Raw genomic sequence first — 72089 nt, forward strand, 5'->3', positions numbered from 1 at the left:
CATGAGAAAAAGCACTCAAAAACATGAATATTTTCTGCAGTAATTTTCCTGCCAGCTATAGAAAAATCTTCTGCAATTACTCATGTGTTCATGTACCGATATGCTTTATAGATGTTATAACAATCTTTTTGTGAAATGCTGTTTTGTTTATTTATTTGTATTTTATTTTGATAACAAGCATGACAAAATAATGGATCCTGAAACCCAGAGAATTAGGGTATGTGCACACGTAGAATGGTCCACTGCAGATTTTTCCGCAGTGGATTTGATAAATCTGCAGGGCAAAAACACTGCATTTTTGCAGCAGATTTACCGCGGATTTACCGCGTTTTTTCTGCGGATTTCACTGCGGTTTTACAACTGCGGTTTTCTATTGGAGCAGGTGTAAAACCGCTGCGGAATCCGCAGAAAGAAGTGACATGCTGCGGAATGTAAACCACTGCGTTTCCGCGCGTTTTTTTCCGCAGCATGTGCACAACGTTTTTTGTTTTCCATAGGTTTACATTGTAATGTAAACTCATGGGAAACTGCTGCGACCCGCAGCTGCGGAAACGCTGCGGATCCACAGCAAAATCTGCAGCGTGTGCACATACCCTAAAACTGTCAAGTACCTGGTCTCAGCGCAACATATTTTTATGCAAGTGTGTGTATTTTAGATTTCTCATTCTCATGTCCTAACTATTTGATGGAATGGTACTATATACTGGTCCTTAGACCCGTTCACATGTTGTAAGCCGTTCACATGTTGTAAGCCAAAACCAGGAGTGGAACAATTAGAAGAAAAGTCTAATAGAAACACATCACCACTTCTGCATTTATCACCCACTCCTGGTTTTGACTTACAAATCCTGATGTATAATACTGACCAAATACTGCTAGTGTGACGGCAGCCTTAATCAAATAACAGCTATCCCGGCACGGCAGCCCAGTTGTGTCTTACCTGTTGTGTCAGTACATTTTTGCTTGATAACAGCAAAGCAATGAGAGAACGTTCAGATGAGACCTTGACTCAGGCGTTGGTCTAGTAACAAGCTCGGTTGTTTGGTAACCTAGGTATAGAACTATTGATGGCTAGTAGTGAAGAGCGAGTGTACTCATTGCTCGGGGTTTCCCTAGCACGCTCGGGTGGTCTCCGAGTATTTGTGACTGCTCAGAGATTTAGTTTTTGTTGACACAGCTGCATGATTTACAGCGACTAGCCAGCCAGAGTACATGTGGGGGTTGCCTGGTTGCTAGGGATTCCCCACATGTACAGTGGCGTAGGAAGGGGGGTGCGGTCCGCCCCGGGCGGCACAATGCGGGGGGCGGCCGGCGCTGCAGGAGAAAGGAAAAAAAAAAGACGCCCCTTTAAATCTTCGGGCGGCGCCGTCCGCCGCCACGACCAGGCTTCCCCCGCCCCTGGGCCCCCGCCCCCCGCTCTATACTCACCTCTCCTGGTTCCTGCGGCGCCGGCAGCTACAGCGTCCTCTGACTCTGCGACGTCTCAGAGCAGAGGGCGCGATGACGTCACTACTGTGCGCGCCGCTCTGCCTCTCTGTCCTGAGCGTCGCAGAGCCGGAGAGACGCTGACTGCACCGGACCTGCGCTAGGAACGGGAGAGGTGAGGATTTTACTTTTTTTTTTTTCTTTATGTCTGACTCTGGGGGCAATGCTGGAGACCATTGGGCAGATTGCTGGACACACCGGGGCAATACTGGAGACCATGGGGCAGATTTCTGGACACACTGGGGCAATACTGGAGACCATGGGGCAGAATGCTGGACACACCGGGCAATACTGGAGACCATGGGGCAGATTGCTGGACACACTGGGGCAATACTGGAGACCATGGGGCAGAATGCTGGACACACCGGGGCAATACTGGAGACCATGGGGTAGATTGCTGGACACACTGGTGCAATACTGGAGACCATGGGGCAGAATGCTGGACACACCGGGGCAATACTGGAGACCATGGGGCAGATTGCTGGACACACTGGGGCAATACTGGAGACCATGGGGCAGAATGCTGGACACACCGGGGCAATACTGGAGACCATGGGGCAGATTGCTGGACACACTGGGGCAATACTGGAGACCATGGGGCAGAATGCTGGACACACCGGGGCAATACTGGAGACCATGGGGCAGATTGCTGGACACACTGGGGCAATACTGAAGACCATGGGGCAGAATGCTGGACACACTGGGGCAATACTGGAGACCATGGGGCAGAATGCTGGACACACTGGGGCAATACAGGAGACCATGGGGCAGATTGCTGGACACACTGGGGCAGATTGCTGGACACACTGGGGGTAATATGCTGGACACACTGGGGGTAATATGCTGGACACAATGGGGGTAATATGCTGGACACACTGGGGCAGATTGCTGGACAACATGGGGGTAATATGCTGGACACACTGGGGCAGATTGCTGGACACACTGGGGGCAGGACTTGGGGCATGATTGGAGACATGGGGCATGATTGGAGACACGGGGCAGGATTGGATCATGGGGCAGGACGGATACGATGGAGGCTGGTGGGGCAGGATGGGGAGATCATATGGGGCAGGATGGGGAGATCATATGGTGTAGAATGGATAGTCATGAGGGCAGGATACGAGAACATATGGCTGGAGCCAGGAATGAGATAAACGGGGCCAGGGTGGGGAATAGTGTTACCATAGGGGCTAATTAAGGGATATTATTACTGCAGTGATGTATTTATTTTATTTTTTGAGTATAATGTTTTAAATGGGGGTGCGGTACTGTTATTGTGCAGAGTGACACTATATCGCCTTTTTGTCTTCATGTGGTGTAATGTAGAAGTTGTGAAAAATTAAGTAATGTGTTCTGCAAGCGGAGCTCGAGATAACTGTGTTATTTCCTGCAGAAACGAGTCCTGGCTGGAAGGAATGATGGCGGTCTGTGCTGGATGAAAGATGAAGGACTTCACCTAGAGACATCACTGGTGAGTCAGTGTTACCTATACACTGACACTATACACTGTATACTATATACAGCGGTCCTGTGTACAATGTCACCAGTGATCTCTGTATTACCTCTACACAGACACTGCATACTAAGTACAGATCTCCTGTGAATACTGGCACTTATGGTGATAGTATTGTGTTTTGTTTTTTTTATTACTGATCAGTATTGTAGTATTCAGTCACTATGTGGTGGTAATATGTGGTCTGGAAATGGTGTCGTGGTATTTGTCCCTTGTATGTAGTATTATTCGGTCACTATGTGGTCTGGTCACGGTGTGGTGGTATTAAGTCACAGGTTTGGCATGTGGGGGTGACACCATTAGGCCCAGTTTAAGTTCTACAAAACAGTAAAACCATTTTTGGTAACCTTTGTGTGTATTGAGCCGGGGGAGGGGGGGGGCGCCAAACTCGGGAACAGCCCCGGGCGGCAAAAGCTCTAGCTACGCCTCTGCACATGTAATCAAGCTGGCTAGTAGCCGCAAATCATGCAGCTGTTGCAAGGAAAACTAAATCTCCGAGCACTAACAAATACTCGGAGACCACCCGAGCAACGAGTCCACTCGCTCATCACTAATGGCTAGTCCATGCTATTAAATACAGGTATGAAAAGTGCATTTATCTGTACCTTCCATTTGATAACAAGGGATGGCTAGGTCACATCCATACAGTATATTTAGAAAGGAAATATGTCAACCATTTTTGCCTCCTTGGAAGTAGCATAATATAGAGACATAAGATGTGTCACTTTCTGGGCTTCTTGCTGTACATTTGATAAAATCACTGTTTTATCAGCAGGATATTATCACTAGAGGACTAGTAATCCTGCAGCCATGTAGTCCTCCATATTTATAAGCTCTGTATAACCTTCCCCCATCACTGATTGGCAGATTTCTGCCTATGCACAGTGTAGCCAGAAAGCTGCCAATCATTGGTGTGGCCAGAGTTATACACAGCTCAGCATTCAGAACACTGGTAGATCTGCAGTAGATAAAATAATAATAATAATTTTATTTATATAGCGCCAACATATTCCGCAGCGCTTTACAAATTATAGAGGGGACCTGTACAGACAATAGACATTACAGCATAGCAGAAATCACAGTTCAAAATAGATACCAAGAGGAATGAGGGCCCTGCTCGCAAGCTTACAAACTATGAGGAAAAGGGGAGACACGAGAGGTGGATGGTAACAATTGCTTTAGTTAGTCAGACCAGCCATAGTGTAAGGCTCGGGTGTTCATGTAAAGCTGCATGAACCAGTTAACTGCCTAAGTATGTAGCAGTCTAGACACAGAGGGCTATTAACTGCGTAAGGTGTATGAGAAAATGATGCGAGGAACCCAATTATGTTTTTTGTTTTTTTGAATGGGCCACACAGGGATAGTTATCTTAATGCGTTGAGGCGGTAGGCCAATCTGAACAAATTATTTTTTTGGGCACGCTTAAAACTGTGGGGATTGGGGATTAATCGTATTAACCTACGTAGTGCATTCCAAAAAATCGGCGCAGCACGTGTAAAGTCTTGGAGACAGGAGTGGGAGGTTCTGATTATTGAGGATGCTAACCTGAGGTCATTAGCGGAGTGGAGGGCACGGGTAGGGTGGTAGACTGAGACCAGAGAGGATATGTAGGGTGGTGCTGAGCCATGGAGTGCTTTGTGGATGAGGGTAGTAGTTTTGTACTGGATTCTTGAGTGAATGGGTAACCAGTGTAATGACTGGCACAAGGTAGAGGCATCGGTGTAACGGTTGGTGAGGAATATGATCCTGGCTGCAGCATTCAGGACAGATTGGAGCGGGGAGAGTTTGGTAAGAGGGAGGCCCATTAGTAGAGAGTGAAACAGTAAGAGTTTTTGCAGAGTCGAAAGTAAGAAAAGGGCGAATTCTAGAAATGAATGAAAGCTCGGAATCAAGTATGACCCCAAGGCAACGGGCATGTTGCTTTGGAGTAATGGTGGAACCACACACGGAGATGGCAATGTCAGGCATAGGTAGGTTAATAGAGGGAGAAAACACAAGGAGTTCAGTTTTTGACGGTTCAGTTTCAGATAGAGGGAGGACATGATGTTAGAGACAGCGGTAAGACAATCACTGGTGTTTACGAAAAAGGTCGGCGTGATAACAGGAGAAGAAGCGTATAATTGGGTGTCGTCAGCATAGGGATGGTACTGGAAACCAAATCTACTGATTGTTTGTCCAATAGGGGCAGAATACAAAGAGAAGAGAAGGGGGCCTAGGACTGATCCTTGAGGAACTCCAACAGTAAGGGGAAGGTGAGAGGAGGAGGAACCAGCAAAAGATACAGTGAAGGAGCGGTCAGAGATATAGGAGGAGAACCAGGAGAGAATAGTGTCCTTGAGGCCGATGGAGCGGAGCATAGTGAGGAGGAGCTGATGATCCACAGTGTCGAATGTTGCGGAGAGATCCAAGAGAATTAGCATGGAGTAGTGACCATTAGATTTAGCTGTTAATAGGTCATTAGAGACTTTAGTGAGGGCAGTTTCAGTAGAGTGTAAAGAGCGGAAACCAGATTGAAGAGGGTCTAGAAGAGAGTTATCTGAGAGATAGCGGGTAAGATGGGAGTGGAACAGGCGCTCGAGGAGTTGAGATGAAGGGGAGATTAGAGACAGGTCTATAATTAGCGGCACAGTTTTGATCGAGGGATGGTTTTTTAAGTAATGGATGTATGATGGCATGCTTAAATGAGGATGGAAAAATACCGGAAGTGAGAGAAAGGTTGAATATTTTTGTTAGGTGAGAGGTGACAGCCGGGGAAAGGGACTGGAGGAGATGTGACGGAATGGGGTCACTGGTGCAAGTGATTGGGCGAGAAGATGCAAGGAGCATGATTACTTCTTCTTCTGTAACTGGTTCAAAGTTCAAAATCAGAGAGTGAACTAGATGCAGTGGGGGAGGGAGGGCAGTGCATGGTATGAAGAGATTGGGAGTTGAATTCCTGTTGAATGTGGTCAATTTTTTCTTTGAAGTAATTGGCCAGATCATCAGCGCGGAGATCTGTGGTTGGGGCCTGCACTCTTGGGTTGAGTAGGGACCGGAAAGTGTCAAAGAGACGTTTAGGGTTATTGGACAGCGAGGTGATGAGGGTGTTGAAATAGGTTTGTTTGGAGAGGTGAAGGGCAGAGTTGTATGTTTTTAGCATGAACTTATAATGGATGAAATCTTCGGGTAGATTAGATTTTCTCCACAGACGTTCGGCGCACCTGGAGCACCGCTGCAGGAAACGTGTTTGCAGCGTGTGCCACGGTTGTCGCCATCTGTGCTGACTGAGTTGTTTTATGTATAGGAGGAGGAGCTTTATCCAGGGCACTTTGCAGGGTTTCATTGTAATGCTTCAGAGCAGAATCAGGATATGAGATGTTGGAGATTGGGGCCAATGAGGACTGCAAGTTCTTCATAAGTTTCTGGGTGTTAATGGCCTGTATGTTTCTATAAGTGTGGAAAGTGGGGGTGACCTGAGTGGGATGGCAGTTCTTGATAGAGAATGAAAGAAGGTTGTGGTCAGAGCGGGAGAGGGGAGTTTGTGAAATCATCCACTGAGCAAAGCCAGGAGAAGACCAAGTCAAGGGAGTTTCCATCTTCATGCGTTGGAGAGTTAGTATGCTGCGAGAGGCCGAAAGAGGAGGTTAGAGATAAAAGGTGAGAAGCAGATGGGGAGAGGGGAGAAGCAATGAGGATGTTGAAATCACCCATGATGAGGGTGGGGTGTCACAGGAGAGAAAGTGTGGAAGCCAGGTGGCAAAGTGATCCAGAAACTGATGAGAGGGGCCAGGAGGACGATACACCACCGCCACTCGCTTGGAGAAGGGGATGTAGAGTCTGACAGCATGGACCTCAAAGGAAGGGAAGACAAGTGAGGGTACTTGGGGGATAACTTGGAAGGTACGTTTGGGTGAAAGGAGCAGACCAACGCCTCCACCTTCTCTGTTGTCCGATCTTGGGGTATGAGAGAAATGTAGTCCACCATATGAAAGAGCAGCAGCAGCGGTGGTGTCTGACTGCTGGATCCAGGTTTCAGTAAGGGCCAGGACATTTAGAGAATTAGAAAGGAAGAAGTCATGGATGAAGGAAAGTTTATTACACACAGAGCAAGAATTCCAAAGGGCACAATTGAAAAAGATAGAAGGCATGCATGGAATATTAATAAGGTTAGAGGGGTTTCTGATTGTAGCAATTGGGAGGTTTGACAGGCTATAACATGGGGGGCCGGAATTGGGAGAGATGTCTCCAGCGACTAGGAGAAGGAGGATAGAAAGAGTGAGCAGATGGTTAAGTGATTTGTGAGAGTGTCTCTTGTGTTGGATGGTGGGACTGAATGGATCTGTGCTGTTGAGCAATGTGAACAGAGAATGAGTGCTATACATAGGAGAGGCAAGGACAGAGGGGCCGATATGGATGGAGTGTAGAGAGTTAATGCAAGGGCGGTGAGTGTGAGTGAATGCGGCAGCCAGGATATAGAATATACAAATACATATGGTGAATATTTGTTCTGTTCCAAATGAACAGGGAATAGATTTACTGTAGATTGTCTTACCTGTCTCCTGCCCTGTCTAACTGCCATGTTATAACTACCAGCACTTAGAAAAAGTACTTTGAATAAATGTACAATAATAGTGCACGAATGCACCCCTGCACGAATGCATCCCCAAAGTATGTCTACATTTATAGAAGGCTAGCTCTTAGATCTCACTTTTTTTTTTTTTTTTTTTTTTTAAAGCTCGTTAGCAATCAATCTACCTCAGTTGAGACAGCAGGACACAATAAATGAAGTGAACAGATAAACAAATGTCCAGGTCTACATGGATCATAAACCGCTTTTAAACAGTTATGTGATCTCTTTGCATGAGGACAAGCAGAAGTGAGTTAAGTATCTATAAACAAAAACAATTGCATACTAAGATGGCTAACAAATATAGATATATACAGGATTCAATGACTCAGATGACTCAGATAGAATGACTCAGATACCATTCAGGCTGCTTGCTGTCAGGGACTGGAGCAATAGACATGCAGGGTATTTCAGTTCAGAGAATGAATGATAGGTTTACCTGTATGAAGAGAAAACTGATTTTATCAAAATGGCAGTAAGCAGCAGAGTAAGTGAGATCAACAAGAAATCAGTGTCTCTGACCCTACATCCTGCTGCCATAACATGGGTTAGCGGTTAGCAAAAATCTGGTGACAAATTCCCTTTGAATACATATATATGTAAAGTAATTTGTTTATTTAACTTCATCTATTGGAGAATGGGGGAGAAAATTTTGGACAGATCTTAGCCATATTCTCCTGTCTCCTGGTGCCTCTGTGCAATTTTAAGGTATTTCCTGTATGTCTTTAATGATAAGTTAATAAAATGAATATTTTTGGTAGCCTCTTGCTTTATATGCTTCTTTTTGTCGTCTTGGGTACTTACTACTTTAAGCCCGTCAAGGCGTGGCCATTAGTCGTTTTCATTTTTTCCTTCTATTCTTCCAAAAGTCATAACGTTTTTATTTTTCTGCCAATATAGCCATGTGGGGGCTTATTTTTTGAGGGCCGAGTTGTACATTTTGAATTACACCATACATTTTATCATGTGATCTACTGGAAAGCGGGAAAAAAATTCCAAGTGCTTTGAAATTGCAAAGTGCAATTGCAAAAAGCTGTGTGTATATATTGTGTGTGTGTATATACAGTACAGACCAAAAGTTTGAACACACCTCATTTAAAGATTTTTCTGTATTTTCATGACTATGAAAATTGTACATTCACACTGAAGGCATCAAAACTATGAATTAACACATGTGGAATTATATACTTAACAAAAAAGTGTGAAACAACTGAAACTATGTCTTATATTCTAGGTTCTTCAAAGTAGCCACCTTTTGCTTTGATGACTGCTTTGCACACTCTTGGCATTCTCTTGATGAGCTTCAAGAGGTAGTCACCGGGAAAGGTTTTCACTTCACAGGTGTGCCTTGTCAGGTTTAATAAGTGGGATTTATTGCCTTATAAATGGGGTTGGGGCCATCGGCTGTGTTGTGCAAAAGTTTGGTGGATACACAGCTGATAGTCCTACTGAATAGACTGTTCGAATTTGTATTATGGCAAGAAAAAAAGCAGCTAAGTAAAGAAAAACGATTGACCATCATTACTTTAGGAAATGAAGGTCAGTCAGTCTGAAAAATTGGGAAAACTTTGAAAGTGTCCCCAAGTGCTGTGGCAAAAACCATCAACTGCTACAAAGAAATTGGCTCACATGAGGTCCGCCCCAGGAAAGGAAGACCAAAGGTCACCTCTGCTTCTGAGGATAAGTTTATCCGAGTCACCAGCCTCAGAAATCGCAGGTTAACAGCAGCTCAGATTAGAGACCAGGTCAATGCCACACACAGTTCTAGCAGCAGACACATCTTTACCACAACTGTTAAGAGGAGACTTTGCGCAGCAAGCCTTCATGTTAAAATAGCTGCTAGGAAACCACTGCTAGGGACAGGCAACAAGCAGAAGAGACTTGTTTGGGCTAAAGAACACAAGGAATGGACATTAGACCAGTGGAAATCTGTGCTTTGGTCTGATGAGTCCAAATTTGAGATCTTTGTTTCCTACCACCGTGTCTTTGTGCGACGCAGAAAAGGTGAACGGTTGGATTCTATATGCCTGGTTCCTACCGTGAAGCATGGAGGAGGAGGTGTGATCGTGTGGGGGTGCTTTGCTGGTGACACTGTTGGGGATTTATTTAAAATTGAAGGCATACTGAACCAGCATGGCTATCACAGCTTCTTGCAGTGGCATGCTATTCCATCCGGTTTGCATTTAGTTGGACCATCATTTATTTTTCAACAGGACAATGACTTCAAACACACCTCCAGGCTGTGAAATGGCTATTTGACCAAGAAGGAGAGTGATGAGGTGCTACGCCAGATGACCTGGCCTCCACAGTCACCAGACCTGAACCCAATCGAGATGGTTTGATGTAAGCTGGACCGCAGAGTGAAGGCAAAAGGACCAACAAGTGCTAAGCATCTCTGGAAACTCCTTCAAGATTGTTGGAAGACCATTCCCGGTGACTACCTCTTGAAGATCATCAAGAGAATGCCAAAAGTGTGCAAAGCAGTCATCAAAGCAAAAGGTGACTAATTTGAAGAACCTAGAATATAGGACATATTTTCAGTTGTTTCACACTTTTTTGTTAAGTATATAATTCCACATGTGTTAATTCATAGTTTTGATGCCTTCAGTGTGAATGTACAATTTTCATAGTCATGAAAATACAGAAAAATCTTTAAATATATATACATACAGTGGGGCAAAAAAGTATTTAGTCAGTCAGCAATAGTGTAAGTTCCACCACTTAAAAAGATGAGAGGCGTCTGTAATTTACATCATAGGTAGACCTCAACTATGGGAGACAAACTGAGAAAAAAAAATCCAGAAAATCACATTGTCTGTTTTTTTAACATTTTATTTGCATATTATGGTGGAAAATAAGTATTTGGTCAGAAACAAAATTTCATCTCAATACTCTGTAATATATCCTTTGTTGGCAATGACAGAGGTCAAACGTTTTCTGTAAGTCTTCACAAGGTTGCCACACATTGTTGTTGGTATGTTGGCCCATTCCTCCATGCAGATCTCCTCTAGAGCAGTGATGTTTTTGGCTTTTCGTTTGGCAACACGGACTTTCAACTCCCTCCAAAGGTTTTCTATAGGGTTGAGATCTGGAGACTGGCTAGGCCACTCCAGAACCTTGAAATGCTTCTTACTAAGCCACTCCTTCGTTGCCCTGGCGGTGTGCTTTGGATCATTGTCATGTTGAAAGACCCAGCCACGTTTCATCTTCAATGCCCTTGCTGATGGAAGGAGGTTTGCACTCAAAATCTCACGATACATGGCCCCATTCATTCTTTCATGTACCCGGATCAGTCGTCCTGGCCCCTTTGCAGAGAAACAGCCCCAAAGCATGATGTTTCCACCACCATGCTTTACAGTAGGTATGGTGTTTGATGGATGCAACTCAGTATTCTTTTTCCTCCAAACACAACAAGTTGTGTTTCTACCAAACAGTTCCGGTTTGGTTTCATCAGACCATAGGACATTCTCCCAAAACTCCTCTGGATCATCCAAATGCTCTCTAGCAAACTTCAGACGGGCCCGGACATGTACTGGCTTAAGCAGTGGGACACGTCTGGCACTGCAGGATCTGAGTCCATGGTGGCGTAGCGTGTTACTTATGGTAGACCTTGTTACATTGGTCCCAGCTCTCTGCAGTTCATTCACTAGGTGCCCCCGCGTGGTTCTGGGATTTTTGCTCACCGTTCTTGTGATCATTCTGACCCCACGGGGTGGGATTTTGCGTGGAGCCCCAGATCGAGGGAGATTATCAGTGGTCTTGTATGTCTTCCATTTTCTAATTATTGCTCCCACTGTTGATTTTTTCACTCCTAGCTGGTTGGCTATTGCAGATTCAGTCTTCCCAGCCTGGTGCAAGGCTACAATTTTGTTTCTGGTGTCCTTTGACAGCTCTTTGGTCTTCACCATAGTGGAGTTTGGAGTCAGACTGTTTGAGGGTGTGCACAGGTGTCTTTTTATACTGATAACAAGTTTAAACAGGTGCCATTACTACAGGTAATGAGTGGAGGAAAGAGGAGACTCTTAAAGAAGAAGTTACAGGTCTGTGAGAGCCAGAAATCTTGATTGTTTGTTTCTGACCAAATACTTATTTTCCACCATAATATGCAAAAAAAATGATAAAAAAACAGACAATGTGATTTTCTGGATTTTTTTTTCTCAGTTTGTCTCCCATAGTTGAGGTCTACCTATGATGTAAATTACAGACGCCTCTCATCTTTTTAAGTGGTGGAACTTGCACTATTGCTGACTGACTAAATACTTTTTTGCCCCACTGTACATACACTGCACAAAAAAATTAAGGGAACACTTAAACAAGAGAATATAACTCCAAGTAAATCAAACTTCTGTGAAATCAAACTGTCCACTTAGGAAGCAACACTGTTTGACATTCAATTTCACATGCTGTTATTCAAATGGAATAGACAACAGATGGAAATTATTGGCACTTTCAAGACACACTCAATAAAGGAGTGGTTCTGCAGGTGTGGACCACAGACCATATTTCAATACCAATGCTTTCTGGCTGATGTTTTGGTCACTTTTAAATGTTGGTTGTACTTTCACACTCGTGGTAGCATGAGACGGATTCTGCAACCCACACAAGTGGCTCAGGTAGTGCAGCTCATCCAGGATGGCACATCAATACGAGCTGTGGCAAGAAGGTTTGCTGTGTCTGTCAGCGTAGTGTCCAGAGGCTGGAGGCGCTACCAGGAGATGTGGAGGATGGCCATAGGAGGGCAACAACCCAGCAGCAGGACCGCTACCTCAGCCTTTGTGCAAGGAGGAACAGAAGGAGCACTGCCAGAGCCCTGTAAAATGACCTCCAGCAGGCCACAAATGTGCATGTGTCTGCACAAATGGTTAGAAACCGACTCCATGAGGATGGTCTGCCTGACGTCCACAGATGGGGGTTGTGCTTACAGCCCAACACCGTGCTGGAGGCTTGGCATTTGCCACAGAACACCAGGATTGGCAAATTCATCACTGGCGCCCTGTGCTCTTCACAGATGGAAGCAGGTTCACACTGAGCACATGTGACAGACGTTGCAGAGTCTGGAGATGCCGTGGAGAGCGATCTGCCTGCAACATCCTTCAGCATGACCGGTTTGACCGTTGGGTCAGTAATGGTGTGGGGTGGCATTTCTTTGGGGGGCTGCACAGCCCTCCATGTGCTCGCCAGAGGTAACCTGACTGCCATTAGGTACCGAGATGAGATCCTCAGACCCCTTGTGAGACCATATGCTGGTGCGGTTGGCCCTGGATTCGTCCTAATGCAAGACAATGCCAGACCTCATGTGGCTGGAATGTGTCAGCAGTTCCTGCAAGATGAAGGCATTGACGCTATAGACTGACCCGCCTGTTCCCCAGACCTGAATCCGATTGAACACATCTGGGACATCATGTCTCGAACCATCCACCAACATCACGTTGCACCACAGACTGTCCAGGAGTTGGTAGATGCTTTAGTCCAGGTGTGGGAGGAGATCCCCCACGAGACCATCCGCCGCCTCATCAGGAGCATGCCCAGGCATTGTAGGGAGATCATACAGGCACGTGGAGGCCACTCACAGTACTGAGCATCATTTCCTTGTCTTAGGCATTTCCACTGAAGTTGGATCAGCCTGTAACTTAATTTTCCATTTTGATTTTAAGCATCATTCCAACTCCAGACCTCCGTGGGATATTAGTTGTGATGTACGTTGATCATTTTTAGGTTTTATTGTTCTCAACACATTCCACTATGTAATGAATATAGATTTACAACTGGAATATTTCACTCCGTGATATTAGGATGTGGGATTTTAGTGTTCCCTTTATTTTTTATGTGGGTAGAGGAAGGGTGATTTGAACTTTTTTTTTTTCCTATTTTTTAAATTTTTACCTTTTGCTTTATGTGTTAATCCTCTAACAAAGCTGCAATCGACTGATCTCTTGTGCTATACATAACAGTGCATCAGCATTGCAATTTATAGCTAAAATCACGGTCTCCTAAGGCCCCCCTCCGTCCTACCAGTTATGAACAGAGATGTTTAGATGATCCCCTGGGTAGGGGAGCTATTTCCCTAATATACTCGTCTTTAAATAATGCACATGGAGACGAAAAGCTTAAATTTATGGAACAATGGGAGGAGAATTTGAATATGACTATGTCCTTAGAGGAATGGCGAAGAAGCTGTAATACACTTTCCAGGGGTAGTTGCCAGACCTCTCTGGTTGAGACATCCATCAAACTTTTACACAGGACATATCAATTTCCGAGTAAACTACATGCCGTATACCGGAAAATAACGGATCGTTGCTTTAGAGGATGTGGTGCCCTGGGAGACATGAAGCATATACTGTATGGTGGGAATGTCCGGTAGTCTCAGATTCAATCCAGAGTAGAAAAATTGTATGGCAAAACAGTCCAACTTGATCCAGCTGTCTTCCTTTTAGGAGCTAAATTTCCATGTTTTTCCAATAAATTCCACAACCTAGTCAACCAGCTTTGTATGGCTTCAAAACTACACATTGCGACTAGGTGGAAAGCACCCTCTCTTTCAATGTCACTGGTTGTAGACAAGATGAACACCATCCTTCTTTATGAACGAATACAAGCTACAAGGAGTGACACATGGGACATTTTCTACCAGACCTGGAAACCTTGGATAGAATTGGACTCTAATATAAACTTTAGCCAAGCTCTAACAATATCCCTATGAAGATTTTTTTTTTTCATTCTCACCCCTACAACTCAGTGTAAAATCTCTTAATCACCCCCTCCCCTCGTATTCTTACCCTTTTGTCTATGTCTTATCGTTTTTATGTTTATACTGTTAAAGTTTTATTAATTTTTGTTCACTTATGTATATTCTCTTTGACTAAAAAGTATAGCGCTCCCTTGCATGGGAGACTGCTCCTTGAAATTTTTTTCTGAAAATCAAAATTTATTGAAACTAAAATCACGGTCTCCTATGAATGCCCGCTAAATGCTGGTGTTCACAAGAGAATTGTAACGACAGGCACAGGGGTCTAAAGCAGACCCTCGGCTGTTATGACAACTCATTGGCACCCCACAATCATGTCATGGGCACACCAATGGGCAGGTGGAATGACGTGCCCCCTGCTAGCATGTTTTAAAGGCTGCTGTCAGAGGTTGCCCGTGGGTTTTAGAGATCAACAGCGGCTGTTAGAGGGAGTTGATGACTGATCAAATCGGCTGTCATGTGCAGAAAAAGATGAGGGGTCAGCGTGCGAACCCACGTAAAAGTGAGGATGCTGGCACATGACGTACTATTGCCTCATATGTCAATAAGGTGTCAATTTTTTGTGATTTAGCTGATACTGTTACTATGTCAGGTTGTACCTGTTACATCTCATATCTTGAAGACAAAGGGCGGTCACACCAAATTTTTTATTTCTTTTTTTTCACTCCCTTTTAATTTTTTTTTTTTTTTTGATAAATGTAACACTTCTATTTTTGAACGCCTTCTTGCTATGCAGCATTTATTCCACTCCTGCCCAAAACTTTTGTATAGTAATGGAAGTCCCACCCTTACATCACACTATGTAGTAACTGGAGAACATATGTCATTGCTCAGGCTCATCAATGTTCATGATGCATTACAAACTGCAGCCTTCAATCAGTAAAGAGTCTGAAGGAAACTAACTAGATTTATATTTTTGCTAAATCTTTTCTATCTTCTAGAGAAACGTTATTGTCAAGGTTTGCAGGCATATAGCATGGCGACACACACTCCATCTCAGGAATGTATCACAACAAGAGAAAACATTTATTCAAGTTTAAGTCATTACATTTAGAACATGCCTGGAAGAATTGTTTGTGCGACCCAAATCCTACAGCAGGATTCCTGACCGTGTGCAGATCAACCCACATGCAGAGTCAAGGCACCCAACATACTTAAAAATGACAGCCGAACAATTATATACACCCTGATCAGATGACCAACAAGAAAGGTCCTCTGATTCCTAGCAGTAGTCCTGAGTTATTTCGCCCGCAGGATCTCCATCCTCCTGACTCATGTGATGTTCTGCTTTCATCCTGAGGATTGCCCATGCTTTTTTCTTTCTCAATCTGATGATTTTTTTTTCACATGCTTTCAAGTTATTGCTGCCCTGAAAATAGACAGGAATAGTACAAATGTCAATTATTCTTGATAAATTCAGTCTGAAAACTTTAGGTTTACTATAAAGATGTGATCATAACTGTAAGGATATGGAATGCTGCCTATGTTTCCCTCTGAATAAATAAGTTTACTGTTATGTGGTGCAGAGCCAGCTACAGGTTTTCATGGGTCCCGAGCGAAAGAGTCTCAGTGGGCCCCTTTAACACAATTCATGATGCACAGAGAAATATAGTTATAGCACAATGCCAAATATTTCACTTCTCATATTACATGAGTGATATCAATAGCTCAGAAACCAGACAGTATATTTCTCCATACAGTATTATGGGCACCACATAGTGCTCCATGCAGAATAATGTGCCCAAGATAATGCTCCATACAGAATGATCACCATATATTGCTCCATACAGTATAATGAGCCCCATATATTGCTCCATACAGATTGATCCCCATATATTGCTCCATACAGTTTTATGAACACCACATAGTGCTCCACACAGAATGATGAGCCCCATGTTAGGTGTCGAGTTCCCACCTCTGCACAGGGGGAATCTCGAACCATCTCTGATGCGGTCTCCCATTCTTCTCCAGCCGCAGTGGAGTCTGCTCAGCAGAGACGTAGTTCCCAGCGTCTTGCTCAGTCTCACTCTGTGCATAGGATTACTGCTGCTTTGCCTGCTTCTGCCATTGAAGCCAGTGCTGGGCAGCGGGATCTAAGTCCTGCTTTTTCCCTTCTGAGCATGCCCAGGGTGAGATCTCCCATTGGTGATCAAGGGTCACATGCTCAAATGCTGCAGCGGTTCCCATTGGTCCTTTATTGGAAGGTCCTGAACGTGCTGCAGCTATATAAGCTGCGCATAACCGCACGGCCATGGTGTGTGTTGTGAGTGAAAGTCGTTCATTAAAATCCCCTCCCTATTGGATGACTGTTCGCGGAAGGTGGGTGATTGCTATCTAGCGCCCGACTTAGCTACCAGCACGTTACACACCATACAGCGTCTAATTGCTGTGACCGCCAGTGCGGCGCCGTGTGCTTTCACAGCGCTTTCCTGACCCAAGCCTGGGTGGTTAGTGGTGTCCGCCAGTGCGGCACCGCATGCACTCTCGTGCATATTATATTATTTCTTTGGTTACGCTGACACCCCATTAGCGGTGTCGAGCGCAAGTAGTCTAGTCGGACTCGGATCCCAAGTCTTGGGACTGAGCTTGGTGACTCCTTGCTTGCGCTCTTGTGTGCGGTACCGTGGCCCTGTGACTTAACAGGGTTCGCTTCCTTCACACAGGGTGAAGTTAGCCCGTGTGTGTATTCACATTGTACCGCCATATAGTCCGTCATTACTTGGCAGCAGGTTACATCTCTGCACGGTGGACCCCGGGCTGCAAACGCACCTTAATCTATCTTATTATTTGGTGCGCTCCGCTAGCCCTAACACCCCATATATTGCTCCAGTATGTGATGGGCCCCATATAATGCTCCAGTATATGATGGTCCCATATCATGCTTCAGTATATGATGGGCCCTATATGTTGCCCTAGTATATGATGGGCCCCATATAATGCTCCATATATATGATAAAGATGAGATACACATCACTCTGTTCACTAAAGAAACCCACCCTCGACCCATCCTGCACAAACAACTACAGACCAGTCTCCAATCTCCCCTTCATCTCTAAACTCTTGGAGCGCCTGATATACTCCCGCCTTACCCGTTACCTCTCCACTCACTCCCTCCTAGACCGTTCACAGACCGGTTTCCACCCCCTACATTCGACAGAAACTGCACTCATCAAAGTGACCAATGACCTTCTGATAGCAAAACGTAACGGTGACCACTCTCTGCTCATTCTTCTCGACCTTTCGACACTGTTGACCACCCTCTCCTACTCTCTAGGCTCCAGTCACTAGGTATTAGGGACACTGCTCTCTCCTGGTTCTCTTCCTATCTTTCTGACTGCTCCTTCAGTGTTCTGTTCTCTGGCTCCTCTTCATCTCCTCTTCCTCTCACTGTCGGGGTACCTCAGGGCTCAGTCCTTGGCCCCCTTCTCTTCTCTCTCTATATGGCCCCAATTGGACAGACCATCAGCAGATTTGGCTTTCAGTACCATCTTTATGCCGATGACACACAACTATACACATCATCCCTTGACCTTACCCCCGCTGTACTACATAACGCCACTGACTGTCTGTCTGCAGTCTCCAACATCATGTCTGCTCTCTATCTGAAACTCAACCTCTCCAAAACTGAGCTTCTTCTGCTCCCGCCATCTGCTAACCTCCCTAAATCTGACATTTCCCTCTCCGTGGGTGGCACCATAATAACACCCCGGCAGCAGGTGCGCTGTCTGGGTGTTATGTTTGACTCCGATCTCTCCTTCACCTCCCATATACAATCTCTTGCCCGCTCGTGTCGCTTACACCTAAAGAACATCTCTAGAATCCGCCCTTTTCTCACCATGGAAACAACAAAAACCATCACTGTCGCCCCGATCCACTCCCGCCTGGACTGCTGTAATGCTCTATTAATTGGCCTCCCCTCACTTGACTTTCCCCTCTCCAGTCCATCCTTAATGCAGCAGCCAGGGTCATCCATCTGGCTAATCATTACTCGGATGCGTCCGCTCTTCGCCAGTCGTTACACTGGCTGCTCATTCATTACAGGATGCAATTCAAAGTACTTGTTCTCATCCACAAAGCTCTCCACAGTGCGGCACCCCCTTACATCTCCTCCCTCATTTCTGTCTATCGGCCTAATCGACCGCTGCGCTCTGCAAATGACTTTCGACTAACCTCTGCACTAATCCGTACCTCCCACTCCCAACTCCAAGACTTCTCCCGCGCTGCGCCAATCCTCTGGAATGCTCTACCCCAAGATATTAGGACCATCCACAATTTGCATAGTTTTAGGCGCTCGCTCAAAACACATTTGTTCAGAGCAGCCTATCACATTCAGTAATCAAAGTCATTTTATGTTTGTGTGTGTGTAGCCCATTCACTATCTCCATCTATCCCCCACCCCCTGAAGATGGCTGGACCATCATTGTAAATACATCATTGTAAATACACACCTGTGCTTTGTATCTCCCCCACCTCATTGTAGATTGTAAGCTCTCACGAGCAGGGTCGTTTTATTTCGCTTTGATTATTGTATTGTTAACACTGTTACTGTTTGTGTTTGAAACTGTTAAACTGTAAAGCGCTGCGGAATATGTTAGCGCTATATAAATAAAGATTATTATTATTATTATTAATAAAAGGTGCCCAGAGAAGGATACCTCTCCTGGCAATCGTAAATTTTTCGAATCAGTTTATTCAAGTTTATACAATTCCTATATCTTGTGTGACATTTCGGTCTTACAATCAGACTCTCCTCAGATGAGATATATTGAGATGTGGATGGCCCACATGCGGTATAGAGTATTGGGAAAATCTCTAAGTGGAATGCGGATTGCAGTATGGGCAGCCCATGTGCAACGAAATGAAATAATCCCTGGGGAAAGCGCTCCCCCCCAGGGATAATTTCATTGCGATGCACATGGGCCGCCCATACTTGACTGATAGAGCTTGGTGAGTATAGTGACTGGACCAAAAGGTCCAGGTGAGAAGTGCCACATTCTAGGGTGACTCTAAGTGAGAGGAAACTGAAGAAAAGGGATAGCGAGATCCTGATAAGTGACTAAGAGATAGAGTGACCTTCTGGAAGCAGGTCCAAAGAGAAGATGCCTAGCCACAAGAACACAAGCTTATAACGCTGGAAGGTAATGGAGTTAGACAGGACTGAGTACATGGGACAAACATAATGTCCCAGGAGGGAGTTCCAGAGTGTAAGCTTTACTGGCAAGCCGAATGGAAAGACATGGAACCGCAGAACAAGTAGATAGCACTTGTTAATCAGGTCTTTTGTGCTAAAGCTGGGTTGTGGTGAAGTAGTGAGAAACAGTGGACATAGAGAACCCTGGAGTAAACTAAGGGAGGAAACTGTGTGGAAAATGCATCCACTTGTGCAGGACTTGTTCAGAAGACTGTGTACCTATAATCCTTATCAAGTTGCCATTCAGTAAAAAGTTTTTTTTTTTTAATCGTGGTCACCCTCATTGAACTGTGAAACATCTGGTCCTGGTAAACCTGAAGCAATGGTTACATGCGGCCTGCACAGGCATGTTGCCCTTACAGGACAAGTCCATGCACCCAGACAGGACTTCCACTTTCATGTAACACGTTGGGGCAAGGAGACGAGCATCTCACACACGGCTACGGCTCTATACATAACCAAATAGTGATCATAACCGTATGATTAAAGATATAATTATAACTAAGTAGAACCCATAGCGCAATTGTTGCATTTTATCCTGCAAATATAGCCAAGTGGTGCATTTTCTTACCTTCAAGTCTTTCTTCTTCTGGCTCTTCATATTCCTCTACATCCTCCTCTTCCTCCTCGTATTCGCAACCTGCATTAGATGTATTAATAAGTCAAATAGAACCAAATCATAATATTTCCAACACCTCCAAATTCTTCTTTTGTTAAACTTACATGTACTAAAATCAAGGTTTCTTAAACATTCAGTAATATGCTCGATGTCCAAAGTAAATTGGTCCATATTCTCAAAATCAGATTCTGTCTTCTCAAGCTGGGAACCTTTAGAGGCCTCCGTGATTCTGCAAAAAGAAAAATGAATGATCAGAATTATCCTTGTCCTTTATCACGATTCAATTTATTGTATGTGTTGTGTAATTTGGCTTAAATTATATTTATGATAAATGGCACTCAATATGCAATATCTAATGTAACCTAAAGAGGTTGTATGTAGAGTTATTGGCTATAGCTGTCACTTATCTCTGTGATGAGATGTCATCTCTGCTCCACATAGTAAAGGCCGATGTGGGATAGGGCAGCAACCGACCAGAAGTGATGAATGCTCATTTTTTCACTTTCCTGAGAACCCCTTTAAAGTGTAACCGTTGTTTTAATTTTTATTTCATAAATTAATAGCACGCATTAAATAAGAACCTATGTAATATATTTTATCAGCCAAATCTACTTCTTTCTCCTCCTGGACTGATCAGTCATTATCAAAAATCTCGATTCAGAGGTAAAATCTGTATTCAGTGAAGACAGACTTTGCCAGTACTGATAATGATGACAGTTGCTGCTGATAAGACTCTTATGTAGATAGGAGGGAGAAGAGGAGAAAGGAGCTTTGTCTCTAGCTCCTCCATCCTCTCATCAGATCTTTATGATCACCAATTGGCATCTTCTATTGCCATAATGTAATAGTATGTCTTCACAGAATATAGATATTTCCCGTGAATTTGAGAATTTTGAAAATGAAAGGTCAGTCCAGGGGGAGAAAGAAGCAGATTTCTCTGATAAGATATATTACATAGTTACTTATGGTATTTTCATGTGTACTATTGATTTATGTAATAAAAATGAAAATGACAGACTTTATGTGTTGCCCCTCTCTGTATTCCTACCACAACAATAGTATTTCTGCATTTCTGAATGTGATGCTTAATTTTATTCCATGTGTGCGCCCTTAAATTCTTCTATTTTGATCATGCGTATATAAGACCTCATTTTATTTTCAACATAGATACCGGTATCTAGTCTTTGTCAGAGTCTATACGAGGCCTGCACCATTATTTGGCATGATTCTGGACCTTTGTTTTCTATTAATTCTGGTCATTTCTAGTTTGGACTTGAGGACTGCCACCTGTATGCGGCACACAGCCAAGCCAAGCCAAAGGAAACTAGTGAAGGCTGGCCACCTGTGAAGACTCCATGCTGTCTCACCGACACAAAGCAAGTGGAGTTCAACCTCAGCTATTAGGTAGTAAGTGACTAATGGAACCATCCAGATTCACTACTACAGACTGTAAATTGTAAAAAAAAATAAGATAGCAGTGTCTCTCGGACTGCCCTACTGAAAAAATAACTAGAAGACACAAAAGAGCACAGTGAGGTCAAAAATACTCTGTTGTAAAAAAAATCACAGTAATAAGCAAGTGCTAGTCAAAAGATGGAAAAAAACACGGTATTTAGTTGATACGTTATTTTGCAAAAAAATGTATACTAAGCTGCTCCACCAATCGTCAAGGTATACCCATATAGAGCAGTCCTAACTAATGTATATAATCCCTATCTGATGTATTTAAAAACCTGATCATCTGTATAGTACCTGTATAAGCAGGGTTCAGAGAGGGAATATCCATGTATGTGGACCTGCTAGATGGAACAGCCTTAGTGCAAATGACCCACAAAGGAGTGGTGGACTCCCCAGTCTTGTAGAAACAAGATAACAATTATGGAACCAGAAACACATGGGCTACTTGCACATTGAACAAGTCTGTAGGAACATGTTCACACCACCAAGAAACTTGAAGACACAAAAGAGGTCAAAAATACTCTGTTGTAAAAAAAATCACTCAAGGATCACATGAGAGGGGCGCCGATTGGTGGGATGTCAGTGTTTGACAATGGGATTTAACTGGTTAACAGCAGCAGGTGGAAGACCGTTCTACACGCAGCTGATAGAGGCACTTGATGGCTGATTTGATCAAGTGTGGGGAAAGATGCAGGCAGCGTATGTGAGCCCTGATCAAAGGCAAGGACGCTATCTCTGACGTATATGTACATCAACAGTAGTGAAGGGGTTGATACAATTTTAAATTTTTCATTATTATGTCTTTATCAATTGATTCAAACATCTGTATGGTCATATGACTACTGAGTATGAAATTCACACTCACCTTTTCATAAGCTGCTTGGATTTCTGCAAAAAAGAAACATTGGCATTAAAAAAAATCAAAGTAAATGACAGCATTTTCACACTACCAGCTAAAACAATGGACCTGCAGTATACTGTATGACTGTAAACTTGTTTTACTGACTGTAGTGTTAGGGTACGTGCACACATTCAGAAATTGAAGCAGGAAATTCTACAAATTCTGATATATTGAAAGGAAAAACACTGAACTATGCAAGCATTTTAGCCATATTTTTCTCATGCGCTTTTTGTTGCATATTTTTCTCCACTCATTAGCATGGGTGAAATAGGCTGCAAAAATGCTGCAAGAATTGACATGCTGCAGATGTGAATCTGCTACAAATCCGCACAAATAAGCAGCATGTACATGAGTGGTCAGAAATCTCATTCACTTTGCTGGTACTGTAAACACTGTCTATTTTCTGCAACAAAAATGTAACGTGTGCACACAGCCTTAGATAAACTCTCTATTATGGTCATCATAAAGTCTGTTGACCATATTCTCTGTACTGACTCACCAGAAGGAAAGTGGCATGACCAGTCTGCTCCACTGCTTGAAGTGCACTTTGTAAGAGGTCAGATGAGGACTGAAGTTGTTCCTGATATTTAACAATGAGGGACCTTGCAAAATCTAGCTTTTCTTCCTCAGCATGAGATATCCTCTCCACAAGATCTGTCTTCTTCTGCTCGATCACTCTGTTTAGTTCCACAAATAATTCATTGACAGATTCCCTCTTCTTTTGACTGCTTTCCTACGTATCAGGTAAAGAAAAATGGTTAGGTCTCAAAAGTTTAAGCTTCTTCTGCCCATCCAGGAAAGCTCCTTTTACCCCGTTCTTGCAATGTGAAAAATGGACCAATGCTCCGAGCACCATGTGCTAATTTTTATTCTTTATTAGTGATGAGCTAATGTACTCGCTGCTCGGGTTTTCCCGAGCACGCTCGGGTGGTCTCCGAGTATTTGTTAGTGTTCGGAGATTTAGTTTTCCTTGCCGCAGCTAGATGATTTGGACTACTAGACAGCTTTATTACATGTGGGGATTCCCTAGCAACCAGGCAACCCCCACATGTACTCAGGCTGGCTAATAGCTGTAAATCAAGCAGCTGAATCAACAAAAACTAAATCTCCGAGCAGTCATAAATACTCGGAGATCACCTGAGCATGCTCGGGACAACCCCAGCAACGAGTATATTCGCTCATCACTATTCTTTATGCTTATCACTAGAACTTAATAATCAGTTTGCCTGTAAACCTGGGAAATCAACATATGGTAAATAAATTCAAACATGTTTCCGACTGCATAGATCTAAAATGCCCAAAGAATGGTATTAGCAAATGTGCCTTTTGGCATATGGGTGGCTGATATACCATTGTGTCAACTCTTAAAATACGGACTGTTCACTGTTTACAGGCGTTAGTTAACGGGAACTTGTTTTTTATAATTTAAAATGAATTACCGGGATAAACCTAGGGACAGGCATGCACTGTACACATTTTTCACGTTTATGAAGACTGTTGCACCACTACTGGATCTACATGCATAGTATTAATGTACATTGCATGGCCATGTTTTTTATTTATACCTTTATTGTTTTAGAGGACTCTTCCAGTTGGTTTATTATAGTCTGAATTCTGTCATTACCAGCGACCAACATTGATATACAGCCATTGAGTTCTGTCTGTGAAAAGAATAAAAGTAAGAAATGTATTAACTTACTTGTTAGGCTACGTTCACATTTCCGTTGTGCGGTGCTGAGTCGGCGACGCAACGCACAACGCACGCAAAAACGCATGCAAAACGCAGCTTTTGTGACGCATGCGTTCATTTTTTCATGATTTTTGGTGCAGAAAAAACTGCATCATGCAGCGTTTTCTGTTGCGCCAAAAAGACGCATGCATCACAAAACGCAAGACAACGCATGTCCATGTGCCCCCCATGTTAAATATAGGGGCGCATGCATCGCCGTGGCTGCGCCCGACGCAGCCCCGCAAAACGCTAATGTGAACGTAGCCTAAGAGAATCATAACAAATACAATGTGTGCTGAAAAGGTCAGGGCAAATTAATTAAATGAATGGGTGAAAAACCCACTTATTGAATGCAGTGTTTTTCCTGCTAGCACATTGGTTGTGGCAAAAATATGCTGCAAAATGCAACATGTAGACATGTCCTAATAGAGCTCTCCTGTTCTCTCTATGAGAGAGTAGCTGCCAGACTAATCAGGCAACAGCTTAGCACTAAAGGTACCTTCACACTGAACAACTTAACAACGATATCGCTAGCGATCCGTGACGTTGCAGCGTCCTGGATAGCGATATCGTTGTGTTTGACACGCAGCAGCGATCTGGATCCTGCTGTGACATCGTTGGTCAGAGCAGAAAGGTCAGAACTTTATTTCGTCGCTGGATCTCCCGCAGACATCACTGAATCGGCGTGTGTGATGCCGATTCAGCGATGTCTTAACTGGTAACCAGGGTAAACATTGGGTTACTAAGCGCAGGGCCGCACATAGTAACCCTATGTTTACCCTGGTTACCAGTGTAAATGTAAAAAAAAACAAACACTACATACTTACATTCCGGTGTCTGTCCCCTGGCGTTCTGCTTCCCTGCACTGACTGTGAGCGCCGGCCGGCCGTAAAGCACAGCGGTGACATCACCGCTCTGCTTTATGGCTGGCGCTTACACAGTGCAGGGAAGCAGAACGCCGGGGGACAGACACCGGAATGTAAGTATGTAGTGTTTGTTTTTTTTACATTTACACTGGTAACCAGGGTAAACATTGGGTTACTAAGCGCGGCCCTGCGCTTAGTAACCCGATGTTTACCCTGGTTACCAGGGGACTTCGGCATCGTTGGTCGCTGGAGAGCTGTCTGTGTGGCAGCTCTCCAGCGACCACACAACGACTAAACAGCGACGCTGCAGCATCGTTGCCTATATCACTGCAGCGTCGCTTAATGTGACGGTACCTTAAGAGAACAATAGAACTGGCAATCTGAATTGATTCTTCTCTTGGGAGATCCCAAACACATTTCACTGTAGGCTAATCCTGTCAAAATCAGTGAGGTCACCTGACGTTAGTCTATAATGTATGAGGGCCTGTAATCCCCTTAGACAAAGACAAAAAGTAACTTAATGAAGATACATGATAGATAACCGTTGCCTAAATATTTTATCTGCCAGTAGTGATGAGCGAACATGCTCAGATAAGGTCTTATCCAAGCATTCTCGTGTGCTAACATAAAGGCTTCGGTGTGCTCGAAAAATATGTTCGAGTCCCAGCGGTTGCATGTCTGACAGCCACAACACATTACCTGTTTGTTAGTTAATCCCTGTCAGTGTTGCGGCTGTCGAACAGTCATGAGACATTAATCCGCGGGGACTCAAGCGTATTATTTGAGCTCACCAAAGACACTTGGTTAGCACACGAGCGTGCTTGGATAACAACTTATCAGAGCACATTCGCTCATCACTATCTGCCACTATAAACCTATATGTTCTGATAAGGTTTAGATTTTATTTATATATTGTATTTTAGGAAAAGATACTGTGTTATTTGTATTTTATTTTATCCCTGTTGATTATGGGTCATGGTGTCAGGTTGACATGCTAACTCAATAACGGTAAGAGCGCTCAACGGGAACCTAAAGCCAGAATTAGAAGGAATCTAAAAGGTAACTAAACTTTTCTTTTTATTTAATTATTGATCTGCCTCTGTAAGTTAATGAATCTTTTTAATATACTGCATTACCTAATTTAGTTCCTTCTATCTTTACCACCATGCTGAAAGTGCTGGCTTATCTGCCTAGTTCATGTTCTCTAAGCAGCCAATTTGAAGGGCAGGTCTAGCAAAGATCTGTATTCCTGTATGAGCTTTTTTGTTCCCCTCCCCCATGCTCAGACATGAAAAGTGTTTGTAAATAGTGTCTGAGAATGGGGGAGGGGAGCAGAGAAGCTCATACAGGAATACAAATCTTTGGTAGACCTCGAGTTCAAATAGGCTTCTTAGAGTGCTATCACATTGCGTTCAGGTAGCCGTTCAGTCGCCCTTTCAGGATTTACGTCCAAACCTACAAAACAGGATTCGGACGTATGCGCCGATGGGTCCATTGACTGCAATGGAGTTGACAGAGTGAACACGCTCTCTGTCGTGCACCATTTTCTCAGTCTACTGTCTGAGTGTCCGCTTCTAGTAGACATACACTCCCGAAATTGAAGCATGTTCGCTCTGCTGGCACCATTACAGTCTACTGCCCTGTTGGCGCATGCATCTGAATCTAGTTTTGCAGGAGATCCAGACCCAACGGGGCCAAGGAACGGGTGCCTGAACACAATGCGAAAGTACCCTGCACAATGTTAAATGGGCAGATAAATCATCACTTTCAGCATGGTGATAGTACGATAATGGAGTAACATAGTAACATAGTTATTAAGGTTGAAGGAAGACTTTAAGTCCATCTTGTTCAACCCATAGCCTAACCTAACGTGCCCTAACATGATGATCCAGAGGAAGGCAAAAAAAAAACGTGACAAACAGTAAGCTCCATATTGGGGAAAAAAATTGCTTCCCAACTCTACATACGGCAATCAGACTAGTTCCCTGGATCAGCACCCTATCAAGGAAACTTACAAATACTGTTCAATATTTAATAAGAAAAAAAGGTTTCTTACTATTTAAACCCCTAATAGACTACACGATATTTAGAATATTTTTCTACAAAATTTTAAATGGCCTTGTTCAGCGGACCCTGCTCTAGAACATGGCTGCTTGAAAAATGTACTGTGTATGACAGGACAGGATACTCCCCAAAATATACATTTAAAATAAGCCAAAACGGATAGGAGCAGTTTGTATTTATTTAAATAGATATTAAACATATATTGTTTTTTTTCTGGATTATTTCTAGGATAATAAAAAAGATCTTCAAAAGACTAAATAAATATTAACTCTGAACAACCATTAATAGCTTTTATCTCAGATGTCCCCTTCCAACCTGTTCAGCTTCACACCCCCACACAGCTGTGTCCCCTGTGAGACCTGGCTGCAGTCTCAACGCTTTCTAAATATAACAGGTGACTTGGCTGGGCACTACTAGTGTGCAATATTGATACGCTGAGCGAGCTCTCTGTGCACCATGCAAGGCCATTGTGTGCCACTCACCTTCTGAGTCTGGTACACGTTCTGGAGGGGAGAAACTTCACAGTCTTTATGAGCTCCAAATACTTTACACATTGAACAAGTTGGCACTTGGCAGCTTATACAATAGATGTTTATCCTCTCATCTTCATGCTTCTCACACATAGGATGATTTTCATTTTTTTTCTCAGGTCTACTAGCCATTAATAAAAGGAAGCAAATGCATTGTAAACAGATATAGAAATAGAATAATAACGATTAGAACATTGTAAAGGCCTACTGAAATCACATGTTTTGTATCTTATTCTTGGGCTGCTTACCTGGTGCAGTCCTGTTTGTAGATGTCTATTATGTTCTCTACAAGCAGGTTCCTTTGAAGCCCATAAACTCCATGGCGGTCTAAAATGACCTCGTGACGACATGTTGGGCATCGAAATTTCCCACCAGACACAGAAGTTCGTGTGGGCCAGTATGGATTTCCAGCCTAAAAAATAAAGGTGTTGAATAATGAAAATCTCTATATATCATAATGATCATTACTGAAACATCATTACAAATTATTCTTGCACTTTTAGGATACTATTCCACAGATAGAAATAGGTACATCTGCATACAAAAAAAGCCACACAATTGGCAAAGGTTCTATGAATAAAGGTAAAATAAAAAAATTGTATGGTCGATACGACAAGTCTATAGATCAGATACCATATAGCACACACACACCGAGCATGAATTGCAAATAATTTTTGCATTGGTATATTAATAGATCTTATATCCCTTACCTGAAATACATCATTAGCACATTTCCGACACAGGTTGTGTTGGCATGGCAGGATCACCACCGGTTTATTGAACATTTCAAGGCAAATAGGGCAAATTAGTTGTTTCTCCAAGCTGTCCATAGGATTATTGTCCCGGATAATGTCTGCATTGTAATCCATAGTCCTTAACAAATCTTTTTTTCCAAGGTCTTCAACCTTGAAATTTTTCTCCCACTTTGGTTAAGTCTTTTCACACCGATGAAGATGTTCTTCTTTCCTGAACGTGGCTTTTGTCCCAGAAGTCCTACCTATGAATGTCTCTTTTGTGCACGTCTTATACTCCAGGGTTAGCTTGTGATTTCTCTGTCCCCACTCTGACCATCCTATATATAACTTGTGTGCTGGTCACATGCATATGGTGGGGACGGACATGTCACACATTCCTTTGTCTGTCCTGTAGCTTCAGGTTTCTTGTGGTCCCTGACAGTTCTTTGAGCTGACACATGGAGCAATGAGTAATCTGTGGGAACACACTCTGTAAACAGGGTAGCTCTGCATTATGTGATCTTGTTTTTCTTTGACAGGCATCCAAACAAAAAGTTCCAGAAACGCATAGATACCCAGCAACAATAAGTTGCTGGTCTTCACCCGTCTCTGCTTTTTATCTAACTTCACCACCTCCCCTCTGCCTCTATCCAGCCATCTGCTCACTTTTTTATCCCTGTCCTCCTCACCAGTCACCCATATCCAGCAACTTGTGCACCCCCGCAGAAACCTCACACACCTAGACACCCACACACTCTCTGACTATCCTACCACTGGCATGCTTTCTACAATGCCACTCTCGCATCAACTATTGACACGGTTGCCCCTCTCGTTCATGGCAGAGTGTGACGTATCAATAGACAACCCTGGCACAATAGCACCACTAAAAAGCTCCAGCAAGTGTCCAAGGTTGCAGAGCGGCTTTGGAAGAAAACACATTCACAAGACGACTTCACTGCCTTCAAACAGGCAACACTCGCTTTCAAATCTACTTCTCAACCCTCGTATCTTCCTAATCCTACGACCCCAAACAGTTATTCAAAACTTTTAACTCCCTTCTCCGCCCCCCACTGCCCCCTCCAACCTCCCTCATCTCTGCTGAGGACTTTGCCACACACTTTAAAAAATGAGATCGACCAAACAAGGCAAGTCTTCATTGTTCAACCACCACAACCCCTTTGTAAACCAGACCAATGCCCAAACCCCATAGCCTCCCTATCCAACATCACTGAATGGGAGCTTAATTGTCTCCTCTACAAATCGCACCTCACCACCTGTGCGATCGACCCCATCCCACCTCCTCCCCAACCGCACCGCCACGCTTATCCCATGCCTAACCCACCTCTTCAACCTATCACTAACTTCTGGCAACCTTCCCTTCTGCTTTCAAAAATGCCACAATCACGCCTATTCTTAAAAAGCCAACCCTCGTTGCAACTGCTATGTCCAGCTATCGCCCAATATCCCTGCTCCCATTCGCTTCCAAACTCCTGGAGCAGCACGTCCACTCTGAACTTTCCTCCCACCTCTCATCTAACTTGCTCTTTGACAATCTACAATCTGGTTTCCGCCCCCCATCGCTCAACTGAGACAGTCCTGACCAAAATTACTAACGACTAGTGTTGAGCGATACCTTCCGATATCGGAAAGTATCGGTATCGGATTGGATCGGCCGATATTCAAAAAATATCGGATATCGCCAATACCAATACCCGATACCAATGCACGTCAATGGGATGAAAATATCGGAATTAAAATAAACCCTTTCTTTCCTTGTATGTTCATTCTACATGAAGGAAAACAACTAAGAATAATGTAGGATGTATTGGGGGAGTTGGCGGAGACATTAAAGGCATAGAGGTTTAGCCCAATCAAATAGAATAGCATGAATATTTTTTTTTAAGACGTTCGGAGTTACAAAGATATTGACTATGTTAAGATTTTTTTTTATTTTGCCAGATATTGATGTTTCACTACTACTTCAACGCCCTTCACCTTTTTTTTTTTTTACTTTTCCCACACTTTCTTCTTCATCATCATCAGCATCTCTGACATCAACTTCTTCTTCACCTTATTCATCTTCTTCTTCATCTTCTACCTATTTTTTTTGTTACATTCTTCATATTCTTTTTATTCAACTATTCTTCTTCTTCATATTCTACTTCTTCATCATATTCGTATTTGTGACAGGTATTCCTGTAGTTGTTATCTATAAAAGTTTGAAGATTACACCTTCCGTTCTGCCTGTCACAAAAGAGTTACATTTGTCTGCGTTCAGTTTGGCCTGCCGCATCAGGCTTTATCCAGGGGCACCACGAGGAGGAACGGACTCACCCCCATACACTGCTTAGTCTTCTTCTGCTTATAATTTAGATAATATCTTTTGCTCTGATATTTAGTGTTAGGCTTAATGTTCTTCTGCTCTTTGTTCAGCAGCCTCTTGTTCTTCTGCTTCTCGGTCTTCCATGTTGTCGTCTCCAGGGTCGTCGTCTCCGGAGTCGTCGTCGTTGTCGTCTTCAGGGTCATCGTCTCCAGGGTCGTCGTCATCTCAGTGGTTGTCGTCTCTGGTGTCGTCGTCATCTTAGGGGTGGTCTTCCGGGTCGTCGTCTTTAGGGTCTTGAACTTGGAAATGTAGCAGAAGGTACAAGAAGCTGAGAAAATGCCGAGAACCAGCTGATGGAACTGGAACTCGGCTGGCTACCCGAAGGTCCAAGAGCCAATGGAACTACCGAGGACCAGCTGACGTTACTGGAACCCGGTTACGAAGCAGGAGGTACCCGTGCCAGAAAGCACTACCAAGGACCACCTGACGTTGGTGGAACTCGGATACCCAGAAGGCGGCACCTAAGCCAAAGGCTCTGCCCAGAACCAGCTGATGGTACTGGAACCAGGATGGGGAGCAGAAGGTACAAGAGCAAAAGACACTGCCGAGAACCAGCTGACGGTACTGGAACCCGGATGGGTAGCTGAAGGTCCAAGAGCCAATGGAACTACCGAGGACCAGCTGACGATACTGGAACCCGGTTACTAAGCAGGAGGTACCCGTGCCTGAAAGCACTACCAAGGACCATCTGACGTTGGTGGAACTCGGATACCCAGAAGCAGGCACCTAAGCCAAAGGCTCTGCCCGTAACCAGCTGACGGTACTGGAACCAGGATGGGGAGCAGAAGGTACAAGAGCAAAAGACACTGCCGAGGACCAGCTGACGGTACTGGAACCCCGATGCGTTGGCCACGTTTGCAAGAGCCAATGGCACGACCGAGGACCAGCTGACAGTGCTGGAACCCGGTTACTAAGCAGGAGGTACCCGTGCTAAAAAGCACTGCCAAGGACCGCCTGACGTTGGCGGAACTTGGATACCCAGAAGGAGGCACCTAAGCCAAAGGCTCTGCCCGGAACCAGCTGACGGTGCTGGAACCAGGATGTGGACCAGAAGGTCCACAGGAGAAGAGAGAACAGCTAGGCCGCAAGGCTGCTGCAGTTACCGAACACCAACAGTCCTACAGGGGGAGCTTGGCCTACTGGCACTACAGAACCAGCCTTGATTGCCACTTCCCGCAGCCCACATAGGAAGCTCCTAAACTGGAGGGACCATGGAGTTGGCTAACCCGACCGCAACACGACGGGACAACATATAGGCGTGTAAGTGACCTTGACACTACCCGGAACCAGCTGACGGTGCTGGAACCAGGCTGGGCAGGAGGGAGTACCCGTGACAAAGACACTGCCGAGAACCAGCTGATGGTACTGGAACCCGGATGCGTTGCTCAAGTGTGCAAGAGCCAATGGCACAACCGAGGACCAGCTGACGGTGCTGGAACCCGGTTACTAAGCAGGAGGTACCCGTGCTAAAAAGCAGTACCAAGGACTGCCTGACGTTGGCGGAACTCGGATACCCAGAAGGAGGCACCTAAGCCAAAGGCTCTGCACGGAATCAGCTGACGGTGCTGGAACCAGGATGTGGACCTATTCAAAATTGTCTTCCTAGAGCCCCAACTAGCGGTGTTGGAGCAAGGGGTCAGCAGGGGGAGTGTAGGCCAAAGCCTGCACTGGAGGCAGCTTTGTGTCTGCGTGGCGTTTGCAGGACACGTTGCCGGCTACACAGCAGGGGAAAAGCTGGCGTTGCTGAACCCCACTGACACATTGGCTGGTGTTTGCCTCTGTGCAGCCAGCACTTCCGGGCACCAACTGGCGGTGTTAGAGCCCAGGGTCTGCAGGAGGAGCAGAGTGTAGGCCGAAGCCTAATTGAACCAATTTCAAAGGTAACCTTTAACCCCCCCCAGGTGTTACAAACTAGAAGAGCCACACCTTGTGCAGCAGTAAAAGGTTGCTCTTTAAATTTTGCTCCTTGCACACGCTGAATGAAACACGTATCCAATTTAGCCCCTTATACAGTCAAACTGTCTTGGAGGCGTGACTTGCCTTCTTAATGAGACTCAGCACAGCTGTCAAAAATCCCACCTTGGTGCTGGGCGCAGCCTCCTGAGCGTCGTTATTTGCTGTACAGGAGTCTGTGCTGTTGTGTTATCCCTTGGCCATGCGCTGTTAGCGCTGCCCGTCTTCTGACCTCATTTCATGTCGGCCGAGCGGTTAGCGATGCCCATGAATCCCAGCCCCGCAGTGTCTTTTCATAAATTCACACTGCGGGGCTGGGATTCATGGCCTTGCGCAGTAAATATGTTCGCCTCTCACTCATGTTCTTACACCTGCTTCAGACTGGGCGTCCTCTGCTGATCCCTTATCGCATGACACGGCCATGAGGCCACACAGTCTGAAGAAGGCGGAAGGAGATGAGTGAAGACAGGCGAAGATATGCACTGCTCATGCCCATCAATCACACCCTCGCAGTCAAAATAAATAAGACACCGAGGGGCGATGTGTCGGGCAGGGCGGACGCACAGGCGCAGGCAGCCAATCAATGAGGTCAGCAGACGGGCAGCACTACCAAGAGGGTTGCTGCGTGTCATTAAAAAGGAAAGTCACACCTCAGGGACGGTTTCATGGTCTCAGGGGACACATTTTTTACGTGCTGAGTTCGACATGTGCAAGGAGAAAAAGTGAGCCACCTTGTACAAATGCAGCATTACTGCTGTACAAGGTGGCTGTTATATATACAAACGCCTGGGGGAGGCAGGGTCCCTTTAATTTCAGTTCAGGTGTCTGCGTGGCGTTTGCAGGACACGATGCCGGCTACACAGCAGGGTAACAGCTGGCGTTGCTGAACCCCACTGACACATTGGCTGGTGTTTTTCTCTGTGCAGCTAGCACTTCCGGGCACGAACTGGCGGTGTAAGAGCCCAGGGTCAGCAGGAGGAGGAGAGGAGCAGAGTGTAGGCCGAAGCCTGCACTGGCGGCAGGTTTGTGTCTGCGTGGCGTTTGCAGGACACTTGCCAGCTACACAGCAGGGTAACAGCTGGCGTTGCTGAACCCCACTGACACATTGGCGGGTGTTTTGCTCTGTGCAGCTAGCACTTCCGGGCACCAACTGGTGGTGTTAGAGCCCAGGGTCAGCAGGAGGAGGAGAGGAGCAGAGTGTAGGCCGAAGCCTGCACTGGTGGCAGCTTTAGGTCTGTTGTGCCAGCGTGGCTTGTGCTGGACACGTTGCCGACTACACGGCAGGGGAACAGCTGGCGTTGCTGAACCCCACTGACACATTGGCGGGTGTTTTTCTCTGTGCAGCCAGCACTTCAGGGCACCAACTGGCGGTGTTAGAGCCCAGGGTCTGCAGGAGGAGCAGAGTGTAGGCCGATGCCTGCACTGGAGCAAGTTGAAAGGGAACCTTTAACACCCCACCCCCCCAGGCGTTTGTTGCTGAAAGAGCCATCTTGTACAGCACTAATGCTGCAAAAGAAAAAGGTGGCTTTTTTAATTATGCTCCTTGCAAACGCTGAACTAGACACTCATATAATGTGTCCCCTCACACCGTAAAACCGTCCCGGAAGTGGGAATTTCCTTTGTAATGTGACGCAGCACAGCCGTCATTCCTACCCCCTTGGTTCCGTGCGATGCCTCCTCAGCGTTGTTTGAATCTGTCCCGAAGCCTGCGCTGTAATGTTATCCCTTGGCCATGCACACTTAGCGCTGCCCGTCTTCTGACATCATTTGGTGTTGGGCTGGCTGTGCCTGTGCGTCCACGCTGCCCGAGATCCCACCTCGCAGTGTCGTCTAATGTAATCCCACTGCGGGCCTGGGATCCATGGGCATGCGCAGTGCATATCCTCGCCTCTCACTCCCCTCCTTCCGGCTTCTTCAGACTGTGCGGCGTCATGGCCGTGGCATGCTATTAGGAATCAGCTGACGCCGCACAGTCTGAAGAGGCCGGAAGGAGGGGAGTGAGAGGTGAGGATATGCACTGCGCATGCCCATGGATCCCAGGCCCGCAGTGGGATTACATTAGACGACACTGCGAGGTGGGATCTCGGGCAGTGTGGACGCACAGGCGCAGCCAGGCCAACACCAAATGATGTCAGAAGACGGGCAGCGCAAACTGTGCATGGCCAAGGGATAACATAACAGCACAGGGTCCGTGACAGAATCAAACAACGCTGAGGAGCCGGCACACGGAGCCAGGGGGTAGGAATGACGGCTGTGCTGCGTCACATAACAAAGGAAAGCCCCACCTCCAGGACGGTTTAACGGTGTGAGGAGACACATTTCATAAGTGTTAGGTTCAGCGTGTGCAAGGAGCACAACGAAAATAGGCACCTTTTCCTTGTGCAGCATTACTGCTGCACAAGGTGGCTCTTTCATTAACAAACGCCTGGGAAGGGGGGGGGACAGGTTCCCTTAAATTTTACTTGTGCCAGAGTGGCGGTCGCATGACACGTTGCCGGATACACAGCAGGGGAGCAGCAGGCGTGACTGAACCCCACTAACACATTTGGCGAGGTGTTTAGCTCTGTGCATTCAGCACTTCCGAGCAGCAACCAGCAGTGTTGGAGCCTAGGGACAGCAGGAGGAGCAGAGTGTAGGCCGAAGCCTGCACTGTAGGCATGTAAATGTCTGTTAGTGTGCCAGCATGGCGGTCGCATGACACGTTGCCCGATACACAGCTGGGAATCCGCTGATGTTACTGAAACCCAATAACATGGCAGCAAGTGTTAACTGTGCAGCCAGCACTTCCAGGCACCAACTGGCGGTGTTAGAGCCCAGGAACAGCAGGAGGAGCAGATTGGAGGTATTGCTGCACACACAGCTGGGGATTAGCTGACGATACTGATCCCCAATAACAGAGGAGCGACTGTTGACTGTGCGGACAGCACTTCCAGGTACCAACTGGCGGTGTTAGAGCCCAGGGACAGCAGGAGGAGCAGATTGGAGGTATTGCTGCACACACAGCTGGGGATTAGCTGACGTTACTGATCCCCAATAACAGAGGAGCGACTGTTGACTGTGCGGACAGTACTTCCAGGCACCAACTAGCGGTGTTAGAGCCCAGGGACAGCACGAGTAGCAGAGGAACAGAGTGTAGGCCGAAGCCTGATTGGAGCAAGTTGAATAGGGAACCTTTAACCCCCCCCCAAGGCATTTGTAGCTGAAAGAGCCATCTTGTGCAGCACTAAGGATGCAAGAGGAAAAGTTTGCTCTTTTAATTATGCTCCTTGCAAACACAGAACTAAACACTTATATAATGTGTCCCCTGATACCGTGAAACCATACCGGAGGTGGGAATTTCCTTCGTAATGGTACGCAGCACGGCCGTGATTCCTACCCCCTTGGTGCCGTGCGCCACCTCCTCAGCGTATTTTGAAGCTGTCACGGAGCCTGCGCTGTAATGTTATCCCTTGGCCATGCACACTTAGCGCTGCCCGTCTTCTGACATCATTTAGGTGTCTGGCTGGCAGTACCTGTGCGTCCACGCTGCCCGAGATCCCACCTCGTAGTGTCGTCTAATGTAATCCCACTGCGGGCCTGGGATCCATGGGCATGCGCAGTGCATATCCTCGCCTCTCACTCCCCTCCTTCCGGCTTCTTCAGACTGTGCGGCGTCACGGCCGTGGCATGCTATTAGGGATCAGCTGACGGCGCACAGTCTGAAGAAGGCGGAGGGAGATGAGCGAAAGCCTGAGGTGAAGATATGCACAGCGCATGCCCATGGATCCCAGGCCCGCAGTGTAATTAAATCAGAAGTCACTGCGAGGCGGGATCTCGGGCAGCGCGGCCGCACAGGCGCAGCCAGCCTGACACCAAATTATGTCAGAAGACTGGCAGCGCTAAGTGTGCATGGCCAAGGGATAACAACAGCGCAGGCTCCGTGACAGCTTAAAACAACGCTGAGGAGGCGGCGCATGGCACCAAGGGGGTATGAATGACGGATGTACTGCGTCACATTACGAAGGAAAGTCCCACCTCTGGGACGGTTTAACGGTATCAGTGGACACATTTTATAAGTGTTAAGTACTGCGTGTGCAAGGAGCTAAACTAAAAGAGCTACCTTTTCCTTGTGCAGCATTACTACTGCACAAGGTGGCTCTTTCAGTAACAAACGCCTGGGAGGGGGGGACAGGTTCCCTTACATTTCAGTTGTTGTGTCAGCGTGGCGGTCGCAGGACACATTGCCGGCTACACAGCTGGGGATCAGCTGACGTTACTGAAACCCAATAACACTGGGTCGTATGTTTTGACTGTGCAGCCTGCACTTCTGAGCCTCAACTGGCGGTGTTGGAGCCCAGGAATTACAGTTCAGGTGGTAGAAAGATGAACACATCAGGAGACCTGGTTGACACCCAATTATTTAATCAGGCAGAGGAGTGGCAAATTCCTGCGAGATCCAGGCCTGGTTCATTTTCAGAAAAGTTAGGCGGTCAACGTTATCGGAGGATAGTCGCATGCGACGGTCTGTTAGTACTCCACCTGCGGCACTAAAGACGCATTCCGATAAGACACTAGCCGCAGGGCAAGCCAGCACCTCCAATGCATACTGGCTTAGCTCTGGCTATGTATCCAGCTTAGAGACCCAAAACTTGAAAGGGGAAGAGCCGTCTGGGAGTACAGTAAGAGGGCAAGACATGTAGTCTGTCACCATCTGACGGAACCGTTGCCTCCTGCTGGCTGGAGTCGCCGGTGATGGTGTAGACATTTGGGGCGGGCACACAAAACTGTGCCACAGTTGGGCCATACTGGTCTGCCTTGGGCAGAGGCACTGCTTCTGCTCCCTCTTTGTGCAGAGCCTCCTCCACTGCCTCGACGCACTGAGCTGCTTTGTAAAGCACTAGCAGCACTCCTCTCAGTTGGACTGGAGAAGATGATGGAATTCACCAGTGTGTCTTGGTACTCCCGCATTTTACGCTCCTGGGTCAACGGTGTGATGAGGTTTTGTACGTTGTCCCGGTAGCGAGGATCGAGGAGGGTGTACACCCAATAATCAGGCATGTTGAGAATGTGGTTGATGCGGCGGTCGTTTCTCAGGCACTGCAGCATGAAATCAACCATGTGCTGCAGACTGCCAACTGGCCAAGAAACGCTGTCCCCTGCTTGAGACGTGATCTCTGCCCGCTCTTCATCACCCCACCCTCGCTGTACACACTGACTACTGGACAATTGTGTAACTCCCTCCTCTGGACGGAGGTCTTCCTCCTCCATTGACTCCTACTCATCCTCCTCACAAAGTGTCCCCTGCCTACGCCTTTGTGAGGAACCACGTGGCGCTGACTGTCCAGACGCTGATGGAAATGGTGAATCCTCATCCTCCACCTTTTCCCCAACATCATCCCTTAGCGCTTGCAGTGTTTGTTGAAGCAGGCAGATAAGGGGGACAGTCATGCTGACTAGTACATCATCTGCACTCGCCATCCGCGTGGAATAATCGAAGGGACGCAAAACCTGGCAGACGTCCTTCATAGTGGCCCACTCTGTGGTTGTGAAGTCTGAACGGCGTGTATTGCGACTTCTTTGCGCCTGATGCAGCTGGTACTCCATTACTGCTTGCTGCTGCTCACACAACCGCTCCAACATATGTAACGTGGAATTCCACCTGGTAGGTAGGTCACATATGATGCGATGTTCCGAAAGGCGGAATCGGCGCTGCAGAGCTGCAATGCGTGATCTTGCCGTGCTGGAACGCCGCAAGTGAGCACACTCTAGGCGGACCTTGTGCAGCAGTGCATCAAGATCCGGATAGTCCCTCACAAAACTCTGCACAACCAAACTGAGCACATGTGCCAGACATGGGATGTGAGTGAGGTTGCCAAGGGCCAAAGCTGCCACCAGATTTCGGCCATTGTCACACACTACCATGCCTGGCTGGAGATTCACTGGCACAAACCACACATCGCTCTCCTGCTTGATGACATTCCAGAGCTCCTGCGATGTGTGGCTTCGATTCCCCAAAGAAACTAATTTCAAGACGGCCTGTTGACGTTTGGCCATAGTTGTGCTCATGTCGGTCGTAACAGGTAAACGTTCACGGGTCCATGTGGAGGTGGACTGTGACGGCTCCTGCAGCGATGATTCTGAGGAACTGGTGTATGAGGAGGAGTCAATGCGTACAGACTGGATTCCTGCAATCCTTGGAGTGGGCAGGACACGTCCTGCGCCACTCGCAAGATCTGTACCCGGCTCAACAACATTAACTCAATGGGCAGTGAGTGAAAGGTATCGCCCCTGTCCATGTTGACTGGTCCACACATCGGTGGTGAGGTGGACCTTGCTACTGACGGCGTTCAGTAGCGCGTGTTTTATGTGTCCCTCCACATGCTTGTGCAGGGCAGGGACAGCTTGCCTGCTGAAATAAAAGCGGCTAGGCACATTGTACTGTGGGACTGCCAATGCCATCAAGTCACGGAAGCTGTCAGTCTCCACCAGCCTGAATGAGAGCATTTCCAGTGACAGAAGTTTGGCAATGCCTGTATTCAGAGCCTGTGCTCGGGGGAGGTTTGCCGAGAATGGCGGCCTTTTCTCCCATGCCTGTACTACCGATGGCTGTAGACTGGGCTGAGAGTGTGAGGATGACTGGAAACGTGGTGCTGTGGGTGGAATTACAGTGGGTCTCTGGACAACAGTGCCAGAGGTTCTTCCATGGCGATCCTGGGAGGAAGCCGAACCAGCTGTGTGTGAGCTGGAGGAAGAAGCAACACGAGCTGAAGAGGTGGTAGCTGCCGCTGTTGGTTGGCCTAGGTCTTCAGTGTGTTTTTGTAACTCCACCGCGTGCCTGTTCTGCACATGTTTCCACATATTTGTGGTATTGAGGTTGCTGACACTTTTCCCTCTTTTGACTTTCTGATTACACAGCTTGCATTTGACAAAGCAAATGTCATTTGCAACTGTGTCAAAAAAGGACCAGGCACTGCAAGTCTTGGGAGCGCCCTTTTTGGCTTTTGGAAGAGACAAGCTCCTAACGGGTGCCAAAGTGGAGGCTACAGGCTCCGCAGTCTTCCCCCTCCCTCTCCCTCTTTGGCCCGTTCGGGGAATCTCTTCCTCAGAGCTGCTCCCACCACCTTCCTGTACCTCACGCCACGATGGGTCATGGACCTCATCATCTACACTACCCTCTGCCACCAACTGCTCCTCCTGGGTAGTCTCAGCAGCACAGTACGCACCAGAAAGCGGCACCTGAGTCTCATCATCAGATGCGTACTGCACTGTGGTGACCGGAGGCACTGGCCCACCCGCCTCTTCAGAGTCAGAGAGACAAAGCTGTTGGGCATCACTGCACACTGCCTCTTCTTCCATTTCTCCAATGCTGCTTGGCTGGCCCCCTGTTTCCAAGCCAAGAGATTCAGAGAACAGAAGTAGAGACGGCTCCTGTCCTGGGCTCTCTGACTGCCTGGCCAATTTGACAGGTGGTGAAGAGACAGATAGCTGCTCTCCAGTGCTCTGTGCCTGAGAGGATGTGGCACTAATTGAAGTCGATGCGGTTAGCTGCCATCCATCCGACAACGGCTTCAATTTGATCTTCACGCAGCAGCGGTGTACGGCGCTCTCCTACAAAGCTGCGCATGAAGGACTGTTCCCTGCTGAAACTGGGTGATGATGAGTCACCGGTGCCCGCAGCAGGCACAGAATCGCCACGTCCTCTCCCTGCTCCACGCCCACGTGCCTTACTCCCTGCCCTCTTAATCTTGGTTGACAGATAAAGATAAGCAGAAAAGTACTAAAGGCTTAGTGTGCTTATTCCTGAACAGCTCCTCCTAACAGGTATAAGAAACACTAATTTTCTACAGTGTGAACTAGACTTTATTATGAGCTAATGTGGCCTGCACAACTGTAAAGGGGTGTGTCTGGTGAACTTTTCATTTTTTTTTGGGGGGGGGGGCAGATCTGACTACAGAGCGAGTTTCACTCACACGGAGACCGTGCAGACAGCCGTAAACGGCGCTGCAAGGCCCAAAAAACCTCCTCTATGTTATCCTATGTAGTGTTTTTCCACTATTTTGCTGGATACGGGTGGAAAGCCACTAAAAGGAAATTTTTGAAAAAATGTGCACTAGGATGCACTATATTAGCAAAAAAGGACAATGTATTTTACGGTATGAGTCAGTGACGCACCCTGAGCTGAATACAACCGGCTGTGGCTGCACACAGACTACAGGGCGAGCTGCACTCACACGGAGACCGTGCAGACAGCCGTAAACGGCGCTGCAAGGCCCAAAAAACCTCCTCTATGTTATCCTATGTAGTGTTTTTCCGCAATTTAGCTGGATACGGGTGGAAAGCCACTAATAGGAAATTTTTGAAAAAATGTGCAGCAGGCTGCACTATTAGCAAAAAAGGACAATGTATTTTACGGTATGAGGCAGTGACGCACCCTGAGCTGAATACAACCGGCTGTGGCTGAACACAGACTACAGGGCGAGCTGCACTCACACCAAGACCATGCAGACAGCCGTAAACGGCGCTGCAAGGCCCAAAAAAACCTCCTCTATGTTATCCTATGTAGTGTTTTTCCGCAATTTTGCTGGATACGGGTGGAAAGCCACTAATAGAAAATTTTTGAAAAAATGTGCAGCAGGCTGCACTATTAGCAAAAAAGGACAATGTATTTTACGGTATGAGGCAGTGAAGCACCCTGAGCTGAATACAACCGGCTGTGGCTGAACACAGACTACAGGGCGAGCTGCACTCAGACGGAGACCGTGCAGACAGCCGTAAACGGCGCTGCAAGGCCCAAAAACCCTCCTCTGTTATCCTATGTAGTGTTTTTCCACAATTTAGCTGGATACGGGTGGAAAGCCACTAATAGGAGATTTTTGAAAAAATGTGCAGCAGGCTGCACTATTAGCAAAAAAGGACAATGGATAGAACAGTATGAGGCAGTGTGAACCCACCTGAGCTGAATACAACCGGCTATGGCTGCACACAGACTACAGAGTGAGCTGCACACACACACACACACACACAGAGAGACCTTGCAGAAAGCTGTTAAAACAGCGCTGCAAGGCAAAAGCAAGGTGAACACACAGTGGTTGCTAAATTAGCATGGGAAAAGCGCAATGAAGCAATTCGCTATCTCAACTGGCCCTCAGTCAGAACACAGCGTCCTGTCCCTAACTGAATTCACAGCAGAGTGAGCGCAAAATGGCGGCAGCGTTTTTTTAGTGCATCATGACATCATTTCAGCAGCCAATCACAGCCTTGCCAGTAGTTACATGCCCACCATGCTGAACAGGATGTGCCCACACTTCCAATCATTCCTCATTGGCTGAATTCGTGCAGTTTGAATTCTGGGAACTTCCGATTCCAGTATCCGATATGCGGTAAATATCGGAACTCGGTATCGGAATTCCGATACCGCAAATATTGGCCGATACCCGATGCTTGCGGTATTGGAATGCTCAACACTACTAATGACCTACTTATAGCCAAAACTAACAGACAATACTCTATACTCCTCCGTCTAGACCTGTCCTCTGCTTTTGACAGAGTTGACCACTGCCTCCTACTACAGATCCTCTCCTCCTTTGGCATCAAAGACCTCGCCCTATCCTGGATCTCCTCATACCTTTCCAACCGCACCTTCAGCATTTCCCACTCTCACACTACCTCCTCATCCCACCTTCTCTCTGTTGGAGTCCCCCAAGGTTCTGTTCTAGGATCCTTACTCTTCTCAATCTATAAACTTGGCCTGGGGCAACTCATAAAGTTCGATAGATTCTAGTACCACCTTTATGCTGATGACACTCAGATCTACCTCTCTGGCCCAGACGTCACCTCTCTGCTGTCCAGAATCCGAGAATGTCTATAAGCAATATCCTCCTTCTTCTCTCGCTTCCTCAAACTCAATCTGAACTCATCATCTTTCCTCCATCTCATAGATCTTCCTTACCTGACCTATCTATCACAATTAATGACATCACGCTCTCCCCCGTACCGGAAGTCTGCTGCCTCAGAGTAACCCTTGACTCTGCCTCAGCTCAAAAATATCTCCAGAATCCGTCCTTTCCTCAACCGTCGATCTACTAAAATGCTTGTGCATGCCCGCATCATCTCCTGCCTCGACTACTGCAACATCCTTTTCTGTGGCCTCCCTGCTAACACCCTTGCACCTCTCCAGTCCATCCTTAACTCTGCTGCTCGACTAGTTCATCTCTCTCCTCGCTACTCCTCCGCTTCCCCCCTCTGCAAATCTCTTCACTGGCTCCGATTCCCTCAGTGTATCCAGTTCAAATTACTGATACTGATGACCTACAAAGCCATCCATAACCTGTCTCCTCCATATATCTCTGAACTAATCTCCCGATATCTTCCGTCACACAATCTCTGGTCCTCCCAAGACCTCCTTTTCTCCTCCACACTTATTCGCTCCTCACCCTACTGCCTCCAAGACTTCTCCCGAATATCCTCCATCCTCTGGAATTCTTTGCCCCAACACGTCCGACTATCAATCACATTCGGATCCTTCAGATGGAACCTGAAAACCTACCTCTTCAGGAAAGCTTACAGCCTGCACTGACCCCGCTGCCTCCTCATCACTACCGGAGCTACCGCCTCACCAACACCGGAGCTGTTGCAACCCTCAACCTATTGTCTCCTTCCCCACCATCTTGTAGAATATAAGCCCACATGGGCAGGGTCTTCTCCCCTCTGTATTAGTCTGTCATTGTTAGTTTGCTTACTGCAAGTGATATCTGTAATTTGTATGTAACCCCTTCTCATGTACAGCACCATGGAATTAATGGTGCTATATAAACAAATAACAATAATATTAATAATATGCTTACACTACAGTGCCTTAAAAATATTCATGCACATTGAACTTTTGAAAATCTTTTCATGCTATACCCACAGATTTTAATATGCAAATTGCCTCTTCAGAGAAAAAGAGAACGTAGGCCAGTATCACATTTGCGGTTGTGTCCGCAGCGTTTCTTCTGCAATTATCCGCATGTGTTGTGTATTCCTATCTTTAACATTAGGAACGCATGTGTCTGCGTTCGATTACGTTTTGCCGCATTTGACGACGCTTGCGTCGTTTCGTCGTCTGTGGTTTGGCACGGTAAACGCTATATGTAGTAATTTTAGAGGCGTCAATTTGCTGCCTAGAAACGTATGCGGTTGTTAGCGGATGGAATGTGGCAAAAAAACGCATTGCTGTCTATGTCAACGCATACGGCCGCAAGCACATGCATATGCTTGCATTTGTGAATGCATGCGTTGCACCAGAGAAAAACATGTCTAGACACTGATTAGCCACCCCCCACATACAAGGTGATAAAGGGAGGGAGTGGACACTTGCAGGTCACTACTCAGCAGGCAGAGAAGAGCAGATGCAAGCAAGAACCTTGGAGAAAACAAGACACTGATTAATGTGAGTATATCAAAGCCAATGCCTTTATTTTCTATTTTCTGTTTCTACATGTCCTAATTTCTGCCATTTCTTTCTTTCTGCATGCATCATAATGTCTGTTCTCTCCGTGGGTTTCCTCCGGGTACTACCACATTCCAAAGACATACAGATAGGGAATTTAGATTGTGAGCCCCGTCGGGGACAGCGATGATAATGTGTGCAAACTGTAAAGCGCTGCGGAATATGTTAGCGCTATATAAAAATAAAGATTATTATTATTATCTTCTTCTGATGAGGAGCAACGTCATGGGCCTTCTCAAGCCAAACATGTCAGTGAAGTGAGTACTCAACTCCTCAGATTGGTAAGTATGCACTGTCACATCTACACATGTGACAATTTTTTTTTCCTTTTTATAGAGCACTTCTTCCACTGCGGCAGAGGGTGAGCAGGAGCAGCGGGGTCACGGTCGGGTGGCAAGGCGACAGCGTGTAAGTATACCTGGCTGACTGTTTACTGTATACTCACTTTAGTATTCTTGAATCTTCATTTCTTTACTTTCCTCTCTCTTTACATTTTTATTCTGTACTCCTTTTTTATCTTGACTTTCCTTATTCATGCCATCTCTCAGCCTCTGTTTTCTTTCTTTTCCTTATGTTAATGTATCCAACATTAATGTTTTAATTTATTTTTTAGGTTCCAGAACGGGATGAAGACCTCATTGACAACGGTATCCTCATCTCTCTGGTCCATGAGCGAGTCCCGTTGTGGGACACCCGGGTTCCACAGCACTCGGACAATGTGACGATCTGGCGGCTATGGAATGAGGTGGCCAAAGCAATGTGGGATGGCTGGGACAATGCCCCGACTCGGGTCCGAAATGCATTTTGTAAGTATTGCAATGCAGTGTGAAGCAGCAGAGACCTTGGCCGTGCTCACACAACTGTGTGTGATGACACAAACTTTCATGAGTTTCTGTCATCACACACAGTTGTGTGAGCACGGCCAAAAGTCCATTGTCTAACCATTATTTTTTGTTTTTCCACCAGTGCTCAAAGTCAAAACACGTTGGCGTTCTATGAAGGACCGCTTCAACAAGGACCTGCATCAAGAGAGCCGTGTTCCCAGTGGTTCTGGAGCAAGGATCCCAAAGTATAAATACCACCACATTCTGACATTTTTAAGACCGGTCCTTGCCCAGAGAACGTAAGTAGTTTTCCTGTGTATTAGGTTGTGTTGTATTGCCATAATCTGTATGTTTCTATTCAACAGGAGTTGGCGTTTTTTTAGTTTTTGGTATTTTTTTTTTCCTTTTTTCACAGCACATGGAGCAGCACTGTTGATCCAGGTTCTGGAGCCGTCCTTCATCAGACAGCCTCGGACCCGTCCTAGCCATCCTGCAGCGCTGCAGCAAGTGGGCCTGCCACACTAACTGGAGACCAGGAAGCTGGTCCATCAGGTGTTTCCCTTTCCCAGTCCTCTGCCTCTGCCCCTTTTTTGGGGGGCTCCTCCCGGCAGCGGCAGAGGGCATCGGACAAGTCACTCATGTCCGAGTTTTTGCACTTGAGCTCGGTTTTTCACGATGGACTCAAGGCTTTGGGTGACCGACTGGATACTGCCATTAGCCATATGAATACACGTATCCAGGAGGTCACCAAAAGCCTTGACCAAGTAAACGCCGACCTCCAGAGGCCAGCACATCATTTTTTTGACCAAATTGAACAGGGCATGTCGGAACACCTTACTCCTGATCTCCAGCTTAGTGTCATGCAGGCCTGCAATGCTGTTTACGTGCAGGCTATGCATCAGAGTCGGTATTTTCAGCAGACAGTGGCAGCATATCCACCTGTGTCTACACTGTCACGCTTTACCTCTATGCCGATCTCTGCTGCATACCACTGCACGGCCACCTCCATTCCTAGCACTGCTGGACAGCACTACAGCACCACCACCATGCCGGGTGCTGTTGGACAGCCCACTGCCACCACCATGACAACTGCTGCTCCTGCTTGGACTTCCTCCACTGCCACCACCATGCAGCAGCAGGACTCTGGCATGGCCTTCCGCTCCACAACCACCACGATGCAGCAGGACCCAGGCATGGCCTTCCGCTTCACCACCACCACAGTGCAGCAGGACCCAGGCATGGCCTTCCGCTCTACTATCACCATGAGGCAGCAGGAGCCAGGCCGGGCCTTCCGCTCTACGAGCACAATGGACCCTGGCATGGCCCTCCGCTCTACGAGCACTATGGACTCTGATATGGCTGCCCACTCTACGAGCACAATGGATCCTGGCATGGCCTTCCGCTCTACGAGCACTATGGACTGTGATATGGTTGCCCGCTCTACGAGCACAATGGACCCTGGCATGGCCTTCCACTCTACGAGCACTATGAACTCTGATATGGCTGCCCACTCTACGAGTACAATGGACCCTGGCATGGCCTTCCGCTCTACGAGCACTATGGACTGTGATATGGTTGCCCGCTCTAAAAGCACAATGGACCCTGGCATGGCCTTCTGCTCTATGAGCACTATGGACTCTGGCATGGCTGCCCGTTCTACGAGCACTATGGACTCTGGCATGGCTGCACGCTCTACGAGCACTATGGACTCTGGCATGGCTGCACGCTCTACAAGCACAGTGCAGCCGGACCATGAAAGGTGACCCACCACGACCATGCCGTGACAAATGAGCCCACCGAGGCTTCCCAGAACACGTAGATCCCAGAAAGGGAAGAAAAATAAAAAAATGCGTACTATCCGTATTCCTCCCCCTCACCTCCCAGTGTGTCTGTAATGTCAGGTTTGTCTCACCCTTCCAGTGCGTCTCAGGCCTCTCATGTGCCAAGCCCTATCCCCGAACTACCAGACCCCACTAGTTTAATTGCCCCTTCTCCTGCCACCCCTGCATAGTCCACACTTAGCAAGGCCTCACAGCTTCACACACCCCATTTCCATCACTCTACCCCAAGCAGGTGCAGTTAAATAAAAATTTTGTTTTTAAGAAAATAAATACTATTGTTTTTGCCCCCAATTATGTGTGGTTAATTGTGTATTTCGCCACCGGCAACACACACCGTGCGCCAAATAAAACACTGCGCCGCACACTTTATTTTTTGGCCACATCATAGCTCCAGTAGTTAGCAAGTACAACACTGCAGCTTTGTGTGTCTTTAGTATTGAGATATGAGGTGGGCCAAAAAATTTATACTTGTATTTTCTCCATAATCTCTTCGTTCTGCTTAGTCTGTGACTAGTGTTGCAGACTGAAGAGAAAATGGTGGCAATACAATGCAGAACTATACTCAACAGGTCAGGTGTCCAAAAACTCATTAGTTAGGACACCTGACCTGGTGAGTAGAGAACGGCCTTGTAAAACCTCCTTTTTCTCTTCTGTGTATGTAATCTATTTCACACAAAGTGAAGGGACGATGGCGGTCATACAAGGCATATCTATCCTCACCTGGACATGTGTCAGAAATAGTGAATTCATGAGGCTATTATATGTGCATCATGAATTCATTATTTCTGACACCTGACTTGATGAGTATAGATCTGTTTTGTCTCTTCAGTCCAATCCAATATCCATATCCAATGTATCCAATGGATACTACAGAACAGAATCAGGATGCAATGCCGTCACACTAGCAGTATGTGGTCAGTATTTTACATCAGTATTTGTAAGCCAAAACCAGGAGTGGAACAACTGGAGGAAAAGTATAATATTAACATATTTAGCACTTCTGTATTTATCACCCATTCCTAGTTTTGGCTTACAAATACTGATATAAAATACTGACCAAATACTGCTAGTGTGAGGGCAGCCTTTGTTTGTAGAGGAAATACATAGGAGACACGGTCAAATATTAGTAACATTTAAGAAAATAACTGGTACAAACAAAATCCCAACAGGACATTTACACAACATTGTCCTGCCATGACACATGTCCAATATCTGATTCAAAAAAGGCAGCAAATTGGTCCCGCATGTGGCCAACTTCAGCAGTTGACCACAGCGGGTGATGCTGGTAATCGGGCAATGGGTTTGCAACTGGTTCATCCAGTTCAATGTTGGGTCGCTCCTTAGCCATTATGTAATTGTGGAGAACCACACAGGCTTTGACCACCTCGTCGACTGTCTCCATTTTTAGATTAATGGCTGTTGCAAGAATGCGCCATTTTGAGACTAGAATCCCAAAGGTACACTCTACTGTTCTTCGGGCCCTGGTCAGTCGGTAGTTAAAGATCCTTTTAGTGTGGTTCAAGTCCCGACTGGAATATGGCTTCAGTAGGTTTTCACACATCTGAAAGGCCTCATCCCCAACCATAACAAATGGCATCGGTGGACCTTGAGTGTTGAGGAGAGATGGTGGCCGTGGAAAATTACAATTTTTGCCATACACACGGCGGCCCATATCCGAGTTCTTAAAAGTCTGGGAATCGTTGCCACGGCCAAAAGCTCCAATGTCCACGGCGATGAAGCGACAGTCCGCATCGGCTATTGCCATGAGCACAACAGAAAAATATTTTTTATAATTGAAGTACTCCGATCCTGTTCTGGCTGGCTTGATAATGCAGATGTGCTTTCCATCCACCGCTCCCAAACAGTTGGGGAAATTACACACACCAGAATTTTTCAGCAATTTCAATCCACATGTCCGTGGTGGGTAGGGGTATAAACTCATCCCGGAGAACATTCCACAAAGCCTGTCAGGTGTCCGCAACTATTCTGGACAGGGTGGAAATTCCAAGCCGGTATTGGAAGTGGAGGGATGATAAACTCTCTCCGGTTGCCAGAAATCTAGAAGAAAATAAATAAATAAATAAAAAAAATTATCCATCAATTCTATTTATGGTGTTGTTATGCTAAAGACATAAAGGAAAATACAAAAAATACATGTCAGAACACCCAAAATTAGCACTGGCATTTGTTTAGATATGTTACGTACCTTAATGTAACCAGGAGACGTTCCTCTGGTGGAATCGATCTACGGAGCTGGGTGTCCGGTCTCCGGATGGCTCCTTGGACACGAGCAAGCAAATCCTGGAAAGAGTCTTGCGACATCCTTGTATATTCCGGGAATTTGTCTGGGTTGGCATTAAGCTTGCCATACAACATGTGACAGGCTCCACGGCTCTCACGTAGTTCGATAATGGGGTGTCTCCAAAAAAGCCTACGCCATGTCATTTTCCATCTTTTGCGATTTCTGTGTTGCTCCCAAGCAAAAGCACAGGCAAGAAACAGCTTGATGCTTAAATGCAGATTGAAATAAATACTCTCCATGCGAAGATCCATCATGACACAGGATACAGTAGCAAACTGTTAAGATTTCAGCAGTCCTAGGGTCTATATATAGATATCCCATAATACACACCCTCTGTAGTCCCATTGGCGGTGTCTGGTTATCTAGATTTTTCTCCTGTAAAATTTTCCACCATGCGCACAAAAAATGCAAACGCATGACAAAACGCATGGAAAAACGTGAAAACGCGGCGTTTTATTAACAGTATGCGTTCCCGCATGCGTCTAAAAAAACGCTGTGTTTGTACGTGTTTCTATGCGTTTTTTCCTGCACTTGCGGATGCAGATTAAACACTGCGGATTCGAAAGCAAATGTGAAACTAGCCTTAAACTCTGCCACCTGTTGGAAGTAGCGATCCTACAAGTCACACACAAATTTTAATGCATTTTATTTGTGATATACAGTACCAACACAAAGTAGCAAGTATTTGTGACGTGTAAACAAGAGGATACATCTTTTTCTAATTATTTTAAAAATATAAATCATACCAAGGACAACATCTGCAAGGAGTTTCGATGATATTCACATGTTTGCATGGGTTTCCACCAGGAACTTCAGTTTTCTCCCACACTCCAAATACACACTGATAGGGAATTTAGATTTCAAGGCCCAATGGGACAACGATGACAATATCTGTAAAGTGCTGTGGAATATGATGGCGCTCTATATAAGTACCGTATATACTCGAGTATAAGCCGAGAATTTCAGCCCCTTTTTTAGGCTGAAATTGCCCCTCTCGGCTTATATTCGAGTCATTCCCAGGGGTCGGCAGGGGAGGGGGAGCGGCAGCTGTGTAATAATACTCACCTGCTCCAGGTGCGGTCCCTGTATGTCCCTGGTTCTCCGGACACTGACAGCTTCTTCCTGTATTGAGCGGTGGTCCCAACTCCACTCAAATATGGGTGGAGCTGCATATTCATTACTGTAATGAGCGGTACCATGTGACCGCTCAATACAGGAAGAAGCTGTCAGCGCCCGGAGAACCAGGGACGTGCAGGGACCGCGCCAGGAGCAGGTGAGTATGACGGGGGCAGTGCGCGATATTCACCTGTCCCCTGTTCCACCCATAGGCGCCGCTCCCTCTTCCGCGTCCTCTGCAGTGACGCTCAGGTCAGAGGGCACGATGACGTGATAAGTCTGCGCGCCGCCCTCTGCCTGGGCGTCAGTGCAGAGGACGCGGAAGACACAGCAGCGCCCAGCGGTGGAACGTGGACAGGTGACTATAGGAAGTGCCAGGGGCCTGAGCGACGAAAGGGGAGTATGTGATTTTTTTTTTATAATCGCAGCAACAGCATATGGGGCATAATAGTCTCTGGAGCATCTTATGGGGCCATAATCAGCATTTGTGCAGCATTATATAGGGCAAATATTTCTATGGAGCATCTTATGGGGCCATGTGCAGCATTATATGGGGCGAATACCTCTATGGAGCATCTTATGGGGCCATAATCAGCATTTGTGGAGCATTATACAAGGCACATGTGTCTATGGAGCATCTTCTGGGGCCATAATCAGCATTTGTGCAGCATTATACGGGGCAAATGTGTCTATGGAGCATCTTATGGGGCCATAATCAGCATTTGTGCAGCATTATACGGGGCAAATATCTCTATGGAGCATCTTATGGGGCCATAATCAGCATTTGTGCAGCATTATATGGGGCATATTTTAATATGGAACATCTTATGGAGCCTGTTATGATCTGGTAATTCAGTACCACAATGGACATAGAAGTCAGAGCACTTACAGTGACCTGACAATAACCCAAAAACATAGAACGAGCTCTGAGACGTGGGAACTCTGCTGACCGCAATCCCTAATCCTCTCCAACCACACTAGAGGCAGCCGTGGATTGCGCCTAACGCTCCCTATGCAACTCGGCACAGCCTGAGAAACTAGCTAGCCTGAAGATAGAAAATAAGCCTACCTTGCCTCAGAGAAATACCCCAAAGGAAAAGGCAGCCCCCACATATAATGACTGTGACTTAAGATGAAAAGACAAACGTAGAGATGAAATAGATTTAGCAAAGTGAGGCCCGACTTTCTGAACAGAGCGAGGATAGGAAAGGTAACTTTGCGGTCAACACAAAACCCTACAAACAACCACGCAAAGGGGGCAAAAAGACCCTCCGTACCGAACTAACGGCACGGAGGTACACCCTCTGCGTCCCAGAGCTTCCAGCAAGCAAGAAAAAAACAAAAAGCAAGCTGGACAGAAAAAACAGCAAACAAAATAGCAAAGCGGAACTTAGCTATGCAGAGCAGCAGGCCACAGGAACGATCCAGGAGGAAACAGGTCCAACACTAGAACATTGACTGGAGGCCAGGATCAAAGCACTAGGTGGAGTTAAATAGAGCAGCACCTAACGACTTCACCACATCACCTGAGGAAGGAAACTCAGAAGCCGCAGTACCACTCTCCTCCACCAACGGAAGCTCACAGAGAGAATCAGCTGAAGTACCACTTGTGACCACAGGAGGGAGCTCTGCCACAGAATTCACAACAGGAGCCCATCATAAACTGTGTGGAGCATTATATGGGGCTCCTGATTCAATATGAATATTCAAAAACACTTAACCTACTGATGTCTCAATTAATTTTACTTTTATTGGTATCTATTTTTATTTTTGACATTTACCGGTAGCTGCTGCATTTTCCACCCTAGGCTTATACTCGAGTTATTAAGTTTTCCCAGTTTTTTGTGGCAAAATTAGGGGTCTCGGCTTACACTCGGGTCGGCTTATACTCGTGAATATACGGTAAGCATAATAAATAAAATCTGAAAATTGTGACTTGCATTTGTATTCAGCCCACTATCGTCTTATACTCCGAAATAATATCCTGAGTGACTAATTGCCTCCATAAGTCACATAATTAGTACATTGAGTCCAACTGTGTTTAATTGACAGCTGTTCTGTGAAGGCCTCAGAGATAGTGATGGGCAGACCCATGGATGTTCAGTTCTGTCGGGTTCTGCTAAACTTTGAAAAAAAAGTATGGTTCGGGTACCCAAACTCAAACCTGAACCTGATTCAAATGAATGGGGGACCCAAAAATCTGACGTTTTCCACACTGTCATCTGTGTGACAGCACGGGAGCCACCAGCTCTAATCATTACCACCCGTCAAAGCGCTGCAGTCCCCACGCTGTCACACAGATGACAGCGTGTGAGCCAGCAGCTGTGACCAGGTTACCCCCGGTCACATGCATCAGCTGATGACAGTACTACTGTCATATTCGTATGCATGATCTCGCTGATAGCATCGAGAGCAGGTGTACTCTGATGAGAGTATTCACCAGCCAGCAACTGTGCAATAAAAATAAAAGAAGAAAATAGCAGCATCATGCTGTGGGGATGCTTTCTTCACCAGCGACAAGGAAGCTGGTCAGAGTTGATGAGAAGACGGATAGAGCTAAATACAGGGCAATCTTTAAGGAAAACCTGATAGAGGCAGAACAAAATTTGAGACTGGGGCGTAGGTTCACCTTTCAGCAGAACAACGACCATAAACATACTGCCAAAACTACAATGGAATGGTTTAGATCAGTGATTCCCAAACTCCAGTCCTCAGAACCCTCCCAACTAGTGTTGAGCATTCCGATACTGCAAGTATCGGGTATCGGCCGATACTTGCTGTATCGGAATTCCGATACTGAGTTCCGATATTTTTGTGATATCGGTATCTCCTTCAGGCCCTGGGATCCATATTAATGTAAAAAATAAAGAATAAAAATAAAAAATATGGCTATACTCCCCCCTCCGAAGGACCCTGGCTGTCACCGCTGCGAGCATCTGCCTCCGTTCCTGAGACTGTAATGAGTGAAGGTAAAGTAAGCTGCGGAGACACCATCACGTGTTTCTCAACGCAAGCAATGAATAGCCAGGCCTTTCCCCGGGAAGGAACAACCACGGGAAGGGCAGCATCCAATAAAGGAAAACATCCAATAAAGGAAAACCACCTATGCCAAGCATGGTATCCATCCACAGACAGCTGTTTTGGGGTTTTTGCCCCTCATCAGTGTGGAGTAGGAAACTGGCTATTAGGAGCAGTGCCTAGTAAAAGGCTGTGAAGGTACAGATGAATGACCTCGGGGAGACCAAAACATCCAACACCGCGGAGACACCATCACGTGTTTCTCAACGCAGTGATCCAGAACACTGCCCCCATCCCTTATGGGAAATATGCAAATGCATGTAAAGTAAGCTGCGGAGACACCATCACGTGTTTCTCAACGCAAGCAATGAATAGCCAGGCCTTTCCCCGGGAAGGAACAACCACGGGAAGGGCAGCATCCAATAAAGGAAAACATCCAATAAAGGAAAACCACCTATGCCAAGCCCGGGGAAAGGCCTGGCTATTCATTGCTTGCGTTGAGAAACACGTGATGGTGTCTCCGCAGCTAACTTACTCCGCGGTGTTGGATGTTTTGGTCTCCCCGAGGTCATTCATCTGTACCTTCACTGTAATGAGTGAAGGACCTTCAGTAAGGTCACGGTCAGGTGAGCGGTCACGTGAGCAGTCAGGTGACCGGTCACCTGACCGCGACGTCATCGAAGGTCCTTCACTCTCTGCAATTCTCAGGAACGGAGGCGGATGCTTGCAGCGGTGACAGCCAGGGTTCTTTGGAGGGGTGAGTATAGCCATATTTTTTATTTTTATTCTTTATTTTTTACATTAATATGGATCCCAGGGCCTGAAGGAGAGTTTCCTCTCCTTCAGACCCTGGGAACCATCGAGGATACATTCCGATATTTGTGTCCCATTGACTTGTATTGGTATCAGAACTCTGTATCGGCGAGATCCGATATTTTGCCGGTATCGGCCGATACCATCCGATACCGATACTTTCAAATATCGGAAAGTATCGCTCAACACTACTCCCAACAGATCATGTTTTCAGGATTCCTCTAGTATTGCACAGTTGAGAGAACCTGTAGCACTTTCTGATGCGTTGACAATAATTCCATCACTTGTGCAATACTAAGGAATTCCTGAAAACATAATCTGTTGGGGGCTGTGAGTACTGGAGTTTGGGAAACACTGGTTTAGATCAAAGCATATCATGTGTTTGAAAGACCCATTCAATGTCCAGGCATAAATCCCATCGAGAATCTGTGGCAAGACTTGACAATCGCTGTTCTCTGTCCAATCTCACTGAGCTAGAACTAGTTTGCAAAGAAGAATGGGCAAATATTTCAGCCTGTAGATGTGAAAAGCTGGTACACATACATACAATAAATGACTTGCAACAGTAATGGCAGCAAAAGATGGTCCTACAAAGTATTGACTGAGGAGGGCTGAATGTAAAATATTTAGAAAACCATGTGTCATTTCCTTTACACTTCACAATTACTTGCTATATTGTATAAAATGCATTTACATTTGTGGGGGTAACATGAAAAATTGTGGGAAAGTTCACAAGATATGGAATACCATATATACTCGAGTATAAACCGACCCGAGTATAAGCCAACCCCCCTAATTTTGCCGCAAAAAACTGGGAAAACTTAATGACTCGAGTCAGAGGCGTAGCTAGGGTTTTAACTTAGGGGGGGCGAAACACCTGAGTGGGCCCCTAACCAGCTAACCCTGATTACAACTACGGTTGCGCACTCTAATTGTGAATATAGTGGAACCTCAGAACATGACTGCGCTGTTAAATAAATCAATATACAAAACAAACATTGATTTTACTACCATATTGTGACCATATAGTGGTAGGTACAAGTTCTGCAGACCATATAAGAGATTACAGTACAGTCATGGATGGTGACTTACAGCTGACGTCCTTTCTGATGGAATCGTTCACTTTCCTGTCTTTTCCATTTGGTCCACACCGACATGACGACTTCTCCAGCTAGGACTCGTCTGCAGAGAATACAACAAAGACACGTTTCACTTCTCACATTTTCTGCACTGTCCCCATCTTTTCCCCAACCTGCACAAACTCCTCATCCTGCTGATATCCCAATACTGAGCAACTGCTGCCGTATGTGTCCCTATTACTGCACCTACTGTGTGGTACAATAACGGCTCCTCTTACCGCCCCACATAATAATGCCACCACTGTGTGCCCCTTACATAGTAATAATGACTCCTTTGTGCTCTCTATAGAGTAATATTGCCTCCTAGAAAATATTAATACCCTTTGCTAGTGCCCTCCACATTTTTTACCTAGAAAGTAATAATACCCCATGTGCAACTTTGATGGTCACAATATTCTGAGTGCCTCTATAACAATAATGCTTAAGTGCCCACTTAACATTTAATAATGTCCCCTAAGTTCCCCCATGTACTGCTCCATTATACACAGTATGGTGAGCTCAAAGCTTCCATATACACAGTATAAGGCCCCCATAGCTCCCCTATACACAGTATGATGATTCTACAACTCCCCTATACACCGTATGATGTTCCCACTGCTCCCCTATAGAAAATATAAGCCCAATGCTCACCTTTACACAGTATAATGCTGACAGAGCTCCACTATAGAAAGTATAATGTACCCCAGAGCCCCCCTATATATAGTGTAATGGGCCAACAGCTCCCATATGCACAATTTAATGTCTTCACAGTTCCCTATACAAAGTATGGTGGGCCCACAGCTCCCTTATACACAGTATGATGGGCCCACAGCTCCCTTATACACAGTATGATGGGCCCGCAGCTCCCTTATACACAGTATGATGGGCCAACAGCTCCCGTATACACAGTATGATTTGGCCCACAGCTCCCTTATACACAGTATGATGGGCCCGCAGCTCCCTTATACACAATATGATTGGCCCGCAGCTCCCTTATACACAGTATGATTGGCCCGCAGCTCCAGTATACACAGTATGATTGGCCCGCAGCTCCCTTATACACAGTATGATGGGCCCACAGCTCCCTTATGCACAGTATGATGGGCCCACAGCTCCCTTATACACAGTATGATGGGCCCACAGCTCCCTTATACACAGTCTGATGGGCCCGCAGTTCCTGATCATGATTTGGCAGTCTGTAGTCATATAAAATGACTGCAGACATTTATTCCAAGCCTTTATCAACATTATAGTAAAAAATTGCTTATCATTAAATTATTAAAGCACCACTCTGGCAGGGTTTTTTTTCTACCTCTGGAATGGTGCTTTAAGCTCAAGTCCCCTGCCCCGGTCATTTACTCATCCTCCGGCGTATTTACTATTTTGTGGTACTGCTGCAGTGCCGCTGCTCAAACTTGTGAGCGCAGCTTCTGACTGGCCAGAAGTTAGAAGCTATGTCACAAGCGCTCAATGTAAGACTATGAGAGCGAGAAACAGGCCAGAACGACGCTCTCATAGACTTACATTGATTAGTGACCTCTGCGCCGCTTCATGAAACACTGGAGCCGCGGACAGGTCACAAACTGCAAGGGACGAAGCCGAGGTGAGAACCGATGAAAACCCCTGAAGTTGAGTATTAGACAGAGGGCAGGGAACTTGGATTTTCAGCTCTGCTCCATCAGTGAAATTACAAAAAAAAAATGCCGGAGTGGTGCTGTAAATGTGATGCAGCTCTTGGTTACTGTATGGGGGCTTTGTATACTAATACTCATAAAAGACCCAGGTGGAATGTATCAAAAGCCCCCCTACCTCCCCATCTCCAGCCTCCCCAGACAGCAAATATTACACGTGATGGAGTACATATAATAAAATAACAAAACATAATATTCAGCCCCCAGTGCCCTGTTCCCCCTCCCCCATTTCAGCCCCAACAATACCCTCATCATCTCACATCCACACCCTCAATGCCCTGTCCCACCTCACCCATAACACCCCCATGGTCTCACATTCACCCCCCCAGTGCCGTCTCCCCTCCCCCCACAATATCAACCCCCATAGCCTCACATTCACCCCCCAGTGCCCTGTCTCCCCTCCCCCACAATACCCCCATGGTCTCACATTCACCCCCCAGTGCCCTGTCTCCCCTCCCCCACAATACCCCCATGGTCTCACATTCACCCCCCAGTACCCTGTCCCCCCTCACCCATTTTCAGCCCCCACAATACCCCAATGGTCTCACATTCACCTGACAGTGACATACCTGAATTCAGTAAAGCTAATAAGTTCCATCCCCATTACTAATGAAGTTTGCAGGCAGGACCAGGAAGTGTCTGTGTCAGTGACATGGCACTAGGACCCAGCGTGCACACTGCACAGAGTGAAGATTCAGAACTGCAGCAGCCCAGCCTGGGAAAAGCTTAACTTCATCATCAGGTCAGACAGGCAATACCATTCTTCACTGCAGGAGGGAGACTGCAGCCGGCCACTGTTCTAGCCAGCTTGCAGAGTCTCCATCAGACGGGAGCAGACACACTGCTTTGCTCCTATGCTGTGTTCTGCCTCGTCACAGAAGTGGCCTCGCCCTGGCTCCCAGTGGGCCCCTTCATGTGACCGGGCCCGGGGCGATGGCCCCCTCAGTAGCTACGCTACTGACTCGAGTATAAGCCTAGGGTGGGAAATGCAGCAGCTACCGGTAAATGTCAAAAGTAAAAATAGATACCAATAAAAGTAAAATTAATTGAGACATCAGTAGGTTAAGTGTTTTTGAATATCCATATTGAATCAGGAGCCCCATATAATGCTCCATAAAGTTTATGATGGCCCCATAAGATGCTCCATATCAAAATATGCCCCATATAATCCTGCATAAAGGTTAATAATGGCCCCATAAGATGCTCCATAGACATATTTGCCCAATATAATGCTGCACAAATGCTGATTATGGCCCCATAAGATGCTCCATAAAGATATTTGCCCCATACAGTGCTGCACAAACGTTATGGCCCCATACAGAAACTTGCCCCATATAGTGCTGCACAAACGTTATGGCCCCATACAGACACTTGCCCCATATAGTGCTGCACAAACATTATGGCCCCATACAGAGAATTGCGCCATATAGTGCTGCACAAACGTTATGGCCCCATACAGAAACTTGCCCCATATAGTGCTGCACAAACGTTATGGCCCCATACAGACACTTGCCCCATACAGTGCTGCACAAATGTTATGGCCCCATATAGTGCTACACAAACGTTATGGCCCCATATAGTGCTGCACAAACGTTATGGCCCCATACAGTGCTGCACAAACGTTATGGCCCCATATAGTGCTGCACAAACATTATGGCCCCATACAGAGAATTGCGCCATATAGTGCTGCACAAACGTTATGGCCCCATACAGAAACTTGCCCCATATAGTGCTGCACAAACGTTATGGCCCCATACAGACACTTGCCCCATACAGTGCTGCACAAATGTTATGGCCCCATATAGTGCTACACAAACGTTATGGCCCCATATAGTGCTGCACAAACGTTATGGCCCCATACAGTGCTGCACAAACGTTATGGCCCCATACAGTGCTGCACAAACGTTATGGCCCCATATAGTGCTGCACAAACATTATGGCCCCATGTAGTGCTGCACAACCGTTATGGCCCCATATAGTGCTGCACAAACGTTATGGCCCCTGTTATGATCAGGTGACCTTGGAGCAGCATGAAAACTTTCACTGGAGTAGGTGGTAACTATACTGACCGCAAACCCTGATCTTATCACCGCAACTAGAAGTAGCCGTGGGGTGTGCCTAACAAAACCTAGACACCTCGACACAGCCGGAGGACTAAATGCCCCTATAGATGGAAATAGGAATTTCTACCTTGCCTCAGAGCAGAACCCCAAAGGATAAGCAGCCCCCCACAAATATTGACTGTGAGTAGTAGAGGAAAAAACACACGCAGGCAGGAAACAGGATTTAGCAAATGAGGCACACACTAGCTAAATAGGAAAGGATAGGACAGGATACTAAGCGGTCAGTATTAAAAATCCTTCCAAAAATATCCACAGCAGAAAATACAAAAACTCCACCATCTAACTAAAGATGTGGAGCGTATATCTGCATCTCCAGAGAATCCAACAAGACTGAGAAAACACTGACACAGTCTAAGCTGGACAAGAGAAAAACAAATGAATAGCACAGAATATAAGCACACTGCATGTGTGCCACAGAAACAAAAACCAGACACTTATCTTTGCTGAATTGGCAGCTAAGCAGGAGAAGTGTTGTGAATTCTGCTCTTGGGCTCCCTCCGGTGGTTGTAAGTGGCACTTTTGTGAGTTCTGCTCTTGGGCTCCCTCTTGTGGTTTCAAGTGGTATGGCTGCTCCTTGGAGTTAGCTGTCATCAGCTGCCTCCACTTATCGTCTCTTCTGCTCGGCTATTTAGGCCTGGCTGTTCCTTCAGCCAGTGCCACTTGTAAATGGTTCCTGGTTGGATTCACATCTCTTTGGATTTCCCTGTTATCCTGACCAGTTCTGCAAAGCTAAGTTTTTGCTTGCGCTTTTCTGTTCACAGATTGTGGACTTATCCGTTCAGTGCTTTCTATGTTTGTCCAGCGTTATCAGTATGAATTAATTCTGTCTTGCTGGAAGCTCTGGGAAGCAGATTTACCCTCCACACCTTTAGTCAGGTGTGGAGATTTTTTTGTAAACTCTGCGTGGATTTTTGTAGTGTTTTATACTGACCGCACAGTATTCCATCCTGTCCTATCTATCAAGCTAGACTGGCCTCCTGTGCTCATCCTGGTTTCATTCTATGTATGTCTTCTTCCTCTCCACTCACAGTCATTATTTGTGGGGGGCTAATCTATCCTTTAGGGATTTTCTCTGAGGCAAGATAGTTTTCCTGCTTCTGTCTTTAGGGGTAGTTAGCTCTTAGGCTGTGACGAGATGCCTAGGGAGAGTTAGGAGCATTCCACGGCTACTTCTAGTGTTGTGTTGAGCTTAGGGACTGCGGTCAGTACAGTTACCACTTCCTTCTGAGCTCGTTCCATGTAGCTCCTAGACCACCGCATCATAACAGAGAAGCCAGAAAGTGATCCAACACTTCAGAAGAAACATTGACAACTGGCAAGGACTAATGAATCCTGCACACCTAAATATCCCAGTCAGAACTGCAATCAGCAGATACACCTGTCCAGGACTGCGACTCAGAGACAACTGCATTCCCACTTACAACCACTGGAGGGAACCCAAGAGCAGAATTCACAACAGGCCCCATATAGTGCTGCACAAACGTTATGGCCCCTTATAGTGCTGCACAAACGTTATGGCCTTATATAGTGCTGCACAAACGTTATAGCCCCATAGATGCTCCATACAGACACTTGCCCCATTTGCTGTGATAAAAAAATTTGCATACTCACCTCTCCGTCGCTCAGGCCCCCAGCACTTTCAATAGTCACCTGCTCCTCGTTCCGGCGCCGCTCCATCTTCAGCACTTGCGTTCAGGCTGAGGGCGCTCACTAACTACGTCACTGCGCCCTCTGACCTGAGCGCCACTGCTGAAGATAGAGTGGCGCTGGAACGTGGGACAGGTGACTATCGCGCTGTGCAGCGCTCCCCCTCACTGTTATACTTACCTGCTCCTGGCACGGTCCCTGCTTCCCCGGCGCTGCAGCTTCTTCCTGTAGTGAGCGGTCACCGTTACCGCTCATTACAGTAATGAATATGCAGCTCCACCTCCTATCATGTGACCGCTCACTACAGGAAGAAGCTGCAGCGCCGGGGAAGCCAGGGACCTGCAGGGACCGCGCCAGGAGTAGATGAGTATAATTAGACAGCCCCCGCTCCCCCTCACCTGCCGACCCCTGGGTATGACTTGAGTATAACCGAGGGGGACTTTCAGCCCAAAAAAGTGGGCTGAAAATCTTGGCTTGAGTATATACGGTACTTTTTTAAGGCACTGTATTTATTAATAGTCTTATTCAAATTGAATTCTGTATCTCACATAATATGCATACTTGTGAACTTTAGTGTTACAAATATTCAAGATTCAAATTACAGAGGCTTTGATTGGGTTGTTGAACAATCTATTATTTACAGGTATTTTCAGAGAAAAATTAAAACCCATATATACATTATTATTAATCCTCATTCAATGTGAGGGTGATACGTCACCTCTGGAGAAGAGGTGACGTATCACCCTCACATTGAACGAGGATTAATAATGACTGGGGAAGTGAGAAAAAAATGACACTTCAACTTCCATTGGAGTAGGGACCGCCAGACTTGCAGTTGCCAGGTAATTACAAGAGGAGATTTGCTCTGAGCACCAGACGTTAAGCTTGGGATTTGTTTATCCAGGGGCAGGGTAGCACACTTCCAAGGCATGAACTTCCTCTGATCAAAGCATAGGTTCCAGACTTTTTAGAGTCAGTGGTCAGTGATGAATATAGAAGTTTGCATCAATCCAATATTTATGGGAAATATATTTTCAGTGTGTAAGAGAATAGTCAGCCATGATATACCAAACAGCCATGTTGGCTCTAGCAGCCATCTTGGACAAACTCTAGTCAACTAACTTTGCTAAAATAGCTGAGGCTCTCCCCAGAATAAAGGTATAAAATGACCTCAGTGCCATTACTAAGTATGGATGGAGACTAATTGGAACAGCTGAGGGGCACTGTGATAGAAAATAAGTGGCATTATATGGTAGTAAATAGTATATATATTGAGTTAAGATAGAAACCAGAATCAAGAGCTGTTAGTGTATGAAGAGTTATAACAGCATGCTTAAAGCATGATGGGAATAATGAGGTTAGCTAAAACGGACATGGAAATTTATGATTTTTAATGTGGTTTTGGGGAAACATTAATTAGTCGTATTGTGTCATTATATTCTTTGTTCTAAAACACATGTTTCTCTCTGCAATATGAGGTTATCATGTATACGCCCTTTGCTGCAAGGTGCAGCTTTCTTTGTCTAAACCATGTATAAAAAGCCCCTGTTACTGTTGTTCGGGGCCATTACATCGCCAACCTGCTGCCATGCCACAACATGGCCATTCCATCTCCATTCTGCTGCTGTGCCACACCATGGCCAGGCTAGAGCCAGACCACCGCCAGATGTCCCAGCGTTACTTTGTCTGTCTGGACTTCTGTTCGTACACACATGCTTTATCTCTCTAGCTTCTATGAACTGTTCTGCTGCAATATCTCTGAATAAACTTCAGCATCTGCTTGAAAAGAGGATTGTCTACATATTTTTCCCAGCTCTTCCAGCTCTCAGTAAGGACTTTCTTACAGGTGTTGCAGCGAAGGGACGAACATAACACATTCACTCACATGTTTAATCTCTTTGGAAAGGTAAAATCGCAATAGGAAACACAACGACAAGATCTTCCATCTGAAACCTCCCAGGGCAAAGATGTCCCAAATGTTAGGGATTTCATAAAATCCTAACAGATTTAGCACACCTCACAGCTAGCCCCCATATGATCTCACCAAGGGGAGGTATGTGGGCATATCCTTGATCTAACAAAAATGAGAGTTTCAGTATCTGTCATAATTAGTGTTCAGCGATACCTTCCGATATCGGAAAGTATCGGTATCGGATTGGATCGGCCGATATTCAAAAAATATCGGATATCGCCGATACCGATACCCGATCCCAATGCAAGTCAATGGGACCAAAATATCGGAATTAAAATAAACCCTTTCTTTCCTTGTAGGTTCATTCTACATGAAGGAAAACAACTAAGAATAATGCAGGATGTATTTGGGGAGGTGGCGGAGACATTAAAGTCATAGAGGCTTATCCCAATCAAATAGAATAGCCTTATTTTTTTTTTTTTTTAAAGACGTTCGGAGTGACAAAGATATTGACTATGTAATTTTTTTTAAAATTTTGTCAGATATTGATGTTTCACTATTCCACGCCCTTCCCATTCTTTTTTTTTACTTTTCCCACACTTTCATCTTCATCATCATCAGCATCTTTGACATCAACTTCTTCTTCACCTTATTCATCTTCTTCTTCATCTTATACCTTTTTTTTTATTACATTATTCATATTCATTTTCTTCAACTATTATTATTCTTCCTATTCTACTTCTTCATCATATTCTCATTTGTGACAGGCATTCCCGTAGTTGTTATCTATAAAAGTTTGGCCTGCAGCATCAGGCTTTATCCAGGGGCACCACGAGGAGGAACGGACTCACCCCCATACACTGCTTAGTCTTCTTCTGCATATAATTTAGATAATATCTTTTGCTCTGATATTAAGTGTTATGCTTAATGTTCTTCTGCTCTTTGTTCTGCAGCCTCTTGTTCTTCTGCTTCTCGGTCTTCCATGTCGTCGTCTCCAGGGTCGTCGTCTCCAGGGTTGTCTTCTACGCTGTCGTCGTCGTCGTCATCGGGGTGGTCTTCCGGGTCGTCGACTTTAGGGTCTTCAACTTGGAAATGTAGCAGAAGGTACAAGAAGGCTGAGAAAATGCCAAGAACCAGCTGATGGAACTGGAACTCGGATGGCTACCCGAAGGTTCAAGAGCCTATGGAACTACCGAGGACCAGCTGACGTTACTGGAACCCGGTTACTAAGCAGGAGGTACCCGTGCCTGAAAGCACTACCAAGGACCACCTGACGTTGGTGGAACTTGGATACCCAGAAGGAGGCACCTAAGCCAAAGGCTCTGCCCGGAACCAGCTGACGGTACTGGAACCAGGATGGGGAGCAGAAGGTACAAGAGCGAAAGACACTGCCGAGAACCAGCTGACGGTGCTGGAACCAGGATGTGGACCGCAGTTACCGAACCCCAACAGTCCTACAGGGGGAGCTTGGCCTACTGGCACTACAGAACCAGCCTTGACTACCAATTCACGCAGCCCACATAGGAAGCTCCTAAACTGGAGGCACCCTGGAGTTGGCTAACTCGACCGCAACACGACGGGGCAACGCATAGGGGTCTCAGTGAGTTTGACAGTACCCGGAAACAGCTGACGGTGCTGGAACTCGGATGCGTTGCCCCAGTGTGCAAGAGCCAATGGCACGACCGAGGACCAGCTGACGGTGCTGGAACCCGGTTACTAAGCTGTAGGTGCCCGCGCTTAAAAGCACTACCAAGGACCGCCTGACGTTGGCGGAACTCGGATACCCAGGAGGAGGCACCTAAGCCAAAGGCTCGGCCCGGAACCAGCTGACGGTGCTGGAACCAGGTGGTGGACCACAAGGTCCACAGGAGAGGATAGAACAGCTAGGCCGCGATGCAGCCGCAGTTACCGAACCCCAACAGTCCTACAGGGGGAGCTTGGCCTACTGGCACTACAGAACCAGCCTTGACTACCAATTCACGCAGCCCACATAGGAAGCTCCTAAACTGGAGGCACCCTGGAGTTGGCTAACCCGACTGCAACACGACGGGGCAACGCATAGGTGTCTCAGTGAGTTTGACAGTACCCGGAAACAGCTGACGGTGCTGGAACCAGGCTGGGCACGAGGGAGTACCCGTGACAAAAACACTGCCGAGAACCAGCTGGCGGTGCTGGAACCCGGATGCGTTGCCCCAGTGTGCGAGAGCCAATGGCACGACCGAGGACCAGCTGACGGTGCTGGAACCCGCTTACTAAGCTGTAGGTGCCCGCGCTTAAAAGCACTACCAAGGACCATCTGACGTTGGCGGAACTCGGATACCCAGGAGGAGGCACCTAAGCCAAAGGCTCGGCCCGGAACCAGCTGACGGTGCTGGAACCAGGTGGTGGACCCGAAGGCCCACAGGAGAGGAGAGAAGAGCTAGGCCGCGATGCAGCCGCAGTTACCGAACCCCAACAGTCCTACAGGGGGAGCTTGGCCTACTGGCACTACAGAACCAGCCTTGACTACCAATTCACGCAGCCCACATAGGAAGCTCCTAAACTGGAGGCACCCTGGAGTTGGCTAACCCGACCGCAACACGACGGGGCAACGCATAGGTGTCTCAGTGAGTTTGACAGTACCCGGAAACAGCTGACGGTGCTGGAACCAGGCTGGGCACGAGGGAGTACCCGTGACAAAAACACTACCGAGAACCAGCTGGCGGTGCTGGAACCCGGATGCGTTGCCCCAGTGTGCAAGAGCCAATGGCACGACCGAGGACCAGCTGACGGTGCTGGAACCCGGTTACTAAGCTGTAGGTGTCCGCGCTTAAAAGCACTACCAAGGACCACCTAACGTTGGCGGAACTCGGATACCCAGGAGGAGGCACCTAAACCAAAGGCTCGGCCTGGAACCAGCTGACGGTGCTGGAACCAGGTGGTGGACCCGAAGGCCCACAGGAGAGGAGAGAACAGCTAGGCCGCGATGCAGCCGCAGTTACCGAACCCCAACAGTCCTACAGGGGGAGCTTGGCCTACTGGCACTACAGAACCAGCCTTGACTACCAATTCACACAGCCCACATAGGAAGCTCCTAAACTGGAGGCACCCTGGAGTTGGCTAACCCGACCGCAACACGACGCGGCAAGCATAGGCGTCTCAGTGAGCTTGACACTACCCAGAAACAGCTGACGATGCTGGAACCAGGCTGGGCACGAGGGAGTACCCGTGACAAAAACACTGCCGAGAACCAGCTGGCGGTGCTGGAACCCGGATGCGTTGCCCCAGTGTGCAAGAGCCAATGGCACGACCGAGGACCAACTGACGGTGCTGGAACCCGGTTACTAAGCTGTAGGTGCCCGCGCTTAAAAGCACTACCAAGGACCATCTGACGTTGGCGGAACTTGGATACCCAGGAGGAGGCACCTAAGCCAAAGGCTCGGCCCGGAACCAGCTGACGGTGCTGGAACCAGGTGGTGGACCCGAAGGCCCACAGGAGAGGAGAGAACAGCTAGGCCGCGATGCAGCCGCAGTTACCGAACCCCAACAGTCCTACAGGGGGAGCTTGGCCTACTGGCACTACAGAACCAGCCTTGACTACCAATTCACGCAGCCCACATAGGAAGCTCCTAAACTGGAGGCACCCTGGAGTTGGCTAACCCGACCGCAACACGACGGGGCAACGCATAGGTGTCTCAGTGAGTTTGACAGTACCCGGAAACAGCTGACGGTGCTGGAACCAGGCTGGGCACGAGGGAGTACCCGTGACAAAAACACTGCCGAGAACCAGCTGGCGGTGCTGGAACCCGGATGCGTTGCCCCAGTGTGCAAGAGCCAATGGCACGACCGAGGACCAGCTGACGGTGCTGGAACCCGGTTACTAAGCTGTAGGTGCCCGCGCTTAAAAGCACTACCAAGGACCACCTAACGTTGGCGGAACTCGGATACCCAGGAGGAGGCACCTAAACCAAAGGCTCGGCCTGGAACCAGCTGACGGTGCTGGAACCAGGTGGTGGACCCGAAGGCCCACAGGAGAGGAGAGAACAGCTAGGCCGCGATGCAGCCGCAGTTACCGAACCCCAACAGTCCTACAGGGGGAGCTTGGCCTACTGGCACTACAGAACCAGCCTTGACTACCAATTCACGCAGCCCACATAGGAAGCTCCTAAACTGGAGGCACCCTGGAGTTGGCTAACCCGACTGCAACACGACGGGGCAAGCATAGGCGTCTCAGTGAGCTTGACACTACCCAGAAACAGCTGACGATGCTGGAACCAGGCTGGGCACGAGGGAGTACCCGTGACAAAAACACTGCCGAGAACCAGCTGGCGGTGCTGGAACCCGGATGCGTTGCCCCAGTGTGCAAGAGCCAATGGCACGACCGAGGACCAACTGACGGTGCTGGAACCCGGTTACTAAGCTGTAGGTGCCCGCGCTTAAAAGCACTACCAAGGACCACCTGACGTTGGCGGAACTCGGATACCCAGGAGGAGGCACCTAAGCCAAAGGCTCGGCCCGGAACCAGCTGACGGTGCTGGAACCAGGTGGTGGACCCGAAGGCCCACAGGAGAGGAGAGAACAGCTAGGCCGCGATGCAGCCGCAGTTACAGAACCCCAACAGTCCTACAGGGGAAGCTTAGCCTACTGGCACTACAGAACCAGCCTTGACTACCAATTCACGCAGCCCACATAGGAAGCTCCTAAACTGGAGGCACCCTGGAGTTGGCTAACCCGACTGCAACACGACGGGGCAAGCATAGGCGTCTCAGTGAGTTTGACATTACCCGGAAACAGCTGACGGTGCTGGAACCAGGCTGGGCACGAGGGAGTACCCGTGACAAAAACACTGCCGAGAACCAGCTGGCGGTGCTGGAACCCGGATGCGTTGCCCCAGTGTGCAAGAGCCAATAGCACGACCGAGGACCAGCTGACGGTGCTGGAACCCGGTTACTAAGCTGTAGGTGCCCGCGCTTAAAAGCACTACCAAGGACTACCTGACGTTGGCGGAACTCGGATACCCAGGAGGAGGCACCTAAGCCAAAGGCTCGGCCTGGAACCAGCTGACGGTGCTAAAACCAGGTGGTGGACCCGAAGGCCCACAGGAGAGGAGAGAACAGCTAGGCCGCGATGCAGCCGCAGTTACCGAACCCCAACAGTCCTACAGGGGGAGCTTGGCCTACTGGCACTACAGAACCAGCCTTGACTACCAATTCACGCAGCCCACATAGGAAGCTCCTAAACTGGAGGCACCCTGGAGTTGGCTAACCCGACTGCAACACGATGGGGCAACGCATAGGTGTCTCAGTGAGTTTGACAGTACCCGGAAACAGCTGACGGTGCTGGAACCAGGCTGGGCACGAGGGAGTACCCGTGACAAAAACACTGCCGAGAACCAGCTGGCGGTGCTGGAACCCGGATGCGTTGCCCCAGTGTGCAAGAGCCAATGGCACGACCGAGGACCAGCTGACGGTGCTGGAACCTGGTTACTAAGCTGTAGGTGCCCGCGCTTAAAAGCACTACCAAGGACCACCTGACGTTGGCGGAACTCAGATACCCAGGAGGAGGCACCTAAGCCAAAGGCTCGGCCCGGAACCAGCTGACGGTGCTGGAACCAGGTGGTGGACCCGAAGGCCCACAGGAGAGGAGAGAACAGCTAGGCCACGATGCATCCGCAGTTACCGAACCCCAACAGTCCTACAGGGGGAGCTTGGCCTACTGGCACTACAGAACCAGCCTTGACTACCAATTCACGCAGCCCACATAGGAAGCTCCTAAACTGGAGGCACCCTGGAGTTGGCTAACCCGACCGCAACACGACGGGGCAACGCATACGTGTCTCAGTGAGTTTGACAGTACCCGGAAACAGCTGACTGTGCTGGAACCAGGCTGGGCACGAGGGAGTACCCGTGACAAAAACACTGCCGAGAACCAGCCGGCGGTGCTGGAACCCGGATGCGTTGCCCCAGTGTGCAAGAGCCAATGGCACGACCGAGGACCAGCTGACGGTGCTGGAACCCGGTTACTAAGCTGTAGGTGCCCGCGCTTAAAAGCACTACCAAGGACCACCTGACGTTGGCGGAACTCGGATACCCAGGAGGAGGCACCTAAGCCAAAGGCTCGGCCAGGAACCAGCTGACGGTGCTGGAACCAGGTGGTGGACCCGAAGGCCCACAGGAGAGGAGAGAACAGCTAGGCGGCGATGCAGCCGCAGTTACCGAACCCCAACAGTCCTACAGGGGGAGCTTGGCCTACTGGCACTACAGAACCAGCCTTGACTACCAATTCACGCAGCCCACATAGGAAGCTCCTAAACTGGAGGCACCCTGGAGTTGGCTAACCCGACCGCAACACGACGGGGCAAGCATAGGCGTCTCAGTGAGCTTGACACTACCCAGAAACAGCTGACGGTGCTGGAACCAGGATGCGTTGCCTTTTAAAGATTGTCTTCCTACAGCCCCAAATAGCGGTGTTGGAGCAAAGGGTAAGCAGGGGGAGCAAAGTGTAGGCCGAAGCCTGCACTGGAGTCAGCTTTGTGTCTGTGTTGCGTTTACAGGACACTTTGCCGGCTACCACAGTGGGGGAACAGCTGGCGTTGCTGAACCCCACGGACACAATGGCGGGTGTTTTTCTCTGTGCAGCTAGCACTTCCGGGCAAAAACTAGCGGTGTTAGAGCCCAGGGTCAGCAGGAGGAGGAGAGGAGAGGAGCAGAGTGTAGGCCGAAGCCTAGTAGAACCAATTTCAAAGGTAACCTTTAACCCCCCCTCAGGTGTTACAAAGTACAAGAGCCACACCTTGTGCAGCATTAATGCTGCACAAGTGAAAGGTTGCTCTAATAATTTGTCTACTTGCACACGTTGAATGAAAGACGTACACAATTTAGCCCATTCTACAGTCAAACTGTAGTGGAGGCGTGACTTGTATTTTTAAGGAGACGCAGCACAGGTGTCCCAAATAACGCCTTGGTGCTTGGCGCAGCTTCCTGAGCGTTGTTATTTGCTGTACAGGAGTCTGCGCTCTTGTGTTATCCCTTGGCAATGCCCTGTTAGCGCTGCCCGTCTTATGACATCATTTCATGTTGGCCGGTGCGGTTAACGATGGCCCTAAATCCCAGACCCACAGTGCCTTTTCATAAAGTCACACTGCGGTGCTGGGATTCGTGGCCTTGAGCAGTAAATATTTTCGCCGCTCACACACGTCCTTACACCTGCTTCAGACTGGGCGGCCTCTGCTGATCCCTTCTCGCATGTCGCGGCCATGAGGCCGCACAGTCTGATGAAGGCGGAACGAGATGAGTGACGACAGGCGAACATATGCACTGCTTGTGCCCATAAACCACACTCTCTCTGACAAAATAAATAAGACACCGAGGGGCGTTGTTTATAGCAGGGCGGACGCACAGACGCAGCCAGCTAAGCAATGATGTCAAAAGATGGGAAGCGCTACAAAGGGGGTGCTGCGTATCATTAGAAAGGAAAGTCACACCTCTGGGACAGTGGAATGGTACGTGTTGAGTTCCACGTGGGCAAGGAGAAAAAGTCAGCCACCTTGTACAAATGCAGCAGTACTGCTGTACAAGGTGGCTGTTATACATAGAAACACCTGGGGGTGGGGGGCAGGCTCCCTTCAATTTCAGTTCATGTGCCTGCGTGGCGTTTGCAGGTCACGTTGCCGACTACACAGCAGGGGAACAGCTGGCGGTGCTGAACCCCACTGACACATTGGCGGGTGTTTTTCTCTGTGCAGCTAGCAGTTCCGGGCAAAAACTGGCGGTGTTAGATAGAGCCCAGGGTCAGCAGGAGGAGGAGAGGAGCAGAGTGTAGGCCGAAGCCTGATTGGAGCAAGTTGAAAGGGAATCTTTTACCCCCCCCCCCCAAGACGTTTGTAGCTGAAAGAGCCATCTTGTGCAGCACTACGGATGCAAAAGGAAAAGGTTGCTCTTTTAATTATGCTCCTTGCAAACACAGAAGTAAACTCTAAAAATGTGTCACGTAATACCGTAAAACCGTCCCGGAGGTGGGAATTTCCTTCGTAACGGGACGCAGCACAGCTGTCATTCCTATCCCCTTGGTGCCGTGCGCTGCCTCCTCAGCGTTGTTTTAAGCTGTCATGGAGCCTGCGCTGTTCTGTTATCCATGTTGGCCATGCCCAATTAGCGCTGCCTGTCTTCTGACATAATTTGGTGTCAGGCTGTCAGTGCCTGTGCGTCCACGCTGCTCCAGATCTCACCTCGCAGTGTCGTCTAATGTAATCCCACTGCGGGCCTTGGATCCATGGGCATGCACAGTGCATATCCTCGACTCTCACTCCCCTCCTTCCCTCTTCTTCAAACTGTGCGGCGTCACGGCCGTGGCATGCTATTAGGGATCAGCTGACGGCGCACAGTCTAAAGAAGGCGGAGGGAGATGGGCGAGAGCCCGAGGTGAAGATATGCACTGCGCATGCCCATGGATCCCAGGCTCGCAGTGGGATTACATTAGACGACACTGCGAGGTGAGATCTGGAGCAGCGTGGACGCACAGGCACTGACAGCCTGACACCAAATTATGTCAGAAGACAGGCAGCGCAAATTGGGCATGGCCAAGGGATAACAGAACAGCGCAGGCTCCGTGACAGCTTAATACAACGCTGAGGAGGCAGCGCATGGCACCAAGAGGGTAGGAACGACGGCTGTGCTGCGTCACATTATGAAGGAAAGTCCCAGCTCCGGGACGGTATAACGGCATCAGTGAACACATTTTATAAGTGTTAAGTTCTGCGTGTGCAAGGAGCTAAACTAAAAGAGCTACCTTTTCCTGGTGCAACATTACTGCTGTAAAAGATGTCTCTTTCAGTAACAAACGCCGAGGGGGGGGGGGGGGACAGGTTCCCTTACATTTAGGTTGTTGTGCCAGCGTGGCGGTCGCAGGACACATTGCCGGCTACACAGCTGGGGATCAGCTGACGTTACTGAAACCCAATAACACTGGGTCGTATGTTTTGACTGTGCAGCCTGCACTTCTGAGCCGCAACTGGCGGTGTTGGAGCCCAGGAATAGCAGTTCAGGTGGTAGAAAGATGAACACATCAGGAGACCTGGATGACACCCAATTACTTAATCAGGCAGAGGAGTGGCAAATTCATGCGAGATCCAGGCCTGGTTCATTTTCAGGAAAGTAAGCCGGTCAACGTTATCGGAGGATAGTCGCATGCGACGGTCTGTTAGTACACCACCTGCGGCACTAAAGACACGTTCCGATAAGACACTAGCCGCGGGGCAAGCCAGCACCTCCAATGCATACTGGCTTAGCTCTGGCCATGTATCCAGCTTAGAGACCCACAACTTGAACGGGGAAGAGCCGTCTGGGAGTACACTAAGAGGGCAAGCCATGTAGTCTGTCACCATCTGACGGAACCGTTGCCTCCTGCTGACTGGAGCCGCCGGTGATGGTGTAGACATTTGGGGCGGGCACACAAAA

The 72089-nt window shown here is 47.3% G+C and overlaps 1 protein-coding gene across 2 annotated transcripts; it reads right to left on the minus strand.

The window, feature by feature from the left end:
• Nucleotides 1–15357: 15357 nt before the first annotated feature.
• On the minus strand, nucleotides 15358–28874 carry TRIM63 (tripartite motif containing 63). Of its 2 annotated transcripts, none has more exons than XM_069756455.1 (9): nucleotides 28421–28874; nucleotides 27959–28122; nucleotides 27663–27834; nucleotides 24087–24182; nucleotides 23021–23254; nucleotides 22486–22508; nucleotides 20267–20391; nucleotides 20115–20183; nucleotides 15358–15721 (listed from the first exon to the last, which is right to left on the minus strand). In XM_069756455.1, exons 1-9 carry the CDS (start codon nucleotides 28577–28579, stop codon nucleotides 15711–15713), a joined length of 1053 nt encoding a protein of 350 aa, XP_069612556.1. In that variant the 5' UTR covers nucleotides 28580–28874; the 3' UTR covers nucleotides 15358–15710. The 2 variants fall into 2 exon arrangements, with proteins under 2 accessions (XP_069612556.1, XP_069612558.1); XM_069756457.1 differs by having other exon boundaries at nucleotides 27663–27831; nucleotides 28421–28763.
• Between the last annotated feature and the right edge of the window lie 43215 nt (nucleotides 28875–72089).

This window comes from Ranitomeya imitator, chromosome 3 (assembly GCF_032444005.1).
Source record: "Ranitomeya imitator isolate aRanImi1 chromosome 3, aRanImi1.pri, whole genome shotgun sequence".
NCBI classification, from domain to species: Eukaryota; Metazoa; Chordata; class Amphibia; order Anura; family Dendrobatidae; genus Ranitomeya; species Ranitomeya imitator.

Bases quoted from the DNA above. Each gene is read 5' to 3' on its own strand.
- TRIM63 (XM_069756455.1), bottom strand. From the start codon at position 28,579: ATGGATTACAATGCAGACATTATCCGGGACAATAATCCTATGGACAGC. The intron at 28,123-28,420 runs GTAAGGGATATA...TTTATTTTTTAG, and splicing joins GTGCTAATGATGTATTTCAG to GCTGGAAATCCATACTGGCC. The intron at 20,392-22,485 runs GTGAGTGTGAAT...TTCTTTTTGCAG, and splicing joins TCCAAGCAGCTTATGAAAAG to AATCACGGAGGCCTCTAAAG.